Source organism: Callithrix jacchus, chromosome 6 (assembly GCF_049354715.1).
Source record: "Callithrix jacchus isolate 240 chromosome 6, calJac240_pri, whole genome shotgun sequence".
Taxonomy (NCBI): Eukaryota; Metazoa; Chordata; class Mammalia; order Primates; family Cebidae; genus Callithrix; species Callithrix jacchus.
In genome coordinates this window covers 72,647,664-72,719,752 of record NC_133507.1, presented here as the reverse complement: position 1 = coordinate 72,719,752, position 72,089 = coordinate 72,647,664, and the positions used below count along the sequence as shown (strand labels likewise).

The 72,089-nt window shown below is 38.6% G+C and overlaps 3 protein-coding genes across 6 annotated transcripts in view; 1 reads left to right on the top strand and 2 right to left on the bottom strand.

Annotated features, from left to right (window-relative positions):
- The first annotated feature begins 15,480 nt into the window (after positions 1–15,480).
- GALNT5 (polypeptide N-acetylgalactosaminyltransferase 5) lies at positions 15,481–65,669 on the top strand. The gene is made up of 10 exons (XM_002749427.5): positions 15,481–17,350; positions 36,418–36,584; positions 38,441–38,560; positions 47,174–47,309; positions 48,059–48,178; positions 51,635–51,752; positions 52,771–53,094; positions 57,821–57,901; positions 60,621–60,782; positions 63,239–65,669. Exons 1-10 carry the CDS (start codon positions 15,897–15,899, stop codon positions 63,377–63,379), a joined length of 2,823 nt encoding a protein of 940 aa, XP_002749473.1. The 5' UTR covers positions 15,481–15,896; the 3' UTR covers positions 63,380–65,669.
- LOC144576800 (uncharacterized) lies at positions 33,925–51,401 on the bottom strand. 4 transcript variants are annotated; one of them, XR_013519336.1, is made up of 4 exons: positions 51,073–51,401; positions 50,715–50,972; positions 48,921–49,073; positions 33,925–34,057 (listed from the first exon to the last, which is right to left on the bottom strand). XR_013519336.1 is itself a non-coding variant. In XM_078329118.1 (2 exons), the coding sequence occupies exon 2, from the start codon at positions 50,859–50,861 to the stop codon at positions 50,538–50,540; it is 324 nt and encodes a 107-aa protein (XP_078185244.1). In that variant the 5' UTR covers positions 50,862–50,972; positions 51,073–51,208; the 3' UTR covers positions 50,390–50,537. The 4 variants fall into 4 exon arrangements, 2 of the variants coding, with proteins under 2 accessions (XP_078185244.1, XP_078185245.1); XR_013519337.1 differs by lacking the exons at positions 48,921–49,073; positions 50,715–50,972; positions 51,073–51,401 and adding an exon at positions 44,795–44,930 and having other exon boundaries at positions 33,927–34,057; XM_078329118.1 differs by lacking the exons at positions 33,925–34,057; positions 48,921–49,073 and having other exon boundaries at positions 50,390–50,972; positions 51,073–51,208.
- A 3,935-nt stretch (positions 65,670–69,604) lies between the features above and the next one.
- The window catches only part of ERMN (ermin), a 7,109-nt gene continuing 4,624 nt past the window's right edge, over positions 69,605–72,089 (bottom strand). The window contains exon 3 of the mRNA XM_008998869.5: positions 69,605–72,089. This exon is cut by the window's right edge and continues 639 nt beyond it. The gene's annotated coding sequence lies outside the window, so the exon portion shown is untranslated.

Here is a 72,089-nt window from a genome sequence, read left to right as displayed (position 1 = left end):
TGTGCCTCAGTTTCCTTACCTAAAATGGGGATATTAGCATCTGTTTCACAAGTTGATTTTTAAAAGAGCTGCATGAGCTAATTAACGCATGTACTACTATGAGTGTTAGCTTACTCTTTCAACCCACTTCACTGTGAAATCAGGTCTCTGTCTGCCTCTCCAAATGCATCTCCTTCTGGTCTTATAGTCACTTGGTCCACTCCAGCCATGCTAACATTCCTACCACTTCCCAAACTATCAGGGTCACTTCTTTTTTTTTTATTTTTTATTTTTTATTGCATTTTATGTTTGGGAGTTCATGTGCAGAACATGCAAGACAGTTGCATAGGTACACACATGGCAGTGTGTTTTGCTTCCTTTCACCCCTTCACCCACATTTGGCATTTCTCCTCAGGCTATCCCTCCCCACCTCCCCCTCCTGCTGGCCCTCCCCTTTCCCCCCAATAGACCCCAGTGTTTAATATTCCCCTCCCTGTGTCCATGTGTTCTCATTTTTCATCACCCGCCTATGAGTGAGAATATGTGGTGTTTCATTTTCTGTTCTTGTGTCAGTTTGCTGAGAATGATGTTCTCCAGATTCATCCATGTCCCTACAAATGACACAAACTCATCATTTCTGATTGCTGCATAATAGTCCATAGTGTATATATGCCACATTTTCCCAATCTAGTCTATAATCGATGGGCATTTTGGTTGATTCCAGGTCTTTGCTATTGTAAACAGTGCTGCAATGAACATTCGTGTGCATGTGTCCTTATAGTAGAACGATTTATAGTCCTTTGAATATATACCCAGTAATGGGATTGCTGGGTCAAATGGAATTTCTATTTCTAAGGCCTTGAGGAATCGCCACACTGTCTTCCACAATGGTTGAACTAATTTACACTCCCACCAACAGTGTAAAAGTGTTCCTTTTTCTCCACATCCTCTCCAGCATCTGTTGTCTCCAGATTTTTTAATGATCGCCATTCTAACTGGCATGAGATGGTATCTCAATGTGGTTTTGATTTGCATCTCTCTGATGACCAGTGACGATGAGCATTTTTTCATATGATTGTTGGCCTCATATATGTCTTCTTTTGTAAAGTGTCTGTTCATATCCTTTGCCCACTTTTGAATGGGCTTGTTTTGTTTTTTTTTTTTTTTCTGTAAATCTGTTTGAGTTCTTTGTAAATTCTGGATATCAGCCCTTTGTCAGATGGGTAAACTACAAAAAATTTTTCCCATTCTGTTGGTTGCCGATCCACTCTAGTGACTGTTTCTTTTGCCGTGCAGAAGCTGTGAAGTTTCATTAGGTCCCATTTGTCTATTTTGGCTTTTGTTGCCAATGCTTTTGGTGTTTTGGTCATGAAGTCCTTGCCTACTCCTATGTCCTGGATAGTTTTGCCTAGATTTCCTTCTAGGGTTTTTATGATGCCAGGTCTTATGTTTAAGTCTTTAATCCATTTGGAGTTAATTTTAGTGTGAGGTGTCAGGAAGGGGTCCAGTTTCTGCTTTCTGCACATGGCTAGCCAGTTTTCCCAACACCATTTGTTAAACAGGTAATCCTTTCCCCATTGCTTGTTTTTGTCAGGTTTATCAAAGATTGTATAGTTGTAGATACGTTGTGTTGCCTCTGATGCCTCTGTTTTGTTCCATTGGTCTATATCTCTGTTTTGGTACCAGTACCATGCTGTTTTGATTACTGTAGCCTTGTAGTATAGTTTGAAATCCGGTAGTGTGATGCCCCCCGCTGTGCTCTTTTTGCTTAGAATTGACTTGGCTATGCGGGCTCTCTTTTGGTTCCATATGAAGTTCATGGTGGTTTTTTCCAGTTCTGTGAAGAAAGTCAATGGTAGCTTGATGGAAATAGCGTTGATTCTGTAAATTACTTTGGGCAGTATAGCCATTTTCACGATATTAATTCTTCCTAACCATGAACATGGAATGTTTCTCCATCTGTTTGTGTCCTCTCTGATTTCGTTGAGCAGTGGTTTGTAGTTCTCCTTGAAGAGGTCCCTTACGTTACTTGTGAGTTGTATTCCAAGGTATTTTATTCTTTTTGTAGCAATTGTGAATGGCAGTTCGTTCTTGATTTGGCTTTCTTTAAGTCTGTTATTGGTGTAGACGAATGCTTGTGATTTTTGCACATTGATTTTATATCCTGAGACTTTGCTGAAGTTGCTTATCAGTTTCAGGAGTTTTTGGGCTGAGGCAAGGGGGTCTTCTAGATATACTATCATGTCATCTGCAAATAGAGACAATTTGGCTTCCTCCTTTCCTATCTGAATACCTTTATTACTTTTTCTTGCCTGATTGCTCTGGCTAGAACTTCCAGTACTATATTGAATAGGAGTGGTGAAAGAGGGCATCCTTGTCTAGTGCCAGATTTCAAAGGGAATGCTTCCAGTTTTTGCCCATTCAGTATGATATTGGCTGTTGGTTTGTCATAAATAGCTTTTATTACTTTGAGATACGTTCCATCGATACCGAGTTTATTGAGGGTTTTTAGCATAAAGGGCTGTTGAATTTTGTCAAATGCCTTCTCTGCGTCAATTGAGATAATCATGTGGTTTTTGTTTCTGGTTCTGTTTATGTGGTGAATTACGTTGATAGACTTGCGTATGTTGAACCAGCCTTGCATCCCCAGGATGAATCCTACTTGATCATGATGAATAAGTTTTTTGATTTGCTGTTGCAATCGGCTTGCCAATATTTTATTGAAGATTTTTGCATCTATGTTCATCATGGATATTGGCCTGAAGTTTTCTTTTCTTGTTGGGTCTCTGCCGGGTTTTGGTATCAGAATGATGTTGGTCTCATAAAATGATTTGGGAAGGCTTCCCTCTTTTTGGATTGTTTGAAATAGTTTTAGAAGGAATGGTACCAGCTCCTCGTTGTGTGTCTGGTAGAATTCGGCTGTGAACCCATCTGAACTTGGGCTTTTTTTGAGTGGTAGGCTCTTAATTGCTGCCTCGACTTCTGCCCTTGTTATTGGTCTATTCATAGTTTCAGCTTCCTCCTGGTTTAGGCTTGGGAGGACACAGGAGTCCAGGAATTTATCCATTTCTTCCAGGTTTACTAGTTTATGTGCATAGAGTTGTTTGTAATATTCTCTGATGATGGTTTGAATTTCTGTGGAATCTGTGGTGATTTCCCCTTTATCATTTTTTATTGCATCTATTTGGTTGTTCTCTCTTATTTTTAATCAGTCTGGCTAGTGGTCTGTCTATTTTGTTGATCTTTTCAAAAAAACAGCTCTTGGATTTATTGATTTTTTTGAAGGGTTTTTCATGTCTCAATCTCCTTCAGTTCAGCTCTGATCTTAGTTATTTCTTGTCTTCTGCTGGGTTTTGAGTTTTTCTTATCTTGCTCCTCTAGCTCTTTCAATTTTGATGATAGGGTGTCAATTTTGGATCTCTCTATTCTTCACATATGGGCACTTATTGCTATATACTTTCCTCTAGAGACTGCTTTAAATGTGTCCCAGAGATTCGGGCATGTTGTGTCTTCGTTCTCATTGGTTTCGAAGAACTTCTTTATTTCTGTCTTCATTTCATTGTTTACCCAGTCAACATTCAAGAGCCAGTTGTTCAGTTTCCATGAAGCTGTGCGGTTCTGGGTTGGTTTCTGTATTCTGAGTTCTAACTTGATTGCACTATGGTCTGAGAGGCTGTTTGTTATGATTTCAGTTGTTTTGCATTTGTTGAGCAGTGCTTTACTTCCAATTATGTGGTCAATTTTAGAGTAGGTGTGATGTGGTGCTGAGAAGAATGTGTATTCTGTGCATTTGGGGTGGAGAGTTCTGTAAATGTCTATCATGTTTGCTTGCTCCAGGTCTGAGTTCAAGCCCTGGATATCCTTGTTGATTTTCTGTCTGGTTGATCTGTCTAATATTGACAGTGGAGTGTTAAAGTCTCCCACTATTATTGTGTGGGAGTCTAAGTCTCTTTGTAAGTCATTAAGAACTTGCCTTATGTATCTAGGTGCTCCTTCATTGGGTCCATATATGTTCAGGATCGTTAGCTCTTCTTGTTGTATCGATCCTTTTACCATTATGTAATGGCCTTCTTTGTCTCTTTGATCTTTGTTGCTTTAAAGTCTATTTTATCAGAGATGAGAATTGCAACTCCTGCTTTTTTTTTTTTTGCTCTCCATTTGCTTGGTAAATCTTCCTCCATCCCTTTATTTTGAGCCTTTTTGTATCCTTGCATGTGAGATGGGTTTTCTGGATACAGCACACTGATGGGTTTTGGCTTTTTATCCAATTTGCCAGTCTGTGTCTTTTGATTGGTGCATTTAGTCCATTTACATTTAGGGTTAATATTGTTATGTGTGAATTTGATACTGCCATTTTGATGCTAAGTGGCTGTTTTGCCTGTTAGTTGTTGTAGATTCTTCATTATGTTGATGCTCTTTAGCATTTAGTGTGATTTTGGAATGGCTGGTACTGGTTGTTCCTTTCTATGTGTAGTGCCTCTTTTAGGAGCTCTTGTAAAGCAGGCCTGGTGGTGACAAAATTTCTGAGTACTTGCTTGTTCGCAAAGGATTTTATTTTTCCTTCACTTCTGAAGCTCAGTTTGGCTGGATTTGAAATTCTGGGTTGAACGTACTTTTCTTTAAGAATGTTGAATATTGGTCCCCACTCTCTTCTGGCTTGTAGTGTTTCTGTGGAGAGTTCTGCTGTGAGTCTGATGGGCTTCCCTTTGTGGGTGACCCGACCTTTCTCTCTGGCTGCCCTTAGTATTTTCTCCTTTATTTCAACCTTGTTGAATATGACGATATGTGCCTTGGGGTTGCTCTTCTTGCAGAATATCCTTGTGGTGTTCTCTGTATTTCCTGCATTTGAGTGTTGGCCTGTCTTGCTAGGTGGGGGAAATTTTCCTGGATGATGTCCTGAAGAGTATTTTCCAGCTTGGATTCATTCTCTTCGTCCCCTTCTGGTACACCTATCAAACGTAGGTTAGGTCTTTTCACATAGTCCCACATTTCTTGGAGACTTTGTTCATTTCTTTTTGCGCTTTTTTCTCTAATCTTGGTTTCTCGTTTTATTTCATTCAGTTGGTCTTCGACTTCAGATATTCTTTCTTCTGCTTGGTCAATTCAGCTATTGAAACTTGTGCATGCTTCGCAAAGTTCTCGTATTGTGTTTTTCAGCTCCTTTAATTCATTCATATTCCTCTCTAAGTTATCCATTCTTGTTATCATTTCCTCATATCTTTTTCCAAGCTCCTTAGTTTCTTTGCATTGATTTAATACATATTCTTTTAGCTCACCAATGTTTCTCATTATCCACCTTCTGAAGTCTAATTCCGTCATTTCGTCAGAGTCATTCTCCATCCAGCTTTGTTCCCTTGCTGGTGAGGAGTTTTGGTCCTTTCTAGGGGGCGAGGTGTTCTGGTTTCGTGTGTTTTCCTCCTTTTTTCACTGGTTTCTTCCCATCTTTGTGGATTTATCCACTTGTCGTCTGCATAGTTGCTGACTTTTTGATTGGGTCTCTGAGTGGACACCCAGATTGTTGATGATGAAGTATTTCTGTTACTTGGTTTTTCTTCTACCAGTCTACCCCTTCGCTGTATGACTGCTGAGGTCCACTTCAGGCCCTGCTTGTCTGGGGTGCATCTCTAGCAGCTGTGGCACAGCGAGGGATGCTACCAGTGTCTTTTTCTGCTATCTTAGTCCCAGGATGATGCCTGCCAAATGTACGTCTTTTGGATATAGAGGGGTCAGGGAGCTGCTTGAGGAGACAGTCTGTACTTTATAGGAGCTCAATTGCTGAGCTGTGAGCTCTGTTGTTCATTCAGGGCTGTTAGCCTGCTATGTTTGATTCTGCTGCAACAGAGCTCATTAAAAAAACCCTTTTTTTCTCAAATGCTCTGTGTTGGGGGGTTCGGGCTTTATTTTTGGATGTTCGTTGAGGTGTCCTGCCCAGCTAGGAGGCAGACTAGCCACTGTTTGCCTGCCGAGGCTCCGTCCTGCTGTTGTGTGGTTCGCCCTGTTGCTGCAGGCTCTGCTGTTCTGCTGTTGTCTCCACCACGCCCTGTGGTGGAGTCTCTTCGTTGTAGCGGGTTGCCTCGGCAACGGCAGGCTGCATCAGCAGTGGGCGTGTATCTCAGTAGGGATGGGGTGCCTCGGCAACGGCTGGCTGCGTCAGCAGTGGGCGTGTATCTCAGTTGGGGCGGGTTGCCTCGGTAATGGTGGACGCCCCTCCCCCACAGATCGTCTCAGACCGTCTGCACGGGGATTGTTTGAAATCGTGGTTTTGTTCGTCCCACTGGGCTACCCCAAACGCTCTGTCCCTGCAATTCCCTGGGCTGGCCCACTCTCCAAGTCTCGTTCAGTCTCAAGTCCAGCCCTCTCAAGTCTCAGGTTGCCAGTTCAACAGGGCATCCAGACAAGCACGCCCTGTGGGGAGCGCTGGGTGGGGCTGGCCGCCGCCACCCCAGCTGCCGGCTTCGCCAGGCAGAGGTACTGCCTGGCGTCCCGCGTCTCCTTTATACTTGGAAGTTTCCCTGTTCTGTGGGCAACAAAGATCAGTCTGGAAATGCAGCTCTGACTCACCTCTCCGCGGATTCAATGACAGCTCCAATCCTGGGTTGTTCTCACAGCGCCATCTTGAGTCCTCCCTCCCGCATTTATGTTATTCTTATGCATTCCTCCTTCAATGCTTCGAGCCTGCCTCTGCCTAGACTGATTTTCCTAAATTCCCTTCTCCCTATCCATAAGGGGAATTCATACTCATACTCAGTCATCACAACCAGGACACCTTTCCAAACACCCTTCCAAATTAGCTATTCCAGTTTTCTTATTTTAATATTAATATACTTCTGCCACTGAACCCATGAGCCTCAATGTATGGTTTGTGGTCCAACTCTATCAGAATTATTACATATTTCAGTTAAAATCCAGATTGCCAGGCCCTACACCCAACCTCAAAATCTCTGAGGGGAGAAAGTCAGAATTTATATTTTAACAACCCTTCACATGCAATGTTTGATGCACACAATCACAAATGAAAACAACTACACTAAATTACGGCTTCAGTTTTTTTATTTTTCCAAAGCTTAGCACAGGGCCTAGTCTAGTATGTGGTCAGTACTCCATAAGTATTTTTTAAATATATACGTAGTTAAAAAATCTGCATAATTTCAAATCCAACATGTTTAAATTTGAACTTTTCTTTTCTGTCAAACTATCATTGTTTCCCCTATGTTTCCTGTTTAAGTTATTGAAGTTCTTACAGAGCCATCCAGAGCTATTTTGTCTTTCTATCCCCAAATCCACAATTAACCAACACTAATAACTCAATTAACTAAGACTATGAGTTGCCAGTGTTGGGCTCATTGACAATTTGTCCTTCAGGAACCGGCTTACTTTCTTCATTCTAATGACTGACACAGTTCTTTGTCCAAGGAAGACACTCAATGATTTTCTTTTAAAGTTATTAAATTATTTCTAATTAAACTAAAATATTTTTAAGTAAAAATTGACTAGGGACCTGTAAAGTAGTATAGCAAAAATGTTGGCTTAGCCTCACTACTCAAAAATCAGTAAAAACTGAGATCTAAACACAATAAATTATCTTTCAATGATAGGGTTCTTGTTTTTTTTTTTTTTTAACTCAGGCTTAACTAATTATGATTTATCACTAATATAGGCAACCGTTTTAAAGAATAAATGTCTAAAGGGTATCCTGATTCTCTTGCTCTTAGGAAATAAGGTCATTTCTTAGTCAGTTTCCAAATATTATATAAAAAGAGACATACACCAAGGTTTAAATGAATGCCAGAAGTTGTAACCATTCAGAATAATATTTCCATTTGTATTTTTACTCTCTCTGTTGATATTGCAATAATGCCAGCCTTTTAGAATATGATTTTAAAATTTTTCTTTCCTTTTATAAATTTTTTTCACAGGATATTATTATTCAGTTGTTACAACTTGTTACTTCTTCTCTAAAAAAGAGAGAATTTTGAAAGAAACATAATATCACATTAATATCATAAAAAATAACCATTAATATTAACTTGGTTTTCCTATTTAAATTTTCCAAATGAATAGTCTCTTCATCCTATGTTGTCTGAAGTCCGAATAAGCTGAAATTAATTCTCTTTGTGGATATCCAGTTTTCCCAACACCATTTATTGAAAAAACTACGTTTTCCACTTTATGCATTCTTGGATGTTTTGTCAAAGAACAATTAATTGGAAACTTGTAGATTTATTTCTGGGCTGTCTATTCTGTGCTGTTGGTCTATTTGTCTGATTTTATGACAGTCTCATACTTTTTTTTTTACACAGTGTCTTGCTCTGTCACCCAAGCTGGAGTACAGCAGTACAAACTTAGTCCACTGCAACCTTGATCTCTTGAACTCAAGTGTTCCTCCCTCTTCTACCTCCTGAGTAGCTAGGACCACAGGAGTACACCACCATGCCCTGCTAATTTTTTTATTTTTTGTAGAGATGTGGTCTCATAATGTCACCCAGGCTTGTCTCAAAACAGTATTATACTATTTTGATTGCTATAGCTTGACAGTATATTTTTTAAGTCAGGTAGTATAATACCTCTAGCTTTGTTTTTCTTTCTCAAGATTTCTTTGACAATTCAATATCTTTTATGGTTTCATACAAATTTTAGGATATTTTTCTATGTCTTTAAAAAATACCACTAGAATTTTGATAGATATTTTATTGAATTTATAGATCACTTTGGTTTGTATGAACATTTTAACAATATTAATTCTTTCAATCTGTGAACACAGTAAACCTTTCCATTTGTTTATGTCTTCAATTTGTTTCATCAATATTTTATAGTTTTCAGTGCACAGGTATTTTACCTTCTTGGTTAGAAATACTTTCATCTTCTTGGTTAAAAAATACTTATTCCTAAGTATTTTTATGCTATTGTAAATAGGCTTGTTTGCTTAATTTCTTTGTGGTATAAAATCAATTTAACATTGACTAAAGACCTAAATAGAAGACCTAAAAGTATAGAATTACTAGAAGAAAACATAGAGAAAAGGCTTCTTGTCATTTGTCTGAGTGGTGGTTATTTGGAACTCCGAAATCACAGATAACAAAAACAAAAATAGACAAATGAGACTGTAGGAAACTGAGAAGTTTCTGCACAGACAAGAAAACAATAGAGTGAAAAGTCAACCTTTGAATGAGAGACATATTTTCAAACCATACATCTGATAAGGAGTTGCTATCTCAAATATATAACTATGTTTATTGGGCTCCTACTAATTGACAAGAAATGCAACTCAATATCAAGAAAACAACTGGATTTTAAAATAGGCAAAAAAATGAGCAGACCTCTTTCAAAAGAAGACATTTTAAATATCTAACAGGTATATTTTTAAAATGCTTAATATCACTAATCACCAAGGAAGTGCAAATCAAAACTGTAATACGATAACACCTCATATATTTTAGAATGGCTATGATGAAAAAGATAAAAGATAAGTGTTGGTAAGGATGTGGAGTAAGGGGAACACTTGTACACTGATAGTAGGCATGTAAATTACTACAGCCATTGTGAAAAACAGTGTGGAGTTTCTTCAAAAAAAAAACTAAAAAATAGAATTACCATATGACCCAGCAATAACACCTCTGGGTATATATCCAGAGGAAATTAAATCAATACCTCAAAGAGATAGCTGAACTCTTATGTTCATTGCATCACGATGCACAATACCCTAGATATGGAATTCACCTAAGTGTCCATCAACAGATGAATGAATAAAGAAAATACAATATACATACCTATAGACATCACACACACACACACACAGGAATGTTATTTCACCTTAAAAAGAAGAAAATTTCATCATTCTACAACACTATGAATGAATCTGGAGGACATTACACTAAGTGAAATAAGACAGGCATAGAAAAACAAATACTGCATGATCTCACTTATGTGTGGAAGCTAAAAAAGATGAACTCACAGAAGCAGAGAGTAGAATGGTGGTAACTGGGGACTGGGGGAATGTTGGAAGATATTGGTCAAAGAATACAAAGTTTCAATTATGCAGGATCAATAAGTTCTGGAGAGCTAATGAACAGCATGATGACTATAGTTTATAATAATATATTGTATACTTGAAACATGGTAAGAGAGTAGATCTTAAATGTTCTCACCACACACAAAAAAGGTAATTATGTGAGATGATGGAGATCAGCTTCACTGACTCAATCATACCACAATGTATGAGGTTATCAAAAATCATGTTGTATACCTTAAACATTTAATATATACAATTTTAATTTCCCAGTCAGCAAAACTGGGAAAAAAAGAAATTCAGTGATGCATCTATGGATAATAATTATTCTCTGTGAAATAGATGCTTAAATTAATTTCCCTTTTGCATCTTTCTTTTTACTTAGAGGTGGGTAGTTGAGTAAATCTCATAAATTTAAACAGATATTAGTTACTCAGGATATGCTCATATAGCCAAGAAACTTTCAAATATCCAGAGAAAGCAACTTTAGATGCAAAGCCAGAGAGCTGGAACCGGTATTTCTAAGATTTTGTATTCCCATCACGGAGATTTAACGTTAGATATAAAACTGTTTACTAAGCTCCTACTTGATTAACAATAAGGATGATTCAAAGATATCTGCCACGAGAATGTAACACAGATATACTTTTCACTTTAAGTTTATGAAGATCTGTTTTGCTGGACAGTTTATGATCTAGTCTGTGAAAATCAAATGTTGAGGATTAAATGAGATAATGTCAAGTGACCTGTGGAAGGCCCTCAGTAAATTCCCAATGAATGGTTGCTCTTAATATGCGTACCCTGACAACAACCAAACAGAATAGAGGGCAAGTCCTCCTACTATTGTACCCATTTTACAGAAGAAGAAACTAAAGTCTGTTTTTAAATTTTTACTACAAGCTGGAGTCAGACTGATAATCGGAATAAACCAAATGTCTCCAAATGTCTCCTAAGGCTAATTCATAACTCTAGATTTTCAAACGGATATCATCTCCAACTAAGTATGTGCAGATTCTTGAGAAATTTGACCAGCCAAAGCTACTCGCATTCTACCACTTGGGATGAAAAGCCAGGCTCCCTTACTGTAGGGTACCTCAAATAAACAACCCACTTACATATTTAGTTTCCTGCTGGTAACATAAAAATTAATCCAACTAAAATTTTAGAAGCACCATCATTTACCAATATAGAAGGGCCATGTGCTGGGCAATATGCCTGTTAATGAAAAGGTAGAACTTCCTAGTATCATTTTTTTTCTATTCCTTTTAACCTGCACAATTCATTGATCTGAGATGTGAAACAGCATGTGTGTCAGAAAAGAGAAGAAAACAGGGAATGATGTACAGCTATAGGGGCCACAGAAATTGTTACTGAGTCCCCGAAGACCCATAGTGTTGAGTCACTGGTATGGCTTCTAATACACTTCTACCATTATCATGGATTATCATAAACTCACAAGGGAAAAGACCAGAAAAAGGCTGGGAAGAGAGCCTTACACGAGCTTTGTGATGCGTGACACATACATGATCATATGCTGTTAGTGGCCAAGTCAGTATTTCAGATCAGGTCTGACAACCCAATCTACTCCTTCATTTCTAGGATATTTAACCAATGTTTCCCTACTCTGTTACCTATTCTTCCCATCTCATTCTGAATTGTATGTCAGATAGATTGGAGACTAAGACAGATTAACATGTTGCTTTACCCATGATAGATAAGCCAAGATTGCCTTTTAATTTTCTTGACATGTTGCTCTCCTGTTGCAAGTAATTTGTGTTTTGATTCACAAGAGGGATAAAAAGGAAATCCCCAGGAGGGATAAAAAGAAATCAGTACTCTCTGACAAAACTTATATGGAAACAAGAATATATTTCAAGCAGTGTTTTAAACGGTCAAGCATAGAATATAACAAGTGTTGACTTTCCCAAAAGATATTTGAGTAATTCCAACTGCCATTTGGGGTGGGATGGTGGCTGGACAAGATTAAATTATGCAAGTAAAATAATTTTAAAGCATTCTATTTTCATGTTTAAAACAATATTATAATGCAAGCCATTTTTCCATGATACTAAAAAAATTCTCACTTTATTTTGGAATGTGGACGCTAAATATGTGTGCTGTCTTTTGCTCATGGTGTTCTACTGAGGTGAGTTTTAAGGTTGTTGGGGGCAGAGACAACGTCACCTACTTCATGTTTTGGGCATGTAGTGAGTTCTCAGTGAACAACTGTCATTGGTTAAATCTACAATTAAAGGAAATAAGAATAGCAAGAACAAAACAAAATAATCAGATATATTTCTTCCCCATTGCAAGCATCACGTTAGTCACTAGTTTTCTACTTGTTTTTGGGAAGAGCTGGTATATTGCCACTGACATGCACCTGACACTCCTATTACAGCAAAGTATTAGCAACAATATGAATGGTAGTGGCCAATATTTACAGAGTAACTTCAATATAACAATAACTTGAACCATTTTTACATATTCTCACATTAACCTGCAAAGCACAAGGTTTTTTATTGCTTAGTAGCCACAGAAAATTATCTAGCCTGCAAGGTCGTACAGCTAGAGAAGCAGTACTGCATGATATTTAAACACAGGGACTACAGTATCGTACAGTCGTGTATTTGAGACCCAACTCCTCAAATCTCTACTGTTGCTTTACCTCTCTAAGGTTTCATTTGCTGACTACAAATTGTAATTTTCTCCTTCCCATTAGATTCTTGTGAGGATTGAGTGATATAGTCAATGGAAAGAACTTAGCAAAGTGCTTGAGACACACACACACACACACACACACACACACATATATACACACATATATATATACACACACACATATATTTATATATATATATACACACACAAACATAAATGTATGCAGAAAAACACTAAAGCCTGTGTTTCCAGTCATGCTAGTTCTCAAAAACTTGGGACTCTCCTAAGGTACTATGCTCTCTCTTCATTTCTACGCTTTTGCTAATTTATCTGCCTCTCACCGTCTAACTAATACTGATTTTCTCAGACTACAATATGGGTGAAGGTAATTATTGTCTTATTAAGTTTTCAAGTCTAAGAATAGCTTATCCAAAAGTCATCTATGCCTCCCAAAACTCTCTGTCCCCACAGAATCCAGTATATTATTTCTCCCAAATTACTTATTACATATTGGAACATATAACATATGCCTACCTGTCTGTGTCCATCAATAATCTGTGAGGTCCTCAAGCACAAGAACTATGTCCTTTCACTTAGGGTCCCTCAACACCCAACACATGGCCCGATCTGTGGAATGTGCCTGATAGATATTGGAATGATGGATAAGTTGAGAGAGGGATGTACACAGGAAATAGGTGAGCCATAGATGCTGCCATCCATGTGGATATTCCAAGTTGAAGTGAGCAGGCACTGAACAGAAAGGAGAATCAGGGACTCAGCAAACATGTTACCATAGCTGCATTTATCTGCATTCCCTCCCGTGGTGCAAAGGCCAAATGCATAAGTATAAAGAATTGGAATCTCTCCTTCCCCTCCTAAGCCATTAGGAACCTAAGTTTACCTCAAAACAGGGAGCTAGACCCCCCCACACACACTAGAGAAATGAATAGCAGTGTTGTCTACAAATCACTCAGAGTTCCTCAGAGAGGAGGAGAGTTGTCCTGAGCAGTGCTTCTTCAACTCTATAGACAATCTTTATAACTGGCAACGTCAAAGTGTATATTCTGATTCAGGTGTTCTGGGAATGCATAGTTTTTATTAGACTGTACTTTATTTGTCAGGGAAGGAATGTCACACAAGTTGTAGACTGTATTAGCCAGTATTTTTCAGAGAAACATAACCAATAGGATTCATAGAGATAGATAAATCAGAGGCAGTTTATTAGAGGAATTGACTCATGTGGTTATAGAAGCTGAGAAACCTCAGGCCAGGCCACCTGCAAGCTGGAGAACAAGGAAAGCCAGAAACATGGTACATTCTGAGTCCAAAGGCCTGAGAACCAGGGAAGCCAGTAGCATCAGTCTCAATCCAAGGCCAAAGGCCTGAGAATCTATGGGGAAATGCGAGGTTCTGGGGGGCAGACTGGTACAAGCCCCAGAGTCCAAAGCCAGAGAACCTAAAGTTCTTGTCTAAAGGCAGAAGAAAGATGTCCTAGCTCACCAAGAGAGAGAGAATCCACCTTTCCTCTGCCTTTTTATTCTGTCTGGGCCCTCAACCAAATAGCGATGCCTACCCACATTGGGTGAGGGCATCTCTTCTCCACTCACTGCTCTAAGTCAAATGCCAGTCTCTTCTGTTCCACCCTCACAGACATACCTACAAATAATGCTTTACCAGTTCTCTGGGTGTTCCTTAGTCCAGTCAAGTAGACACCTAAAATTAAGTGTCCCATGGGCAGTGTTATAAAAACCAAATAATAATAATATTAAGACATCTTTTTCTAAACCAGTGTTTCTCAACTTTAACTGCACATTTGAAAGACCTAGGAAGCTTTGTTAAAAAAATATGTATTTTTAATACACTGTCATCTCCACCTCCTTTCTCATCAATTGATCAGAGTTTTGGGATGACTAAGCTCCCAGTCAACCAGCATCACTCAAAATCTGGTCCAATCCTGGTGTGGTCCTCAAACTGTTTCTTGCTGGTTCATGACGAGATAAGTAGTGAAACCGAGGGTGTGTCTTAATCTGTTCAGGCTACTGTAGAAAAATACCATAGACTATGTGACTGATAAGCAATAGAAATTTGTTTCTCACAGTTCTGGAGACTGTGAAATCAGAAATCAAGGCACCAGCAGATTCATAGTCTGGTGAAAGCCCATTTCCTGGTTCATAGATGGGACCTTCTCATTATACTCTCATTTTGTGGAGTGGCAAAACAGTGGGGTCTCTTTTTTAAGGGTACTGATCTCATTCATGAGGGTTCTATCCTTATAATCGAATCACCTTCAAAAGCCCTACCTCCTAATACTATTACATTCATGATTAGGTTTCAACATATGAATTTTGGGTGGACATAAACATTCAGACCATAACAAAGTGCTTAGAAACTTTTTGTAGCAATATGACAAATTAAGTTTATGTTTATTGAATATAATAATAAAAACAGATGGATTCACCAAAAAAAAAAGTAGTTGGCTTACAAAGAAATACATTGAAACCCCCTGAAAGAAGGCTGTAAATAACTAAACATATATGTCTCTGGAAGTGAGGAGGGTATACTGAGCCCCTTCTTTAAGCTGTTACATTAACTTCAGTGATGAATTCCTCAGCAGAGCTTTGGCACCTGGGTACAACAGGGTTAATGAGCAGGAGTAGGGTAGGTGGGGTTACAAACCAGGAACACATGCCCTCCAAGTTAGATAGCTTTTTTTCCTTTTTAATTGCCCTTAACACACACGCTCTCACATAACACAGAAGGTGAGAGCTGAATGAAGTTTTCTGGGTAATGACTTGAAATGTTTTCCTTATGAGAAGTAGTGTTGAGTTACAGCGGGCAGACGGAGAACGGGGAGGAGAGAAACAGCAGCCTCAATCTGGCCCCCACCTTTTCTTGGGCTTGTAGGAAGGTGGACATTGGCTCTTGGGGACCAGACAAGTGATATGTTGAACTGGTTGGTGGCTGGAATCAACTGCTCCTGGAGTGACCTAAGGCCAGTGTTTACCAGAACTTAGCCAGGGCCAGCCAAGCAGGCACAGATGCTCTGCTGTGAAATGCCACGCAGGCAGAAACTGACAAGCGGTAGGAGCTGAGCTTTCCCCTTGGACGGCTGCTTCCTGCTGTGTTCAGGGGAGGGGGTCACTTTCTGGCAACTCTGCTGCCGCTGCTGCCACTGCTGCTGCTACTTCAGCTCCCTCTCCACTCAAGGTAAGCAGGCTAAAGGAGGGCAGGCTGCAAGCGAAAACTTTGTACCATGAACAGGATCCGAAAGTTTTTCCGAGGAAGTGGGCGAGTCTTGGCATTTATCTTTATAGCTTCTGTCATCTGGCTGCTCTTTGACATGGCAGCTCTCCGCCTCTCATTCAGCGAGATCAACACTCGGGTCATCAAGGAAGACATCGTGAGGAGGGAGCGGTTAGGATTCAGAGTTCAGCCAGACCAAGTGAAAATTTTTTACAGCAGCAAAAAAGAGATGAAACCTCCCCTAAAGGGACATGGGAAAGGGGCATGGGGCAAAGAGAACTTTAGAAAAACTGAGGGGAGTGTGCTCAAGGTTGAGGTTGACCTGGACCAAACCCAGAGGGAAAGAAAAATGCAGAATGCCCTGGGAAGGGGCAAGGTTGTGCCATTGTGGCATCCTGCACATCTGCAGACCCTCCCCATGACTCCTAACAAGAAGAAGACAGAAGGGAGGGGCATCAAACCTGAAGCCTCCTCTCACCAGGGGACACCAAAGCAAACAACAGCTCAGGGAGCTCCAAAAACCTCACTCCTAGCAGCAAAAGGAACACCATTAGTTACAACATCAGTACACGTGGGACCCCTCAGTTTAAAACAGGAGGCCCTGAAGAGTCATAGCCCTAGCAGTGACACATCAAAACTAGCAGCTGAAAGGGACTTGAATGTGACCATCCGTCTTAGTACTGACAGACCAAAGCAGCGATCACAGGCAGTAGCAAAAGAGAGGACACACCCTGCCAGCACACCAGTGCCGAAGTCTGGGGAAGTCATAGCCTTAAACAAAACTGAGACTCAGAGCAAAGAAGTAAATGCAAATAAACACAAAGTCAATAAGAGTCTTCCTTTTTCTAAGTTCATTGTCAATTCAAATCACTTAAGGAAGCAATCTATTAATGAGACACCTTTGGGAAGCTCGTCAAAGAATGACAGAGCTGGAGGGGCTCATGGAAAGAAACTCAATTTCTCTGAAAGCCACATTGTGATTATAACCAAGGAGGAAGAGCAAAAGACAGAACCCAAAGAAGTCTCCAATCCTAAAACCAAAATTATATTTCCTAACATACTGGGTAAAAGCCAAGGTAAACATATTTCCAGGAATAGAAGTGAGATGTCTTTCTCTTCACTTGCTCCACATAGACTACCACTGTCCCAAACTAACCACGCTTTAGCTGGGGGGCTAGAGCCAGCAAAAATCAACGTAACTGCCAAGGCCCCCCCTAGAGAATACAACCAGAGTTATATAAAGGCCCTTTTACCTGAAGACCATGGGATGCACCAGGTGTTAAGAATTGATGTGACGCTTTCTCCAAGGGACCCCAAAGCTCCAGGGCAGTTTGGGCGCCCTGTAGTTGTCCCCCATGGAAAGGAGAAGGAGGCAGAAAGAAGATGGAAAGAAGGAAACTTCAATGTCTACCTTAGCGATTTGATCCCAGTGGATAGAGCCATTGAAGACACAAGACCTGCTGGGTAAGACCTATTTCTCTTCTCTTTCCTCAACCCCAAGAGCTTTGGCTCTTATGTAGAGAGGAGTTATTGCTAGATAATTTTGCATGATTTTTGGTCACCTTGAGAATTAAGCAAACATTAATCATTGGATATCATTGAAACATTTCACCAGCTACACAGAGAAAAATTCTCAAATCAGCAGTTGCAGAGTTCTCGTTCTCTGAGACTTTGGTCCCCACCATTAGCTCATGTTCAATTTCCTTCCCTCTGCTGAAAACCTATTAAAATGATTAGAGGAACTCAGTTCATAATAACGTATATATGAATGGTACAGCTTAAAGTGTAATTCCATTAGAATAGTGACAATGAAGTGAATTCCCAGTTTTGGAACTTTTCATTATTAGCAAGTCTGTCAGGAATATATTTGGGAAGGAAGCACACAGAAGGACTCTTCTTAGATCTCCCTGGAATCATATCTTAGCCAGCAGAATTCTGCCTAATCATGAGTAATGATAACCAGAATAGCAAGAGAAGTGATTTTACTCCCTAAAATTTAAAGTCCTTTATAGGTGGAGATGGTAGACATTTCAAGAGATCAGTTACATAGGAATAATAATATTGGAAAAAGTCAATCAGTCCATGACCAGCAAACACCTACGGGAGGCATAAAAAGCATAATAATAATGACTTACATTTATGTTTGTAGAGTTTTACTATTTACAAAGAGCCTGCATACATACAGATGAACTGCAGCTGAGTCCTGGAAAGGAGGAGGCAGGAATTATGGTTCAAATTAACACACTGGTGAGGGCGCTCAGAAGTTACAACACTTTCACAAGGTAATGCAGTTCTAAAGCTGCCCAGTGGGCCTTCAGGAACCAGTCCTTCCAAGAATTAAATTCCTATAACTCTATCAACAGAGGTGGATCAAAGCATAGATATTTAATCTCATTCAAATATAATTGGGTTCCTGGCATTTTTTTCTTGGCCCACTGATAAGTGAAGGTACTCTATAGCCGTATGTTCAGTATCTGTTAACTCAGTTCCCTGAGTCGAACAATATTTGCCAGGAAGTTAGATTGGGGAATATCAACATTGAGACTTAGCACATGCGGCATGCAAACAATGGCCTTGTTTGGCTTCTGCAGAAAAGTCTTCTTTGTGATCTGGACAGTCAGCATTACATTTTAGTCAGTGTTACTAGGAGGAAGGCAGATACAGGGGAAGCTTTATCCATATTAGTAAGAAGAGTCCCTTCATTGTGATGTCAGCTACAACCAGGTTGTTCCCTACCTCGTAGCTATCAGCAAATGGCTATTAGCCACGCACTGCTTAGATCGAGCACTGTGCCATTTGCATTCCTCACCCTGGTGATAATCACAGCCTTGAGAAGAACGCAGACATACTCAAAGATGAGGAAACTGAGGCCCTGGGAAGCTAAACTGCCTGTGGTCACAGAGCTAGTCATTGTAGAGAAATGATTAAAAATCATTCTGAAAATCATTCTGTGCTCTCTTCCATCTCTTGCCAATCTCCCCTCAAAAAGGATCCTAAAAATTATGCTGGCCAGCTCTAATCTAAACTCCTGTGTATCACAGGATTACATATGCCAGCCTGGAACACAAAGTGCAAGGAAACAAAGTAACTGTTAAAGCAGCTTCATTTTAACATGCCGTTATTGACCCCGTTGCCTGCTAGGGAGTCTGGGGGGAAATCAGACACTGCACAGAAGCGCAAGCTCCAGTTCCAAACCAGAGAAAAGCATGTGTGTGGCGGGGTGGGGTTGCCCGTAATCATGATTTTATCACCGGTGTGGCTCACTGAAGGCTCACCGGCTCCCAGTGCTTCTTAGTTTCTATACCTTTGTCTGAAGAAGTTGAGCCTTGCAGCCCAGGCAAGTTATAGTCAGGCTCTGTCTTCCGAAGGAGGTTGTCCCAACTGTAGGAAAAACTGACACGTGTGCTTGAGAGGATGAGTCAGACAGCATGTGGCCAGGCCTCCTCCCGATTATCACATAACCCACCTTGGTTAAATACAGGTGTGCTCTCAAGCACTGTATTGAGAGCACTGTATTGCTGCACTCCACTCAGGCGTCCACTACCAAAGATCCTGGACCTGGGGCCTTCCAAAGTATTTTTCGATCCTTTTGTAGCCCTCTTCTTTGAAAGAGGATAAATCTTTTTTTTTTGGTTATTTTACCCAAACACCCTGACTATAAATATGTATAAATTATGTATTCAGAGAGATAAAGGTTAAAGAAAATATGATCAAAAAGAGTTTGATTCATCAGAGTTGGAATGGTTTTTTTTTTTTTTTACTTTGACTTTGTTTATTTTCAGCCTTGCTCAAAAAGTGTTTGAGGTAGCTGCTTATAGGAACACACGCAATACGATTTTTTAAGACAATAAGTTTTAAAAGTCAGCATAAGGGGAAAATTGTTATAAAATAGAATAAGAAAATGATGGATGCAGCAAACCACCATGGCACGTGTATACCTATGTAGCAATCCTACACAGTCTGCACATGTACCTCAGAACTTAAAGTATAGTTTTAAAAAAAGGAAAATGAGTGTGTATGTGTGTGAGAGAGAGAGAGAAACAACTATACAAACACAGGAGGGCTATCTTACCATTAGCTGGATTAGCATCCCTCTGCAACCTTTAAATTTTGAGTTTTGGAGAATATCTTCCTTATTGACCTATTCATTTTCCCAAAATCCACCGTTATAGACAAATTCACACATAACTGGCATATCACAACTGCTCACTGAATACAGATTGAACAAAAAAAACCATTGATTTGGTATATCCATTCAAATTAAACTTCCTCCAGTAAAGATAAGAACTAGGTAGTAGTTAACATTGTCTTACAGATGAATTAGCTGATGTACTAGGGTGAAGCTACTATTAAGAAATAGAGGACAGCCATGGTGTCTCACATCTGTAATCTCAGCACTTCGGGAGGCCATCTGTTAGAGGATCCCTTGAGCCCAGGAATTTGAGATCAGCATGGGCAATATAATAAGACCTCATCACAACCAAAAATTTAAAAATTACCCAAAAGTAGTGGTGCATGCCTGTAGTCTCAGCCACTCAGGAGGCTGAGGTGGGAGGATAACTTGAGCCTGAGAGGTTGAGGTTGCAGGGAGCTAAAATTGTGCCAGTACACACTAGCCTGGGTGACAGAATAAGACCTTGTCTCAGAAAACAACAACAACAAGAAAAAGGTAGAGGAGAGAGACAGGGATTTCTAGGACAACTTCTCTTACTCTAGTTCTAAAATCAGATTCTCTTTTCCAAACCTGCTCTTTCCTCCTTTTTCTCCTGAGTCCTAAAGGACCACTTCTAAAATGTTAAAATGTAATTTCACACCCCTTTCTGTTCTCAGGGTTACTCACACGGTCCTTTTCTATCTGCCCAGGTTTCTCCCCTTTGTGGAATAGCAATAGCACCCTGCGCATGACATTTTCTCCAAGCTGGTCCTTCAGCATCAGAAAAGCTAGTCTCTGCTCTTCTCTACTCATTACGGTCGTTAAGGTTTTCATTCACTGGTCACTTCCCACAGCCTCTCTTCATCCTCCCCATTCTCTTGCACATATTCTAATCCAACATTGCTCAAAATCCAACTGTGGCTTCCCTCCACCTGGACCATGAGGTAGCTGTGACCTGTAGATCCCAATGACCCTTAGTGTACACAGGCCTTCTAGCTACGGAAACACTCTTTGTCGTGTGCTCTTCATTAACTGGATCCTTGAATGCCTGTTTTGTCTTCTTAGTGAAATTATAAGCTTCTGAAGGAAACTCTAGCTTTATTTTGTACTCCTTTAGCACTGATCACAGTGCTGTGCATTCAAAAGCAACCAGTTTACACAGTATGAATTCAAAAGGCATGTTTCTCTGAATGATTTTTGAAAACTGATACTACATTAACAGTAATCAAAAGGCAGCAATTCAAATGAAACCTGCAACAAGTCTATTTATAAATCAATAATGACTTCCTCATTTTTCATTTTGAATATATGGAATACATTAAAATCTGATTTAAGGTAAATACATCCTATTTAACCATGATCTATTCATTGATTTGTGTTTATTACTTATTTCATATTTTTGTTGTTGTTTTGGTTCTTAATTTTAATGTTTTGGCTTTCAAGAGAGGAAAGCCTATTTTATTTACAATAATGTTTTATGTCAGTATGTAAAATACAACTTAATTGTTGCCTAGAAATTTTGCTTATAAAATTTGCTTGAAATAAAATGCTTTTATGACAGTTATTTTATAAGTTCCATATTTAATCTTTTTTAAATTGAAAGCTAATCCTGGTAGTTCTTGCTCCTAATTACTGAACCTGTTTCTGTCAGCAACAATCAACACACACACACACACACACACACACACACACACACACACAAACAGGTTTTGCTCAAATGTGGTCCTATGTGAAACGCAGGGCAATTCTACTTGGTGAAATCTGTCTTTTGGCCTGAAGCTATAATTAAGATGGAACTCCAAAAATGAACTTATTTTAAGAGTGTACTTCCTGAATCTGAATTTAGAGAAAAATGACTCAAAGGAATTTTTGCTGCCAGCATTTAGTTTTTAAAGTACAATAGGAATTCTGGCGTAGTTGTCTACCACTGCTGTGTCCTTGTAATGTTACTCAATTGCTTAATTTTATGCTTTGCTTTTCCTATAAAACTCTGGCAAGCCCCTCAATAAAGCAATTAAAATAGGTCTTTATTCTCTTAGCCCAGAGCCAGGACTGTCAACCAATAATTTGATTCCTTCCTACACAGCTAAAGAAAGTTTTTTTTGTCACATTTGAAAAGCAAAAGATAGCACCATGCATTTGCCACAAACCAATCTAAATTACTGAGGGGAAAGAAAAACTTTCTGGGACCTTAATTTTGATCCTAGTAGGGTCAAAAACTATAACTAATGAGTTACTGAAGGAGGAAGACAAGGAGAGGGAGGAGAAAGAAGACAGAAAATAAACTAACCAGGAATCCTCCAAACTTTGAGCTTCTAAAAGTTTAACTGGCTGAGAGAAAAAAAGAAACTTCAAAGTTAAATACAAATTTTTAATTTTTACATGGGACACAAATCTTAATTGATGAAATGGAAATGCCTTTGTGACTAATAGTAATTGGAGAATATTAATTAAAATTTATTGGAGAAGTTATGAGATCTCCTTGGGAAACTAATTGGAGGCAGAAAAAAGAACCCCTCACAAGAAAAATTCGAAAGGATTTACTTCCTGCTTTTACCTCTATGAGTGAAAGCAATGCAGTGGTGCCTTTTGAATAGTGTGTATGTGTTCATTTGTGTGTGCACGTGCGTGCACTTTTGAGCATATGCATGTGTGTGTGTGTGTGTGTATGTATGTTAGGGCCCAGTGTGCTATTTCACTCAAAAGTCATGTAGGAGAGCAGGAAATTAAAAGGAAAATTTGTTAAAAGAGTTCAGACTAGACTGCAACATATCGAAGGTTAAATGTGGCTAAAGGACGATGACTGGGCCTTTGAATACTTGTATTTATCCCACTCTCTTCATCACAAAAAGAACAACAAAGTCAACAAATATCAGAGGAGAAGAATGTGAAGCACAATTCTGCTACTAGTTCAAAGAGAAGAAAACAGCTAAACAGTCCCTAATTAATACAAAATTGAGAAATGTTAAAGCAAATTCCTGACTTTTCCTCCTAAATACTGTGAAAGACCTAGAAACACTCCTGGGACAGAGTAGTTAGTAAATGCAGGCATTTGAAGGAAGTATACTTTTTCACACACTGAACCCAAGGCCCAATTTAACCATCAGCATAATGTATGAAACTGTTGCTGTAATATTGCCCTGGTACTCTTGGCCCCGAATATAACTTCCTGTTAGGCTTTTCTAGCTGATCCAATCAGGACAGAGCCTCTCAAGAGAGAAACAACTTCTTTTGCTCAAGGTTCAGAAAATTCAGGGAAAATAGCAATATTCAGAAGCTGTATTTTGCTGTTTGCTTTCGAAATGAAAGGAGCTTTTTAGAGTCCCCTGGAAAAACAGCTATATTATTCCAAACTCAAGTACCTTCTCAGTTGGCCTTGCTTCTAAAATGTTGATAACATGGACATGTGTGAGAAGCAGCAATAGGAAGAAACAGTGCTTACAAAGGCCTTCACTACTTGCCTTCTCAATTGTTTTAATCCTTAAAACAATTCCTGAAGGTAGATACTATCATCATCCCAGCTTTGCCTATAGAAAAACTGAGATTTGGCCGGGTGCAGTGGCTCAAGCCTGTAATCCCAGCACTTTGGGAGGCCGAGGTGGGCAGATCACGAGATCAGGTAATCGAGACCATCCTGGCCAACATGGTGGAACCCCGTCTCTACTAAAAATACAAAATTAGTTGGGCGTGGTAGCACGCACCTATAGTCCCAGCTACTTGGGAGGCTGAGGCAGTAGAATTGCTTGAACCCAGAAGGCAGAGGCTGCAGTGAGCAGAGATGGTACCACTGCACTCCAGCCTGGGTGACAGAGTGAGACCCTGTCTCAAAAAAAAGAAAAAAAGAAAAGAAAAGAAACACTGAGACTTACAGAGGAAACTGGGATTTCAGATAATAATGGATATTTCAGACAGTGGCAGTTCATTTTAGTGCATGTGATATTTGCTCATTGCCTATCAATCAGGAGCAGTGAGTGCACCATGCCAGGCAATTGATCCCTTTCATCCTTCATGAACATTATCTCATCTAATCCTTGTGGCCACGCCAGATTAGTAAAGTGTTACATCTATCTCTTTGTTAACAGATGAGGGGGAAAAACAGAGCACATGGTAAAGTAACTTGCCCAAGGGATCACAGCTCACAAGTGCCAATATTGGGACCCAAACTTTAGTTTTCTGATTCTTTCTCACTCAGTAATAATTCCACTGCACCAGACTGGTTCTCTCTCCAACCCCAGCCTCTCTCCCCATGTAGGGATCATCATCACCTGTACCTCTCCTTGGCTTGCCAAGGCCTTCTGCATAAAGGGGAATCCCTCCCTTGCTCAGCTTCACACATTAAAAAAAAGTGGTTAGTTTTGTTCCAGTCAGTGATGTTTGTGTATGCATATATGTATGCATGTACACTTATGTGTGTGTGTGTGTGTGTTTGTATTCCAAGCAATCCTCACAATAACACAATGAGATATTAACTCTCAAATGTTTTACGGTTGAGAAAAGTGAGGCTGTAAAAGAATAAATGATTTATCTACTGTCCAGCAAGCTAATCCCAGTTTCTAATTCTACTGTTCTTTCTACAGGGGGTAGCTCCTCCTTTCTTTGTTTCCTTGTAGTTATATGACTTTGGCAGAAATTAAATAAAACACCTCTCTTCCTTATACATGGGTAAGAGGTACATGAGGGGAATTAAGTTTGCATGACATGTACCTAGTCAGAGAAAAAAATTAAAGGAAACCATTTCCTATACAGCAGTAAGCAAAGGTGATTTTTTACAACTGGGACATAACCACAGCCCTGCAGTGAACAAATCTCCCTGGGCTGCTACTGTGCAGTATGGCATCAGAGCATGGTCATTGACTTTAAGGCATGTACAGTAAAATGTGATCCAGAAACACAGGGGACTACTGGGAAAAAAGAGATAAAAGGCTAAACTTGGTCTGACAGGGAACAGAAATGTTTGAGCTGTAACCTGAAAGAGTAGAGAGTCAGAGAAATGGGGAAAGCAGTAAAAAGAATGATTCATTGAGAAACTGAGGGAAAACCAACATGGGCTGCAGGAGAGCAATGAGGATATAAATGAGGTCATAGATGGAAGTAGAGTCCAGATCACTCAGGACCTTGTTCGGGTTCTAAGAGCCAGTGAGAAACAATTAAAGGATTTAAAACCATAGAAATAACCATTAATTTGCCTTTTCTCAGGGGTCTTATAACCCAAAGGAAAGCACTTACAGGCAAATGCAGTTAAAGTTGCATAGAAAACCATAGAATGTTAACATTAGGTGAAGATTTGAAAGAGATCTAACCTAGTCCTTTATGTTACAGACAAGGTTCCAGGTGAAAAATAACTTGCCCAAGGTCATACACAGCAGGAGAGACAGAGAATCCCCACCTAGCATTATTTCTGCCATATCCCACCACCTCCTCCTCTTCTCCCTGCCATCCCAATTTCACTGTGACAGCTTCCTGCTCAAAATAGACTATTATTGAAGTGGTGAATGTTGATGCCGGTGGCTTATATTCCTAATCCTGAGTCCTGTCACTTTGATGAATCTACATTTACCACGGTAACCACAGTGGCAGCTGGCTAAGGACTTTGGAGTAGAAGTGATGAGTGTGACTTAAATTTTCTGAATCAGTAGTCAGGTGATTCTGACTGAATGTCACGAATAGTGTGCTCTAGAAAGAACAAGACATGAAAGTACAATTTTTATATCACTGTGCCTTCTTATCAGTGAGAGGGAAAGCAACCCCAACAGTTCTAAGGTCTGCGAGAAAAGGATAAAATTCCAGGCAGAGCTCTTCAGCTGTGTGCTCAATTCTCCTCCTGATGTTCCTGAGATACCAGCGCTTCGGGAAACAAGGCAGTAGTTGAATTGCAAATAGAAGTTATGAAAATATTCTCCTTGACCTTCTGTTCAAACCTGTGAAGCCTGAGACCTGACCCACATAGTACATCTTGACTGTCTTGGAATAAAATGAAAAATTCATAGAAATGAGAAAATGTTATCGTTCCCTCAATCTTCTGATTTAAAAGCTTCTCTATTTGATAGGCTACATTCAATTCGAGTTAGTAGTTCAGCATTCAGCACGTAGAAGTCAGGAGGGCGGGATGCATCACTTTCTGGGGTTCTTGATAAATGATTGAGCACTTGATAGATTCAGATTAAAGGACTGCCTCAGAAAAGGGCAGTGTGCTCCATCAAAATGTGTGTATTTGGATTATGGGTAATCGTAGGTTCTCACATGACTTTTTCAGCATGAAGCTTACAAAGTATTTTTACATGCATTATCTCATCAAATCTTCACCACCATTCTGTGATGAAGGCATTGTAATATTCATTGTAAGAGTAAGGAAACTAAGGTTCTGGGGTCCTAAGTGACTCGTCCATGGTCAGAAGGCCGACAAATACTAGAATGAACTAAAAACTTAGTCCTCATCACCTTTCTCAAGTCCAGGGTCTTTCTGCCTTCCACAGTAGTATATCAGCTAAGTGCAGGATAGTGAAACTCCCACACTAGAGGCCCCATTTGTTCGTGGAACTTGGATTGACTACAGTAATCTAAGCCTTGATTCCCTCCAGACAAAACAGATTGGATTAATTTTTAAGTATAGCACGGGATCAGTAGACTCTAAATACCTAATTTGTGTAATAAATGGGCATACAGAATGTAAATGTGATTTCTTAGCCTCAAAAAACTTTAAAAACCTAGAAATATCTGGCATTCAAATTAGACTTTGCAGCAATTCCTCCTCCCACGATATAGGCAGAAATCAAGGAAAAATTGGAATAAAGGAAACTTGCTTGAATTAGGTTGGTGTAGGATAACTTGAAATAGTTTTTACAACCTATGAAAACTTGATGACATATGGTCTGTCCAGAATATTCTCCATTCTCCTCAAGCTCCTACCCTATTACATTAGCAAGTAATTTTTCTTCCAGTATGAAGACTGGTATGAGAGTTTGAAATGCTGAAAGCTTTTCTGGGGTGGCCCACTGTTCCTTTGAACAAAACAAGCACACTAGTTTTTCTAGATACCGAGAAACATGTTTGATCTGTTTAGTAATGCAGGAGAACAGGCCTCTGTAAATATGAGAGTGCCCTGACATGTCAGTCACCCAAAACCAAGGCACACCCTAAAACTTTGTGTAGGAAGTCTCTGGCATCTCTTCCTGGATCCCTGTTTCCCATCCTGTAATATTGCCTTTACCAGGCACTAATACAATCTGTACCATATAATCTCCACAGAATATTCTTCATTGTAATTCTCTCTCTGTCACCCAGGCTGGAGTGCAGTGGCACAATCTCGGCTCACTGCAACCTCCACCTCCTGGGTTCAAGCGATTTTCCTGCCTTAGTCTCCCAAGTAGCTGGGACTACAAGTGCCCGCCACCACGCCAAGCTAATTTTTGTATTTTTAGTAGAGACAGGGTTTCACCATATTGGCCAGGCTGATCTTGAACCCCTGACCTTCTGATCTGCCTGCCTCAGCCTCCCAAAGTACTGGGATTATAGGTGTGAGCCACCATGCCCAGCCTTTTCATTGTAACTTTTTAAATTCATCTAAGCTATATATTTGTCAATAACTAGAAAGGTACTACTTATTTTCTGGGGTATTAGCATCTAGTGGAATCCTTCATGATCTACCCACATAGGGTACTAAGGCACCATGACACAACTGGGGAAATGGAGAATTAGGTATTTGGTGATTAAAGGTCCCTTCCCCAAATCTCTCGAATTTCTCTGAATTTTTCTTACCTCCAATTTCGGACTGTCTAGCACTTTTTAGAACTTCCTTCTAAAAAAGACAAAAACTCTACTAATTTAAAATATAGGAAGAGTCATTTGTGTGAGCCTACTTAGTTAACTCTTTCTGATTCAATTCTTTTTGTCTCTGGATATTTCTAAAGCCAATCAAATTTTAACTATAAAGCAACTTTCAGGACTTCACAGCTAGGTTTATTGGTTTTTGCAGAATTTGTGCAATTCGTTTTTTCTTTTTAGAACTGAATTGATTTTTTTTCAGCAACAAATACTGTTAAAAAATTAAGTGTGAAATGTGCATTTCTCATTAATTTATATTATAAAATTACAGATGAGGACGTCATAGGCAGTAGCTATCATTTTCTTCTCTACCCTCGCTTTCATTCAGGCTATTAAACTCCTCTTAACTTTATTTCTTCTTTCTCTGACCCAGAGCCCATGCTGGAACATTCAACCACCTTACACCAGTCCCCTCACCACTACCCATTCTGTTTCTACTTCATCTGCTCTGATGTTTCTTAAACTCATATTAATCCAGCAATTTGCTTTATCTCCTCTTACACTCAGGCTGGCAGGCACTGCTGGAGCAAATCAGATATTGAAGTTTCATAAAATTTTGGCATCTCCAGTTTCAGGAAAGTGCTCACCGCCCCTCTGAAATTCAAGCTAGCTGGCTAGCAGTCTCTCCCATTGCCCATAGTATCTGTCCAAAATATTCTCCATTCTCCTCAAGCCTCTAGCCTAATATATCAACAGATAACCTTTCCTCCACTATGAGCTACAAATATTTTCAACATCTCATCCCATGTGCATAAGTGTATCTGTATATGTTACCACCTCTTTGTACTTTCTACCTCAAAGGGAAATACCTGTTTATTTACGCTTTAAATTTAAGCTCTGTCTCATCTCCATCCATCCACCCATGCATTCAATACATACTTACCAAATATTTGTTATGTGTAACTATGCTGGAAGTTTGTGGCACTGGAATAAGTAAGACAGATTTGTCCTGGCCTCAGAAAATTTTGGATGCCGAAGATAAGGAAATAAAATTGATAAATGAATGCTATGACAGAAACACAGGTGACCACAATAGGGGAATAATAAAAGAATGGCTAAATTTTGAGAGGGTAGTCAGAGAAGCCATTTCTGTGAAGGGAATATTTAAACTAGGACCTAAATGAATAGAAGCAGCCAGCCATGAAGACATGGGAAGGGTAGCAAAAATGAGAGAGGTTAAGCAAATAACAAAAGCTGGAGCATTTTTCAAGGAACTGAAAGAAGGCCAAGGTTGAGTGTGGAATGGCAGGTAGTTGGAAAGGTGAGCAGGGGTCCTATAAAGTAAATAATTTGGATTTTTTTTCCTTTTCACTTTGTCCCATAGAAATTGACTGAAGGATTTTAAACAGCAAGAGTGGTGTTGATGTGGCAAACCATGGAGTCTTCCATTAGGAGACTCCAGCAATAATCCTGGAGCAAGAGCGTGGATGCTCAAGAGCTAGGGGAAGCAACTGTGGAGGTATAAAGATGTTAGAGTTGAGATGGCTGTTGGCAATACACAGGATAGAAGTTGATGGATGGTTGTATTTATGGTCAGGAAGAGGGTGAAGTCTAGAAGAACATCCATATTTCTGCAGCAAGCTGGGTGGTGATGCCATTATGAGGGTAAATGCACAGGAGCTGGCTGAGTTGAGTGGGGTAAAGTCAAGGTTTCTGTTTCAGACACATTAGGAGTAACATGCCTGTGAGACATGCAGAGGAGATGTTCAGAAGTTGTTTGGCTATAATGTAAGTCGGAATTCAGATGAGAAATCTGACCTAGAGAGAAACCAGGAAGATATTATCACACTTAAAACTGTGGGCATGGATGGGCTCATGCAATCATACCATACATAGAAGAAAACAAAGCCCTAGACCCAGCTTTGACAATTTTGTGTTTCTTAAGAGGAGAAGAAAGCTGAGACGAAAATTGAAGGTAAGTAGCCAGTGAGTGATGGGTGAAAACTAGGAGAGTGTAGTGTCTCATGGGACAAAAATTTTAAAAACGGAGAGTGGCTGAAGGAAGCTAGACTTGTCAATTGTGTCAACAGCCACTGTAAGGTGGCTTAGCATAAGGAGACCTTGCTTCACTGATGATCCTATCAATCACTGATTTTTTTTTCAGCTTTCCACTCCATTTGTGCCTTCTCTGATGCTCATAAATATGATTGTCTCCATTTCTACTCAGGAGAGGAAGAGAGGACACAGATAACAAATTTTCCTGGTATCCCACCTATCTACTCTCGTATTTCTTTCTTTTCTAGGTTTTCTCCCAAAATTGTCAGCAAGATACTATCCTTTTCTTTTTTCTTATTTACATTTCACTCCTTTTTTTAAATAATTTCAAGATTTTAGATTTGGGGGTACATGCATATATTGTGTGCTGCTGAGGTTTAGGATACAAATGATCCTGTCACCCAGGTACTGAGCATAGCACCGGACAGTTAATTTTTCAACCCTTTCCCCCTCCTTCCTTACCCTCTCTAGTAGCCCCCAATGTCTATTGTTGCCATCTTTATGTCCATAGTACCCAATATTTAGTTCCCACTTATGAGTGAGAACATGTGGTCCTGTGTTAATTTGCTAAGGATAATTGTCCTCCACCTGCATTCATGTTGCTGCTAAGGACATGGGTTTTGTTTTTGTTTTTGTTTGGCCATTATACATTTATTAGGAAGATCACATAATTTCATCCTACCTTGTCAGGTAATTTTATATCTATCACAAAGATGGCGTATAAACAATAACAAACAACTGGAGAGGAAAAAATTGGTTATGTCACCACATTGTGTAACATCCTAATGACAACGTCAATCTCCAAAATAGATTGCAGACTCCTCTTGAAAAGCTGCTGTTTTGCCCTGATTGACTGATTTTCTTTGTTTGTTTCATTTTGTTCAGACTTGATAAAGATATCATCAATTGACCCTCCACCCCCCACCCAAACTCTGTCCTTCTAAATCACACAGATCTGCCCAGCACAGACCGTGGATTGGCACCTTGTTCTCGGAAATCAGGTAGATTTTTTTGAGTTGGCTTCTTTGAAGCCAAAGTATTCATTCTCCTTGAGGTTGACTGAATTATGCTCTTCTAATTCCTCTATGTCTGCCCTTTGAGTTTGTCTGTTGAGTTTTAATTAAGACATTTTGGAAAGTGTTATACTCCTCTTTTTTTTTTTTTTTTTTTTTTTTTTTTAGACAGAGTTTCGCTCTTGTTACCCAGGCTGGAGTGCAATGACGCGATCTCGGCTCACCGCAACCTCCGCCTCCTGGGTTCAGGCAATTCTCCTGCCTCAGCCTCCTGAGTAGCTGGGATTATAGGCACGCACCACCGTGCCCAGCTAATTTTTTGTATTTTTAGTAGAGACGGGGTTTCACCATGTTGACCAGGATAGTCTCGATCTGTTGACCTCGTGATCCACCCGCCTCAGCCTCCCAAAGTGCTGGGATTACAGGCGTAAGCCACCACGCCCGGCCCTCCTCTTTCTTTTATATATATATACATATTTTATTGACATGATTTTATTCTTTTTTTTTTTTTTTTTTTTTTTTTTGCTTCATAGGATTCCATGGTATAGATATATCACAGTTTCTTTATCCAATTCACCATTCAGGGGCACATAGGTTGATTACATGTCTTTGCTATTGTGAATAGTCCTGAATCATTTTGATAGAGTGATTTATTTTCATTTGGATATATACCAAGTACTGAGAGTGCTTGCTCAAATGGTAGTTCTGTGTTAATTTCTTTGAGATATCTCCAAACTGCCTTCTACAGTGGCTAAACTAATTGGTAGGAACTACATTCCTAACAGTATGGAAATGTATAAGCATTCTCTTGTCTCCACAGCCTTGCCAGCATCTGTTGATTTTTGACTTTTTAATAATTGCCATTCTGACTGGTATGAGAGGGTGTCTCATTGCTCATTTACCTTTTACTTCGTAGTTCACTGTACTCTAGTCCCACCCATTCCCTCATTGGGAAACTTTAGTCTCATCATTCTGGTCTTTAATGTTTGCCACAAGAGATTTCGAGAATTAAAGCCTTATTTTAAAGATGTTTCCTTTTTTGCCTTATGAAAAACATTTCAGAGTTTAAAGTGTGTCTAGTTCCAAAATTGTCCTTTAATTGTTGGAATTGTTGGTAATTAGGCAACCAAATAGACTAACTTTTTATGCACTTCTTGGAAATCTCTCAATGTATATTCTTTCTTCTTTTTTCTAATAATCTTTCTAAAATTGAGTTTCAGTATTATAGTTCATAATTTGGTATCAACAATTAACACTTTCATGGACTTCAATGTGCAAATTCCTAAAACTTCAAAGAAGCTTCAAATGTAGGGGAAAAATTGTATGACTTACAATTCCATAAATTCAAAATAAACCTACCTTTTGTTGAGGGGTAGGGAAGCTGTTTTAATTTTTTTTCTCAAAAACGGCATATTTCTTGCTTTAACTCATTAAGCTCTGTGGCAGGCAAAAAGACATGGTCATCCAAAACTGTATTCACTTCCTAATTCTCAGAACCTGTGACTATTACCTAACCTGACAAGAGAGTGAATATTACCTTCTGAGGAAAAGATGTGATGAAGGATCTTGAGAGGAGACATTTAACCTGAATTACCCAGATAGGCCCCAAATGCCCTAAATCACATGTATCCGTATGAAACAAAGCCAGGCAGAGTTTTCACCCAGACACAGAGGAGAAAGTGATGTTAAGGCAGAGAGGGAGATTCAAGGGTTGCAACAAGCAAGGATTGCCAGCAGAAGCTGGAAGAGGCAAGGAACAGAATCTCCACTGGAGCCTCTGGAGGGAGGTAGGCCCTGTTAACATCTTGGTTTTAGAATTCTGGCCCCTAGAAATGTGGCAGAATATGTTACCAAGTTTGTGGTGAGTTGTCATGGCAGTCAGAAGAAATTAATATAGATTTTGATATCAGGAAGTGAGAGTCTGCTATAACAAATACCTAAAAATACAGAAGTATCATCAAAGGAATAGCCAAGTGATATGGTATGGATGTTGGTCAAGGGTTGCAACAAGCAAGGATTGCCAGCAGAAGCTGGAAGAGGCAAGGAACAGAATCTCCGCTGGAGCCTCTGGAGGGAGGGAGGCCCTGCTGACATCTTGGTTTTAGAATTCTGTTCTAAAACCAAGTATTTGATTCATGTAAGATTTATTGTTTAGAGAGGTCTGGGACCTCACCTTATTGTCTCTCTTGCTTGCTCTGTCATGCGACTTGCAAGAGCATGACACTGTGTCTTCTGCCATGGGTAAAAGCTCCCTGAGGCCTCTCAGGAGCTAAGAAGATGCCAGTGCCATGCTTCCTGTACAGTCTGAAGAACCGGGAGCCAATTAAATCTCTTTACTTTATAAATTAGTCAGTCTCAAGAATTTCTTTCTTTCTTTTCTTCTTTTTTTTTTGTTTTGTTTTTTTGTTTTGTTTTGTTTTGTTTTGTTTTGTTTTGTTTTGTTTTGTTTTGTTTTTGAGACAGAGTCTTGCTCTGTTATCCAGGCTGGAGGGTGGTGGTGCGATCTCAGCTCACTACAACCTCTACCCCCCAGTTCAAGTGATTCTACCTTCTTCAATCCTCCCTGGGATTATAGGTGCCTGCCACCTGCCAGATAATTTTTGTATTTTTAGTAGAGATGGAGTTTCATCATGTTGGTCAGGCAGGTCTTGAACTCCTGACTTCAGGTGATCCACACACTTTGGCCTCCCAAAATGCGGGGATTACAGGCACACGGCTAGGTGGATTTCTTTGTAGCAACACAAAAGTGGCCTAATACACCAAGGAATTAGCTAGAGTCTGGAAGAATTCTGAGTAGCATCATAGAAAAAGCTTAGAATGCCCTGAAGATGCTGTTGGTAGAAATATGGAAATCAGGGATGCTGTTGATGAGGGATCAGAAGGAAGTTAGGGGCACTGCAGAGAAAGCTTTTATCAATCCTCTTTGAAAATACATATGCTGTTTTGAGCAGAATGTTGGCAAAAATATGAGCATGGTAAGTACTTCTGGTGCAGGCTCAGAAGGAAATACAAAGCGCATGATTGAGAAACAGAGGAAAGATGACCCATGTCACATAGTGGCAGCAAGCTTGGCTTAATTGTATCCTAGAGTCAGGTGAAAATTAGCAGACCTTGCCAATGATGTACTTGAATATTTAGCTGAGGAGAGTACCAAGCAAAATGTTGAGGGTGCGGCCTGGTATCTTCTTTCTGTTTAGAGTAAAAATGTGAGAGAAAAGAGATAAATTGAGGAAGAAACTGTTAAGCAGAATTTTCAGTAATTTGTTATGGCAGCCAAAGGAAACTGATAAAGCTCTTAAGCGAAGACAGGAACATCTTATCATATTATTCAGAAATGCCAAGGCATGGGTCCTTTGTGTAGACTAATATAAGTTTACATAGTCCGCTATTTTATGTTAGCATTAGATACGTAATCACTACATCAAGATACCTAATCAAAATGTGTTATTTTAATTCTATGTCACTTGAACATTTATGACATGCTCCTATCAGCCCTCAATTTATTTTTTTAATATTAGCCTCAAATAATAAGAATAAATTAACTTAGAGCTCAAGTTCTTAAATTCACCAATCAATGATTTATGAGTCATTCTTTTGTCCATTGGTCGGTTTCTTTGTGTTTTGTTTTATTTGTTTGTTTTTTTAATGGATTCTCAGGCCCTCTGCAAACCTTGTAAATTGATTTTCTGGGGCCGAGGATTGGCTATTTATGTTTTTCTAAGGCTTTGTCAATTATTATGATAAACAACCATTTAGGAAGCCATTGAAATTAGGGAGCATAGCTGGATTTGCCTACCATCTCTTAAGTACTTGCTATGTGTCAGACATATATGAGATAAGTTTTATGCAATATTTAAATGTAATCTTACAGGTAGATGTTTAATTTCTGCTTTGTAGTTGGCAAATTGATGATCAAAGTAGTTAAACTGTTCCAAATGAATAATTAGAAAAACTTATATTTGAGCACATATATATCTAATTCCAAAACCCATTCTCCTACAGAAAAACCAGCAGTGAAGTGAAAACATTATTTGTTCACATTTCCTTATATATCCTGTCTAGGTGGATGATGTGGGTAAGTCATTTAACTTCCCAAGATTAATTTGCTCTATTTGAAGAAGTGTATAATAATACGTATCTCAAGCAGTTGGTATGAAGACTGAATTCAATTATGTACAGAATAGCACTTTGGCAATACTAGGGTGCCATGTAAATGTGATTTGCTTTACTATGGTTTTTGCTCTTACCTATTTTTTATTTATGGAATAAGTAAAGTGTAATCATGTTATTTGGCAGAAGTGCCAACTCTCACAAAGTGCCACATCTACTGCCAGCTGCTTCTATTCTTGTGAACCTAAGGCTTCCTCAATGGTTATTTTTGGAGCCAGACTGTATCAGTGTTCGAGTCCCAGCTCTGCCATTTATTAACAGTAAAATTATGGATGAGTTTTACTATGATTTTGATTAGTCACCAATAGAAAGGGAAAGAGATGCTGGTAATTTGAGGTCTACATTGAAATAATATAGAATGCTCATAATATTTATGATCATCATCAATGATCACATTACTGACAGTGGCTGTGTTAGCGAGTTGGCAAATATGCTTTGTGAGGTACCACTGGGCACTGCCTATGAAGAGTGGCACAGGCAGGAGGTGAAAGAATGCCAGCAGTGAGGCAGTGTATTCCACAGGGCATGGGAAAAACCCAGGCCAGCTGCAACCCACCTGAATACCAACTCCCACTGTATCTTGGTTTGCATTCCTATGCCAGCTAAATGCTTTTTAAACTGTGGCTATTCTTTAGCAGAGTCTTAGCAAGGGAACCCCAGACAGGGAGGCTGAAAAGAGTTTAATTATTTGGCACATATATATTATGCCATAAATACATTCACAAGCAGAATGGGAGAAAGAATAGATCCTGTGGCACTTTGGCAGTTGTAAGGGCAATCAGAAAGTACTTGGGAACATTAAATAAGTCAGAATGCTCTCTTCTAGTATTCTAGCAATAATAACAATAACTACGATTTCATCAATTCCTGTGTAAGGAACCCTGCAAGGCTTGGTATGTATATTATTACTAGGCTACAAAACTCTATTAAATAAAAACCATTTATTGCCTCATTCTGTAGATGAGGAAACTGAGGCACAGAGAAGTTAAAGCAGGCATTAATGGTTAAAGCCCTGAGAAATATTGGCCATGAGATTCAAAATAGAGCCTAACCACCTATAAAGCCCGTGTCCTTTCCACTGCAGTGTGATGCTTCCATGGGACATTCTCTTGTCTTGCATCACTAATCCTTTTACAACAACCACTGTTACGACTTATTCTCTTGCTTTTTTTATTTTGCATGTACCCTTCCCTAAGAAAATGCACATGATAAATAATAAAATCATCTTTGGTACATATAAATAGATGATAGACAGACCAGAGAAATCAATGACAGATTGAGTGTGTATATATGCATACCATCATACTCAGTGACTTTTTAAAACCATCTTGTGGATCTCCTTAGCAGATCTCTTGTGCTCTGCTTGTGTTCTGACCCAGGTGTACAGAGCAGCTAGTTCACAATAACCTCCCGACCACCAGTGTCATCATGTGCTTTGTAGATGAAGTGTGGTCCACTCTCTTGAGATCTGTTCACAGTGTCCTCAATCGCTCTCCTCCACACCTCATCAAGGAGATTCTGCTGGTGGATGACTTCAGCACCAAAGGTAAGAAAACCACTCAGGCTGTCTCTTGAAATGTCAAAGTTTCGCAGAAGCAAAGTTTGGTAGCAATTTGGATGGCAAAAGTATAGGATAATTTGACAAAGCATAAACATTGTACAAATGCACTATTTTATGTGGTGCTTATAGGCCTAACTCTAAGCACCTATGACTATTAAAAGTCATCTGGAACTCTGTTCAGTTAGTTGTCTCATTGTAACTCTCCTACCATGTCGGAATGATTTTCTAACTACAGCTCCATGGAGATGAGCACTTTGAAGTATCGGAGTTTAGATGTTCTCTACAATTGCACAAATCCCTTTTAATAGAATCACAATTAAAGGGAAGCCTTGCCTACCAGTAATAACTGGAGTTAGAGTTAGACTCTATGGAAGGCAAAGAAATGGAGGTCTATGGCTTCTTCCTTGAGAGCAAGGCATGTGATATGTCAGTTAAGTATTAAGAAGACAAATTGCCAATAGGACAAGAGAGATGAGGTGATTCCAACAAAGTTCCATAGCAGAATCCACCGTCTTTTATGTTTGTTTTTGTTGATTACAGTGAAGAATCTCACTCTTTGGGTTGTCAAATAACTTGTGTATGCAGGCGGTCTGACAGCCACATTACAAATTCCCAAAACTGAACCCAATTTTCAGAAAAGTTTAGAAAATAGTAAAAACTTGGCAATGCTAATAGAACAGCTTAGCCTTGAAACATGGGCTAAAGTTTCTTTAGCTTCAGAGTTTCTACCTTAATCACACTGAGCTCAAGAGGCTGTGGGATGACAGAGAAAAACTGGCTGAAAAGTGGCCTTGAAAGCATAAACAGGAATAGTACCCACTTAGTAAGTAGGTAAGAGTCCCTTTAGGAGGGGCAGGTCCAGATTCTGTGAGACCTGAAGCTTATTCAGTTTTCAGGGTCCTGTCTAAGAAAAACTTATTAGAAAATTTTCTGGAAGCCATTCCTACCTAAGATAGCTGTCATTACCTTAATTACACACAGAAGTGACTGTAGGCCACATAAACATAACTCATAAAACCCCCAGAAAAGTGTTTCTTTAGCTGAATCCCTCCATGGCCATCTTATAAGAGAGAAAAGGTAGGATGGAAGGTGATGTCAGAGCAGAAAATGAAAGGGTCAACCTGGTACAGTGGCTCATGCCTGTAATCCCAGTGCGTTGCGAGGCCAAGGCATGTGGATCACCTGAGGTCAGGAGTTCAAGACCAGCCTGACCAACATAAACCCCACCTCTACTAAAAATACAAAATTAGCCAGGCGTGGTGGCACATGCCTGTAATCCCAGCTACTCAGGAGGCTGAGGCAGGAGAATTGCTTGAACTGGGGAGGTGGAGGTTATGGTGAGCTGAGATCACGCCACTGTACTCCAACCTGGGCAACAGAGACTCTGTCTCAAAAAAAGAAAAGAAAGAAAGAAAAGAAAATGAAAGCATCTTATTGGCACATATTGTTTAGCCTCTTTCTTGGGTCATGGAAGGGGCTTTTGCAAGAAGTGGGTCTGAGACTAGAGGCAGAGTTGTGCAAAAGCCTGAGCTATATTTATTTTAAGGCAAATCTGCCCCAGCCTAGACAAATACTCAGAAAAGGTGAGCCCCCCACTGTATCACCTTGCAACACTGAAAACAAGATTTGGGGTTTTAAAAATCAGACAGCTTAGAATATTGAACTGAGACAGAATCCTTCCAAGAAAATGACATCAGAAAATAAAATGATGACCCAAGGAATAAAATTTAGTGATAATAGTAATGTCATAGTTTTCAGCATTTGACTTTGGGGAGGCACTTCTGATACTATCCAGACCTAGTTAATTCAGTATTTCCTGGTTTGTCTTTACTCTGATATAGACTACCTAAAAGATGATTTGGATAAATACATGTCTCAGTTTCCAAAAGTTCGGATTCTTCGCCTCAAAGAGAGACATGGCTTAATAAGGGCCAGGCTGGCAGGAGCACAGAATGCAACAGGTAAGACGCTACTTATTTTTTGCTTTGGTCACATTTTTGTTTTAATTTAAAGTGTTTCTCAAGCATACAGCAAATATGAAAGACGAGCACAATGATATCTATATATGCATCATGTAGTTCCATCAATTTTAAACAGTTTTTATAATATGTGCTTCATCATACACATACATAGACACCTACTGTATATACTTTTTTCCTGAACCTTTAAAATGGAAATTACAGGCATCATCACACCGTACACCTACATACTTCAGTAGGCATCTCTGAAGAACAGGAGCATTCTCTTAAATGAGCACAGCTTTCGTACTTTCATACTTCTTTTTTTGGGGGGGAACTAATTAAGTTTTATACCCTGCATTTGATAGTTTGATCTTCTTAGTCTAGAATATTCAACTCCTCACACTTAGTTTAAATATTATTGTGTGTGTGTGTGTGTGTGTGTGTGTGTGTACTTTTAAGTTCATACCATTTGTTTGGTACAATTGACCACATTCTGAAATTTTCTATTTCTTCTTGTTACTTGCAGGATCAATGTGTTTGTAGTGAAAATATTACATAGAATTTTACTACATCAGTGATAGAAATGAATACAACATAATATCACCATTATTGTTGATACTAACTTTGAGAACTTAGTTAAGATGTTGAGAGCTAGATCTTTACTTTGAGAGTAAGAAGTAATCTATGGAATGATACATAAAGGCATGAGAATATTCCGTTTTTCTTACAGTGTTTTACCCAATGGTTCCTAGTATCCATTGATGATCCTGCTAAAATCAAGTATTACACTGAGGGCTGCAAAATTGCTTTTCTATAATCCCTTCTTTTTATTTAGCTGGCATTCATGTGTAAGGAAAAAATCTCTCTGCCTCTCCCTCTCATGCTTTCTAACTCTCCCTCCCTTCTCCTCAATTTCCCTCTCCCCTCCCCCCTCATCCCCTAACCATTCTGCACTTTTGGTTTAAAATTGAATGTGTATTATATTGCCATTATTCTTTTTGGTACTCAAATTATCCCAAATTTGACCACTAGGAGCTTCTTCAAGCCTGTGCCCTTTTGACCCTAACCATCAGTATTTGAAGACTTCATAAACTTTTAATTCTATAATCCTCACCCCTCTTTTCTCTGACTCATGTCTGTTCTGCCTATAGTTCTTTCTGCCTTCCCCAAAGGACATATGCTTTATTTTCCTCTCCTCTTTTTAGTGTGCAGATATTGGTGAGTGAATGATAAGTGAATTTATTCTATGAGTATTCTAAAAACAACATCAAACATTTGGGTTCATGTTTATACTTTTTTACGGTAGAATCTGTGCCCTGTAATATTAGCTGACTAATACCAGGTGCCATTCTGAATACTTTCTATATTAACTGATTGAGTCCACACAATAACTCTAGGAGATGGATACACTCACGTCTTCATTCTACATATGAGAATATAGAGGCACAGTCAGGCTGTGCCTTACACAAGCTCCCCCATCTAGTCAGTGGTAAATTCAAAATTGGCACCAGAATGCCCTGACTTCAGAGTCTGTCCTCTTATCTCTACACCTTGAGGCCTCTAGACTCTTAGCCACTACTCCAGCCCTGTAAGCCCTGGTTTTGCAGTCTCCACCAGCTTAAATTCAAGCATGTCCTGATGGGAAATTATCTGCTTACCTGTGTTTAATTTTCTTGTAACTGGACCTCATATTGGAAGCTCTTCTGATTCCATTGGCTTGCTAACAAATGTCTTCTCTTTGTAGTGGACATTTTTAGTGACAACAAATACATCACACCAAAATTGGCATTGCAGTGACAACTAAGATTCTTGATGAGAGACTACATTCAGAAAAATTTAATGGCATCCCATGCTTAATTTCCTTTGGAAAGTAATTATCTGTAAATGATGTAAAAATGGGATACTCAAGAAAGAGTTTGAGTAGGTAATTTTTGACCTGAGGTCTGGATGAAGAATATTCCCAAGTAAATGGAAAAAGAAGTACAAATGTCCTAATTCAGAAATGAGCTTGGCATATTCAATGTAAAGAAATAAGTTCATTTTGACTCATGGGTGCTGACCATGGAGGAAAGTCATATAAGATTCATTTGAGGAACAAGGGGGGAAAAAAACAAGATTTTCTAAAGTTTTGTGCATCACTTAAAGATTGTAGGCATTATTCTCAGTATAAGGTGAAACCAACGAAGAATATTAAATAGGAGCAAAGTTGTCTGATGAACATTTTGAAAGCTTATTCTGCCGCTATGTAGAGAATGGATATTAGGAAATTCAAAAAGGAAGTGGGGAGGCCAGTTAGGATGCTATTAGAGTTGTCCAAGTACCAGGGATGTGCCAGGGTAAATGGGAGAAATGATCAGGTTCATCATAGATTGCGGACATGGAACCTATAGACTTGCCATCAGATAAGATGTGAAGAGAATAAGAATGAGAACAGTCAGAAACAAACCCTACGACTGGAATCTGAAAAATAACTAGGTGGATGGTAGGCTCGAAACTGGAGGAGCACATTTGGAATTGCAGTTAAATTTTGATTTTGTCTGTATAAATTTGAGATGAAGATTAGACATCCATATGCAGAAAGTAGAATACGGGACCAAATATGGGTTACTTATTTTTAAAAAATTCTCTCTGCCTGCATGGAGCACAAAGTATTCTAGTAGTGGCCTCCAGCATAGTCCAAACTATTAGACGGTGTAGGTGGAGTGTCTTAGAAGGGGTGTTATGAGCTTGCTGAAAGCAGTTACAACTGTTTGCTCAAGTACCTGCAGTTACATCCATAAAGTAATTTCTTTGAATTTAGCAAATCTGAATGTAAATTTAGATTCATTGACACCCTTGAGAATATTAGCTCAGTTTTGGTACAATAACTTTCAAACCATTTTGACAATGGCTTGTGTAGAAATAAATTTTTCATCACAACTCAGTACAGGTGTAATCACATTCTATCAAATAACATGTGCAATAGATTCTAATATCTTCTTTTCTTTGTTATTTATTTTTTAGATCTTGGCCAATCCCAATAAATTGATTTAGTGATTGATTCACTAAGGGGGTCTACAACTCTCAGTTTGGGAAACCCCAGCTAGGTGTATTTTAATTGCTTGCCACTACCTAGTAGAGACACGCTTTCCTAACTATCTGAAAAGGACTTTTTTCTTTTTTATTGGCCTATTCCTTTGTAAATTATAATAAATATTAATTACCTGAAAAGGAAAGTAAATATATAAAACACAAACCCCTTTTTATTATATATAAGATATATGTGCATATGTATCTTTACATGTATATAGACAGTAAACAAATAATAAATTAATAAATTTTGCAAATTGCTATAAAGTTTCAAAATATATCTTCTAAATTTATTTTTTATTGGCCTATCCCTTTGTAAATTATAATAAATATTAATTACCTAAAAAGGAAAGTAAATATATAAAACACAAACCCCTTTTTATTATATATAAGATATATGTGCATATGTATCTTTACATGTATATAAAGACAGTAAACAAATAATAAATTAATAAATTTTGCAAATTGCTATAAAGTTTCAAAATATATCTTCTAAATTTCTATTGTTATCTCTCTGTAAACAACAGGGTCTGTGGCCTACACTTTGAGCAGCATTAGTGGAGGCTGGGTGCCTGAGAATTTGGAAAGAAGAGAAAGGTGTGTCTCGATGTAATGGTGTTAGGACAGCTTTGCCCAAGGACATATCAAATGCTGAAAAGTATACCTGTCCCCTGTGGGAAATTCAAGGGAATGCAGGATCAGCTTTAGCAGAGAATGTAATTCAGAGACTGGCATTGAGAAGAAATGCAGGTGTGGTGGGTCCTCTCAAACTACCCTGGGTGTTCCACAGCTCTCAAGAGTAGAGATAGGTTAGAGACTAACGGCCTTCTGAAGAGTCCCTGTAAATTAGAGGTCAGCAAAGACCTGTAGACAAACATTTTCTCTAGGATGCCTCAGCCAAACAAAGAGTTTAAAGATAAGAATCTGAGTCCAGAATCTGACAGGCCTTAACAGATACTGTTCCCTAAAGATTCGCCATTTAGGACCCATAGAAAAGGGCAGTAACAGGCAAAGATGAGATCCAGAGATCCAAAGACATGCAGAAATAGAAGTCAGATGGCCTGTTTTGGTCCCAGGATATTATGAGGCTTTCTGAAAGTCTGCAAGAGGTTCTCTGACAGTCCGCAATCATCTACAAAATAACAAGGGGCCAAGCAGTGATGTAACTTACTGTTAGCAATGTTTACTATGCAGTTTCCAGGGCATGTTAGTTCTTCATCCGAATCTAATTCAGGCAAAAAGATTAGGTCCAATCAGTTGCTTGCTGTGAATGAGGAGGTTGAAAGCCCAAGCTGGATTTCAAAATTTGATGAGTAGGCCAGGGGCAATGGGTCTCTAAGAATTGCTCACAATCTCAAGCCAAGAGAATTAAAAAGATCGAGTAAGTGAGACATCAGGGAGCAAGTAGATTATCCACAGCCCTTCCCAGTATGGAGCAGACCAAGTGATTTACTGCCCTGCCCAGAGGAATCACCGTCAGACAGTTTCACTAGTGAGAGTCAAAGTAAAGATTAGATTTTCATTTCCCTCATGACATGGCACGTAGCAAAATTCCTGACATTTCTGTGAGCATTCTAAATAATCCCTTGGCTAACTTTAAGTAACTGGACAAGTGACATCTAACTTCTAGGAAACTCCAAGGCCTCCTAAAAGCAACAGTGGACATCTTTCTGCAAACTTTTATAACTTGTATCTGCTATAGGCAAAAATTGTTTTCTTAGCATTACTTAAGAGGCATTATTTAAAATTAAATGGCAACCCAAGCCCGCATCCCTCGAGGAATCCTAGACATGACAATCCAGCATTAACTGGTATTGCAGCAATATTCCAAGTTGGTACACTGGATATAAGTGGGGGTCCATGCTCAACAAGGACCCAAAATTGTTTGGCACATTGAACAGCTTTAGGTTAGCACCATCCCCATGAGTTTAAGTTACAAATGAAACCCATCCAGTATTGTTGGGGCCTATGCTTAGAAAACAGAAAATCCTATTTCATATTTTCTAACCAACCTCTCCCTATATCCCCTCTCCCCTATCCTTTCCAAATCGAGTGCTCTATAGCACTATAGGGTCATTATAGTTAACAATAATTTACTATATATTTTCAAGTAACTATCAGAGAAGAGTTTGAATGTTCCCAACACAGCTAAATGATAAATGTTTGAGGTGGTTGATATGCTAATTACCCTGATTTGATCACTACACATTTTTATGTATCAAATATCAGTCTGTACCCCATAAACATATACAATTACTATGTGCCAATTAAAATTTTTAAATGATTGGATTCATTATTCTGACAGTAAATGGTACTGGCCATTTTTAAAGAATTTATATATCAGGTAAATTTTAGAAATTTCTTCGTAGGGCAAAGCTCTAAAAGGTTAAGTAACTTATCTAACCTGGCTAGGAGAAGCAGAGCTTGGATAGAAGGCAGATGTATGAACTTCAATGCTGTGTTCATTTCGCTATGCCTCTCAGCCTCACAGGATCAGGAACAGTGTGTACAATGTCCACAGACAATAACCACCACAATCAGAAATCCCACCCAGAGTCAGCTACACAGAAGGCTCCCTGATTTCTCACCCAGCATAGGCCTAAGATTTTATTTTAAAACAAAATGTCTGAAAGTAGAGCAAAAGCATGCATGCATAGGAGGATTCTCCTCTTCCCCAAAATAAAACAATGTAAAATTCCAGACTATGCTTTGAGCAGATGTTGCTTCCCTTAGGTCCTGGCAGCAAATGAATGAGAATTTTCATAGTGATCTGGGCCAGGTGGGAAGTGAATGCAGGTTTGGGGACCCATCCTGCTGCCACTGGGGACTAAGAAAGATAATCCAGGCCCCTTTGACTTCATAAGGCTGCTATGGCGATAGGGACAGATGGTGTAGTAAAGACTGCTTTTTAAACTCTAGGTCCGAATGGATCACAAGTAGGAAACTTTTTTTAATGCATTCTATACCACAAGCCAAGTGGACTTCAGCAGCCCACACTTCATACACCTAGATGACCCTGTAAGTTTTCCTATGGCAAGGGAGAGGGTTGTCCCAAAGGTGCCATCCCCAAAGGACACCCTAAGGAGATGGCTTAGTCCTTTTGGGCTGCTGTAACAAAATACCTTAGACTAGAAAATTTATAAATAGCATATATTTGTTGCTTACTGTTTTGGAGGCTAGAAGTCCAAGATTATGGCACTAGCAGATTTGGTGTCTAGTGACAGCTCACTGCTCAAAGGTGGCACCTTGTTGCTGTGACCTTACATGATGGAAGGGCAAAACGGGCTCACAAATGCCCTCCAGCCTCTTTCATATGGGCACTAATCCTATTTAAGAAGGCTCCACCCTCATTATTTTCTCACAAAGGCCCCACCTCCTAATACCATCACCTTAGGGTTAGGTTTCAAAATATGAATTTTGAATTGACAATACATTCAGACCATGCAGGGAACAATACCCTATCATTGGCAAACAAGCTTTAATGCCCTTAGAATAGGACCCCCCCAGCCTGGTCAGGAGATGAAACTGCTGTCTCCAACAACAGAAGACTACATGGGAGTGGTGTGCTTTTGCCTTGCACAGACTCCTCAAGAACACTCCACACCAATACCCTACCCTCATGCAAAAATAACATTGTTAACTAAGCAATTAATGTGATGCTAAATTCCATTAATGGAGAGGTAGTTTGCAGATTTCAGTGATGATGGTCTATCATCCAGATAACTATCCCCATTTTGTTCTCTAAGCCTTCCCATTCTCAAAGCTCTGCCTCTTTCTGGTATTTTTTTAAGGAACATAATCCATGGAATAAGCTACCTATCTTCTAATATCACATTGTTGTTTATTAGCTGTGCAACCATAGAAAGGTTACCTAGGTTCTTTAGTTTCCTTGTCTCTTGAGTGGGAATAAAAATTAGTTCTAGATGGCAGGGTTGTTGTAAGAACTATATAAAACATCCATGAAGAATGTTTAGAACAGAGACTGGCATAGAACAAGCACTTAATAGATGATAGTGCTCTTACAGGAGTGTCAAGAGCTGAGCTAAGTATCCAGATATCCAAGTAGTCAATTAAAAAGATCAACCAAAATGAAAGCGATAGTGAAGCCTTAATCCCTTACTGCAACAGTATCAGCAGGAGGCTGAAGAGGAGAAGGCACCGGCTCCTTCGATGTTCTATTTTTCCCCCTGGAATGCTGCTGAGTGGTGGATCAGAGCAGAGCAGAGCAGACAAGAGGAGCATCTCACTGCCTGCCCAAGGATCCCAGCACAAAAGGCTCCTTCTGTTGCGGAGCCCTAGGATCCAGAGTAAGAAAGGGAAAGGCTACGAGTAGGAAAGCACTGAATACTGAGTCAGAGTGGAACAAAGCATCTTCAAGACCCATTCCACCTCCAATAAGGTGGTCCTGGCAGAGGTTTTGACCTGAATGGAGGCACCTGGGTTAGAAACGCAGACAGGCAGAAGAGCAAGTCCTGCAGCCTAGGAGAGGGAGTGAGTCCTGGACCACAATTCCCTTCAGAGACTTCAGCACACTGGCTGGACACCAGAGTGAGAAAGCAGGGTTCCTCCATGAAGCCCACTAGGTAGAGCCTTTGTATTACCTGTGACTGGGTCTGAAAGATCACACATGGGATCTGGATCAGGTGCTTATTTCCTGGGTTGTTACTCTCTCACATATATATACATCATAACAGACACACACACACACACACACCACTTCTACGAGATCCTCTGGAGCAATGTAGATGCTATTGTGGTTTCAGTGGGGAGAGAGAGAGTGTTCCTTCACACAACTAGCAGGGAAGAAAAAGAGTTCTTAATACTACTTCTGGCTTCCAAGTTTCTTTTCCTTTTTTTTTCCCTCCTCTGTCTTTTTTTAAATTGTGTAAAAACATAGAATGTAAAAATGTACCATTTTAACCATTTTTAAATGTATAGGTCCATAGTATTACATACATTCACACTGGTGTGCAGTCTCCACAACTCTTTTTACCTTGCAAAAATCAAACTCCATACTGATTCATCAGCAACCTCCCATTCCCCACTCCCGTCTCCTGTAACTCTTTTCACAGTACCTCCCAGCCTTGCCATTTTGTCCACTTTAATTTACTTCATCCCTATTATGTGAAGTAATTTTTCCTCTTAATCATTACTAAGGCCAAACTTGTCATCTCAGTCTCTCTGCTTCTTAAAAACAAAGTCCCAAATCCCGTACCCGCAATGTTAACGGGCACACTCTCTTAGAGGGGACTTCAGCAATTACCTTTAATACCAAGTATTATTTTCAGATTCTCGTTACCCATTCTAAGCGGTTTATCAATATTTTCCAACCATGAATTATGCTTGCACCACAGGACTCCTAGGAGCAAAGTTACTCTCATTTCATTATGAAATGAAATTACAGCGACCACAAATTCAGGAAAGAAAAAAAAGATCACTGCATTTACAGCCACATTTCTGGAGCAATCATTCTTTGAACATGAAGTACACACCTTCAATATATTGTGTTTTCAAGGGTTTTTTTGTGTGTTTTTGGCTCTCTAGGTGATGTGTTGACGTTTTTAGATTCTCACGTGGAATGTAATGTTGGTTGGCTGGAACCTCTTCTAGAAAGAGTTTATTTAAGTAGAAAGAAAGTGGCCTGTCCAGTAATCGAAGTCATCAATGATAAAGATATGAGGTAATATTGACACATTCTATAAGATAGTTCTAAGCACATCTTTAATCACATGCAGCAGAAAGTGCTGAGTATATGCCTAATATTTTCCATTTATTTAAGTAGATAAACTGTATATGTCTTGGATTTTCAAAATCCAAGACATATACAGTTTATCTACTTAAACAAATAGAAAAACATGATAAATATCTTGAGATTAGAGTTTGCTGATACAATAATCTATTTGGTCACTACAAATTCTTAACTCCAAATACCAATAAATCCTAATACTCATTATCTAGTTTTTCCCCTTTATATTTAGCTGAACCCCAAAACATTTATTTACTCCAAGTTGAGTTCTTATTTCTATGGGAAACATGTATGTGCATTTAAGTTGCTCCTGTATTTTTTTCTTTAAAACTGACCAGGATATTATTAAAAGAAAAGTATAAGTTAAGCACAAACAATCAAGCCAATTAGTCACTAATGCAAATACTACTTGTAAACTTTCTTGAACTATTCATAAAAAGTAGTGATCTAAAATCATCATAAGCACTTGTTTCATTCATTTGAATACATCGTGAAGCCAAATTGATAAAGTATATAAAGATGTGTGTGTGTATATATGTGTATGTGTGTGTGTATATATATATGTGTGTGTGTATATATGTGTGTATATATGTGTATGTGTGTGTGTGTGTGTGTATATATATATATATATATATATATATATAAAATCTGAGGTATCACTTTGGTTTTTTTTCCTGGATTAGTTATATGACAGTGGACAACTTTCAAAGAGGCATCTTTGTGTGGCCCATGAACTTTGGTTGGAGAACAATTCCTCCAGATGTCATTGCAAAAAACAGAATTAAAGAAACTGATGTAATAAGGTAAGTGCGTGAAACTTAAGACTAGAAAGTAGTCATGTATCTTTTTGTACAGGCATAAAAAAACAATTCTACAAAACCGCTGCACCTTGTTATGCTACAGAAATCAGGAATCACCGTTCTAGCCAATAGATTACCAAAGCAAACACAGTATTACCAAGAAATTTGTTCCCAAAACTCACTCTTCACTGGTCATTTGTACCCTACTCAAGCTTGAACGCAGAAAAATTTACTAAAGCTATTCTGTCTCCTAGGATTTGCAACCTAAGAAACACAAACTAGCAAAATGTGCTGCATACATGCTATATAAACACATGCCATGTTAAAGTAAGCATAAGTACAAATTAAAAGTAAATAATAGTAATAGAAATATCATTCTAATGATTGCAATGGTTAGAATTTTCTTTTATAGCCTAATCCTACCCCCTTCATGAGAAAAGTATCAAATTCTATGAGTAAATTTAATACTGGACTCAGAAGCTGGATATGAATTCAAGTCTGGGTTTTTATTCCCAAGAAACTGCTTTAAAGAACACAGCTCAGACCTGAAGCTGAAGTGGAGGCTTCCCCATTACTTCGGAATCTAGCCTACTGAACAGGCATTCAGCCAGCCACAGGAAGAGCAGCAGGGGGCGTAAGGCATTCTCTGTTGGAATGACCCCAACTTGAGCAGACCCAAGTAAGCCAGGCCCGAGAGAAAGCCAGGCCCAGACTATGCTTTGCAGCATGCTTTCCCCGAACTTACCCCTCAATCAATCACACCGCCTTCCTTGCCAGGTATGATGCCTTCAGAATTATTCCACCAAGCAAAGAAGTGAAGGTTCTACCATTTGTTAAGCACTCTGTGGCAGGCACTTAACTCTCTTCATAACTCTAGGAGGCAGGTGGAAGTATTCACCTTAAAGAGATGAGCAAATTGAGACTTAAAAGAGTTAAGTTAATTTTCCCAGGGACACAGCTAATTAAAGAATTTGAGACTCGCCGGGCGCTGTGGCTCATGCCTGTAATCCCAGCACTTTGGGAGGCCGAGGCGGGTGGATCACGAGGTCAACAGATTGAGCCCATCCTGGTCAACATAGTGAAACCCCATCTCTACTAAAAATACAAAAAATTAGCTGGGTATAGTGGCGCGTGCCTGTAATCCCAGCTACTCAGGAGGCTGAGGCAGGAGAATTACCTGAACCCAGGAGGCAGAGGTTGCAGTGAGCCGAGATCGCACCATTGCACTCCAGCCTGAGTAACATGAGCGAAACTCCATCTCAAAAAAAAAAAAGAATTTGATACTCAAACCCAGAACTACCTGGATTTCACACTCTTACTCTGAACCTACGCCTAAAGAACCTCTGCTTTTTCCGGACTCTCTTGTTGAGGGCCAATACAGTGGTTGAGTTCAGACTATATTCAACATAATATAGGAAGAGAATGCATTCTGGATAGTCTAGAAGGATAACTGGAGTTCAGACTGAACATGAACATAAATGGTAACAGAGCGGAGAGAGGTGTGGGACGGTAGTTACCCTTGAGATCACCGTAGTCCCTAAGCACAAAGCAGGCTCTCCACAGACGCTGCTTCAGCTGGCTGAGTGTGACCAGCATAGGAAGTGTTTCCGGTCTCGGCTAACTGCTGACTAAAATGTAGTTTCTGTTCTCCATGATCAACGATATTAGTGAAGGCTCTGGAGACAGACTCTAGGTTTGAATCTCCACTCTACCACTGAGAAATGGTATGAGCTTGAAAAGGTTACTTACCATCTTAAGCCTCTGTTTCCTCAGTTTTACATGAAGACTTAGAGAAGTAGCTGCTACTTAGAGTGTTTTAAGAACGTAATCATATAATAGATAAAGTGCTTTGAAAAGTGCTTGCCATGTAACTCGCTGTCCGTGATGTTTGTGTGCGGTTGTGAGACAGGAAAATGGGGTCTGAAGGCAAGAACCTTCAGGCGGATTCCTGCTGGCTTCCTAAAGCTGAATCAAAGAAAAACATCAAGGTCTGGGGGCAGGGACCCTAAGGCCAATGAACACCAGCTGGAGTAAGAAAGAATCGAAGGCTGCTCTCCCTACAGCCTCCCCTTCCACCCCATCTCAGATGGAAAGGGAGAGTGCCTGGGGCCGGCCAAGCAGGGACCTTCCCTTCATCTGCAAGGGGCGCCAATTCACCTCAGCCTTTCATTAGTCAAGCAAAGCCTTCATCCAGATAAGGGGCATCCGATAGGGACCTCGAAAGGAGTACTTAAAATCCAGAAAACTTTGTTTCCGGGCCGCCCTCGATCCATTTGCTGGGGCCCACTCCCACCCTGCGAGCGCTTTCTCGCTTTCATAAATCCATGCTTGTGCTGCTTTGTTCATGGGTGTCCCTCCTTCGTTAGCGTATTTTGTTCAATTCTTCGTTCGAAATACCAAGAACCTGGACAACTCGCACTCGCGGCCTTCCTGCCGGTAACGGCTGAGAGGCAGTTCCGTGGAGTGAGAAGGCCCAGCGGCCCCTCAGACGGCCCAGAGCAAACCCAAGGTGGCGCCTGTCTTTGGCAACCTGTCTTACCTTCTCTGTGTTGCGGAATTCTGAGAGCTGGTTTGGAGGTTCCAGCAGGGGAGCGCAGCTACTCGGGAACCCGTGAGCGCAAACCTCCTCTGTCGCGGGGCGTCGTCCTCTTCCACAGAACGCACAGCTCTCCGGAGGGATGCGCATGGAGCGGTGATGGAGGAAGGGGCACGGCCTAGATCAGACGCATCAACCCTGGCGGTCAATGGGGTGACAGACGTGGCAGCCAGATCGCCCTCACAGCCGGTGTTGCAGATTCTTAATAATCGTACACACAAGTTTTTTTGTGAAGTCTGGACTAGTATATATATATATATATATATATATATATATATATATATATATATATAATACTTACTGTAGTGCCTGGTACTTCCTTAGCCCTAAGTGTTATTAAAAATAGCATTTCTGGCCCAGCTCACGCCTGTAATCCCAGCACTTTAGGAGGCCGAGGCTGACGGATCACGAGGTCAGGCGACCGAGACCATCCTGTCTAACACGGTGAAACCGTCTCTACTAAAAATACAAAAAAAAAAAAAAAAAAAAAAAAGGTAGCTGGACATGGTGGCAGGCGCCTGTAATCCCAGCTACTCCGGAGGCTGAGGCAGGAGAATCGCTTGAACCCAGGAGGTGGAGGTTGCAGTGAGCTGATATCAAGCCACTGCACTCCAGCCTCGGCGACAGAGCAAGACTCTGTCTCAAACAAACATTCCTGGGGAGTTTGTGTCACAGTATAAAGGACACAAACACTTGCTCTGTCTTGCATCACTTAAGCCTTATTTGTGACTCTGTCCCAGGGCTTCCCTGCACCAGGTAGCTATTCTGTAAAGCTTCCTACCTCCAATGCAAATGTATAGAGGACCAACTCTAAAAGTCAAGCTTTTAAGAGATGCAAGTTTAAAAAACTTTTCTTTTTGTAGGTGCCCTGTCATGGCTGGCGGATTATTTTCCATTGACAAAAGTTACTTTTTTGAACTTGGAACATACGACCCTGGCCTTGATGTTTGGGGTGGGGAAAATATGGAGCTCTCATTCAAGGTATTACCAGGTGTTTCCCAACTTTTCTTTACAATAATGAGTTAATCAATTTTAAATGGTTTCATTTTAATCCTATAATCAAATATGTGACTGCCACTGAGAGGAAATTTCACAGAAATTTTAGGGTCTCCAGATTAATTCTTTCTTAGATTAAATTTGAAAGAATCAATTGCTGTCATGAAATTTATTGGCATTCCCTAATATTTCGCAACACCATTTCTGCTTGTAAATATGGGGGAAATGACTTTCTGCCACTCGGTAAATGCTGTGGATGTCATATGTGATACAAAATAACTTTCCTGGAAGATCTGTCTAGTATGTTGGAAGGAACAGACTCACTGTGTAATGGATCATCCTGGAGAACACAAATGACAAAAGGACATAAAAGTACTCTAAAGCAGGCCACCAGCAGGTCAGGTGTGCCTCATAGTACAGCTCCTTTGGACACAGCTCCTTTATACAATCTGTTATGTGATCATTGATTAACTTCTGAGAAAGCTTTGGCAACAGCAGTAGTAAAGCATGTCCAAAAGCAATTGCTTTCCTATTGGGTGGGTGGTCTGTATGTAAAAGGGTGTAATTTTGGAGCTGCAGATCAAAAGGAATGATTTTGAGTTGTGTGTCACAAGCTTTTTGGTTCTTCCCAAAATGAGAGTAGAAGAATGTGAACTAATGGACGTCCACACTTCTTTCCCTGCTTCAACCAAAACAAGAACTCATATTTTTACAAAATGGGATTCTGTGAAAATTTATTTAGAAATTAAAAAAAAAACTTACAATGCAGGTTAGGAAAGGAAAGAAACTGCATTTTACTAATCCTAAAATGATCCATAGCAATACACAAAATTAAATAAACCTGTTGAGTTTGATTTTCTATTGCAAATGTGTTTTTGAAGTTCAGTATTACTTCAGAAAGGGGAAACAAGGTTGCCAGCCGGGTGGTTTCTTGTCATTGTTAAGTGCTCATGATTTGTGGATAACCATTTGATAATTGATGCTTATCATCAAACTGTTCCAGGTATGGATGTGTGGTGGCGAAATTGAGATAATCCCCTGTTCCCGAGTGGGCCATATATTCAGAAATGACAATCCATATTCCTTCCCCAAAGACCGGATGAAGACAGTGGAGCGGAACTTGGTGAGGGTTGCTGAGGTCTGGCTGGATGAGTATAAGGAGCTGTTCTATGGCCATGGAGACCATCTCATCGACCAAGGGTTAGATGTTGGCAACCTCACCCAGCAAAGGGAGCTGCGAAAGAAACTGAGGTGCAAAAGTTTCAAATGGTACTTGGAGAATGTCTTTCCTGACTTAAAGGCTCCCATTGTGAGAGCTAGTGGTGTGGTAAGTTCAAGTGGCAATTTAAAATCTTACTCCATAAAAACAAAACACAAAATCTCCTTCGAAAATGTGTGGAAAGAATGAGTGATTACATTATAAATAAACACCAAGTATGAGCATAGATGGGACAAAGCATGGCTGAGAATTAAATACAGGTAAATTTGAGGAAGGCTACCAAGTGGTCAGGTTCATTGATTAACTCAACAGATACCTACTGAGTATCCATAGATCTGGCAGTATTTCAGACTTGGATTACAGGGTGATGAATAAAGTAGACTTGATCCTTTCCTTGTGGAGTTTAATTTGGATAGGAAAGAAAGATTATAAACAAATAAGCAAATAAGGTATAAATATAAAATATAATAGCTCTTATTTAGGGAACAGGCTGCAACTGATAAATCCTCAGTTAGAGTGGTGCACAAATCCCCTCTGAGGAGGAGACTTTGTAACTCAGGCCTAAAACACAAAGTGTCAGTCAGCCAAGCTCTAAAGAAGAGTGCTAGGCAGAGGGTGAAGGTTACATAAAGCCCTAAGACAGAAGAGTATTTTCCATCCAAGTACTGCAAAGAAGACTAATGTTGTTGTCAGGGTGTGAAGGAGGGAAGAATGGCACCAGATGAAGGTGAAGAGGAAGGAAGGAGCCAGATCACACAGGTCCTTGTAAGCAAAGTAAGGATTTTCCCTCTTTCCTTCCTTCTTTCTTTAGAATGTAGTAGGCAGTTATTCAGCAGAGTTAAGCAAGAAAATGATAAGATTCAATTAGGGTTTGTAAAGATTTCAAAGAGGTATTTAAAATAACAGAATTATCAGAGAATAGCAGAAAACATTGCAGGGCATGAGGGAAGGAATCCAAAGGGAAGAAGCTAAGTCAGATAAGGTGGCCAGAGTACAGGGGTAAGAAAACATCAAGGAAGAGGAGAAACGGGGAGATAGGCATTCCAAACCCATGCTATGAGTGAAGGTGCATTTGAAGAGGATGGTAAGACACGAGGACATCTATCATAGTGTGGGTTTAAATATGATGAGTCAAGCTTGCAGCTAGGGTTCTTTGCCAATCACGCTTATTTCCAATCTTTTATTTCTAATTCAACTTTATCCACAGTGTTCTTTCGTTTTATTTCAGTTCCTTTTTTTTTTTCATTCCAGAAATTTGTTTAAAATGTGACCATTAGTGATCCTGCCCTTTTAGGCCAAATTTTTTCAGCTCTTCTAGAGAGTGGATTATACCATGCTTTCTGCCTGATAGCAAGGACTTAGTATACTATTCCCCTTTAAAGTATTAGGGAAATCCAGGAAAGGTGTGAAATACAGGAAACTAGTCTCAAAAGTTTGTTCTGTTTTTACAAAATTCAACTAATAAGTAAGTATACATGACCCATTTTTAGGTAACGTACTGCATTAAAAAATTGCCATTCTTACAGGTCTAAATAAAAGAGCAGCTACTTTAGGTGGCTCAACCTGGTAACTTATCAGACACTTTGGGTTTATATATACTAGTCAAATAACAACATGTCAAATATAACTGTAAAATAAATTTACACTTTTTCATTTCAACCCCCAAGCAGAAAAAGAAGAAGAATTTCCATGATAGTAATTTTTCCCATTTCAGCAACATAGAATTTCAGTAAGATTATTACTAAACTTTAACCACCAGAGGGCACTAGAAAACTACCTTTTGGCTCCACTGTGACTAAGGTGTGAGTTTTCACAAAATTTCTGATTATCTCTCCTAATGAAACAGCCTTCTGCTGATGCCTCCACTATAATATATCAAAATGCAGCAAGTATTTTTAAAAAATGATTTTAACAAATTTCTTCTATTTTCTTTGTTGCCTTCCTTAAACAAATTTCAGTGAAGATATAGTTTGCTCCCTTCTGAAGCAACCAGCAGGGAGCGTTATTACAACTTTTTAAAAATTAGGGCCCTTCGGGCCAGGTAATTTACAACAGATTAAGTAGACCATTATTTTAAATAGACAATATTGGAAAGTCCCAAGAAAATAAACTCCACAACATCTTTTAGTTACATGCTTCGTTTCCCTTCTTTCAACCTCCACACATAGGACTTCAAATTCAGTGAGTTTTGTATGTTTTGTAATAAGAACAAATATTTTCTTATTGAACCAACAATATTTGAAGCTAATAATCTCATCAATAATGGCTTCTTTACACTGGATTAAACTGCTGTTGAGCAGTCTATAGCTTCATTTCCCTTTTTTCAACCTCCATACGTAGAAATTTAAATCTAGTGACAGTTTTCTGTTTTTTCATAATAAGAACAAATATTTTCTTATTGAACCAACAATATTTGAAGCTAATAAAAGAATGTCACCAATAATGTATTTTTGCACTGGGTTAAACTGCTGGCAAATAGCCTAATGTTTAACAATTCTGTCATAAACTGTGGGGAATGTCTACTTTCTAAATTGGAAAATGAAATAATACAACATGGATAATTCAAAATTTATATACTGCCTGATTTTCTTAAAGATTGAAGTGGTTTACAGTAAAAATGTGGATCAATTATTGTAAAATAAAAATGAAAAATTCTGAAAATGATTAATAATGAAATGAAAAATAACAATTCCAAAGCACTTCAGAGACATCTCTATGAAGAAAGTATTCAGCTGGTTTAAAGTACCTTTAATGGCAAAACCCACAATTAAATAGTAAATTCCTCAGTAAATTCTAAGAAGAAGCTAAAGAAAAGCATCTTCAGGTCAAGTGGGAGAGGGCCAGTGAGGGACAGAAAAGTTTTATCTTTCCTTCCAATGCTTTTAAGTTACTGGAGGGATTATATAAAATAAACACAAAGATATCCGTTAAACAGGGGTTCCCAAACACCGTGCTGACCAATGTTACTTGTGCTGCCTCAGGGTTTCATGGCAACTACATTTGAGAAATGTTCCTACAACATTCTGAGCAGCAAGTGGAACATTAACACCTTGAAGATTTTGGGAAGTTCTGGAGTGGAACCACCTGTTCAACTCTGTGGAAACCAGAATTTTCCAAATTTGTTTGGAGATAGAATATGTCTACATGATCCACAAATCCAGGAGCTTATATAATATTTATCTCTGCTAAAGTTCAGAGAGCAATTGCAGCATGATTTTTTTCTTTTAAGCCCTGAGATTATTCTACCTTTATGTCTTTCTATTCACCATCCTCTCTGAAGTTCGGTGCGGCGGGTGGGGGGGCGCTGGAGGGCATTGAACCCTTCTGTGCCTTGTGATGCCCACATTTGCTAACGGTGAGCTGTCACCTCTCATCTTTGTCATTTTCAATTGTGAATATCACTTTCTCTGAGAATTTTTGATAGAGATTTCATCCTATTATTGCTGTGTGTCTTTCTACACCAGGCACCTCAGAAGTAGTTACCAACCTGGTACTATTTTTAATGTTTGTTTCTATGCCTTGGAGGTCTGTGATGATTCCTATCCAAGGCACGGGGTGTAAATATTCATCTCAAAACCAAATGAAGGTTGGTATAAAGTTTCAGTTTCTCAAGAATAACCCAGCTTCCTCGTTGTCACCCTGTGATAATGGGCAAATTGTTTATCCTAGTGCAGCATTCAGTTGAAGGTCTAACTTTTTCCAATGCTATATGAAAGTCCAGAATTTCAGCTTTTTGCCTTATCCATGCCTGTTTTTTGTCCATCCGTATGAGGGAGGAAGTCTTTCTTGCCAACCTTTGCAAGTTTCCCTCCAGCCTTTAATTTTTTCTGCGTATTCTGATCCTTGAAGATGTCCCTTACTTTCTTGCCCACTAAACTAAGCATGTAAAAGTGAGGACCAAACTACTGAGCCCCCATTTATGAAGTCTGGCAACTCTGTGAGCATCCAGCCTGCATCAGTGCAGCACCCTGAGTTAGAGCTCTTTGTTAGGCACCGTAGAACAGGAAGGGCACAAATAGTGTCCCTGGCAACAAAGACTTCAGCTCCTCCCAGCTCCAGAGGCTTTCCCTGGACATATCATATAGATTCTGCTCTGCACAGCTCTTCTAGAAGTCTGAAAACTATTGCACTGTTAACCCATCATCTCATTAGCCCTGCCCAGGAGGTCAAAGGGGGAAAGAAAATCAACATTCTTCTGCATTAAACGGTGACTTATAGAAAGCTACCTCCATATTTGACCCTGTAAATGCATTAAAAACCTGGGGGCCTGCCAGAAAGTGCCTTTATGCTTGGCTCTATATCAGCTTTCGTGACTTTCCTATAATGAATTGTAGCTCACTTGAGTCATTAAGAAGATTCTGACAGGGAATCAGCTGGAATCTGCTGTTTTTTGAAGGACTCAATTTATCTATGATTCAGTGCTTAAGCAGTCAAAAAGCTTGAAGGGGTCAGTCAGGGAACATAGCTCATAACTCTTGTGTATGCACTGACTTTTAGTATATGCATTAGATAAACTTAACTCTTTTCATATCATCTTTGCTTATTTTGTATTTAGCATTCTAGGCAAGGGTTAATTAAAAGCTTCTGCCTGTTGGCTCTCTGGCTGATCACAGGCCTACGTTGACAGATTGAAGCTGTACTATTACAAGATTACATTATGTCTCTGTTAGAGATAGCAACCAATAAAGCTGGATAGTGCTAAGTAATGCTAAGCTATTAACTATCTTTTAACCTTATTATAGTTTTATATTCTGTATTTTCTAAACATGTCTGAATGTCTTCTTCTATTTTAAAATGTGTTTTTTAAATTCATGTTTTATATTATGCTTTCTAGCTTATTAATGTGGCCTTGGGTAAATGCATTTCCATTGAAAACACTACAGTCATTCTGGAAGACTGCGATGGGAGCAACGAGGTATGCTAAACTGTGGTTTTCTATCTCATGGTAGCTGATAGGTGCAGGATACAACACACTCATCACTCAATTGAGAAATTCATCTTTGCCCAATAGAAAAATAATTATCTAAATTTCTTTGTAATAAGAGAGTCCACCATTAACACAAAGACTGAGGGAATAAAGGTGTGGGTCCTGAAGTCAACTCACTGGCTCCAGAATGAATCCAGTCCTGGCACCATCACTTGCAAAAGTGTGTTAACTTCTGCAGATCCCTTAACCTTTGGGCAAATGGTAGTGGTAATCATGCCTACTTCTACAACTGGTGTGATGCTGGAGGTAGGTAATTCATATGAAGCATGTAGAACAATACCTAATGCTTAGTGCTCTGTAAATGTTTTCTGTAGTGATAGCAAAGATAAAAGCATAAAAAATTCATGACATAGAAGGACTAAAGAGAGAACATATTTCTAAATAATCATTCTAAGGAAGCAGTCTTATTCTCTGATTCCATTCCTTTTTCCCCTCATTCTCCCGCACTTTGAGGGAGTAATGGAAATAACCAAATCCATGATCCATGGCAGAAACCCTTCTAGGAAAACTCCACAAACTCAGAGCAAAACGGTTAGTAGAGGGAGTAGGACCAGGAAGCAGGGAATAGAGACTCCTTCCACAGTGCGGGAGGTGAGCTCTGAGTGATTACAATTCCCTCTCTAACATACATTCCCTAACAGTACTGTGTTTGTGGAAACAGTTACTGGTTTGAGTGGCAAATAGGACTCAGAGGAATATGGATTCATGAGTAGAAATCAGTTCCCCAAAACTGCAGATTGTTCTTTGGTAAATTGTTTTGCAATAATAATCTAGGCTTGTCAAGTCTTACATCTTTCCTTCGACTTTGAGATACTGTTTATATTTGTTAGTGCATCCCATCTCTACCTCTTAATGCAAAGCTGCTCCTGGAAGAAAAGGTATCTCTGTTGCTGTGTTTAGCTATGAATTGTAAACCAGAAGCCAAGAGTGCTCTTCTTTAATTAGGAAAGAGAGGAGTCAAAAGGAAGTGGGAAAGTGTTAAACTCCATTTAAAGAAATAAATTTCGCTTACTAACCAAGAGGAAATAAAGTCATAAATTATGAAAACAAAACCACAATTCGTTCACATTATATGAAAGTATTAAATAATGTGTTTTTTTTTTTTTTTTTTTTGAATCCGAATTGCAGGGACTTTTTGTGCTGGAGTAACCAGTACTTTATCTGAAAACGCAAGTTCTATTCTTGATGACCATTGAGTCTTTCTCAATTGGATGCTTGGAGGCAAAAGCATAAATGATGCAGCCTTCACCTTCCACAAAGCCCCAGCTCCCTTTTAGTCTTGTTGTTGATTTTTAGCTTCTGCCTCTCATGGTTTGCTTAGGTAATAAAAAGTAAAAAAAAAAAAAAAAAAGTGGAGGAAGTTAGCTCATTTTTGGCAGAATTAATGAGGCTTAATACCAAGACAGTGACTACAACATTCATCCAAAAAGGCTCAAAGGAATAAGACCCTTAGATTGAATCATCAAGCTCTATCGCTTACCTTACCTAAAAAGTCTCCTTAGTTACTAACCTTAAAGCAGTTAGATGTATTTTTTCAAGGTAATATCTAGCTTCTCTTAGTGGCACATAACTTCCTTATATGCTTCCATGCTTCCTACATGTTAATGTTCACACAAATCACCTGGCGTCTTTGTTACACTGCAGAGTCTGAATCAGTAGGTCCGTGATGCTGCGGAGACTCAGCACTTCTTACTAGCTCTCAGGTGATGCAGATGGTGGCCCAAGGACTACCCTTTGAGTGGCAAGGTCCAACATAGTGACTTTGATCTAAACTGATAATCAAGTTAAATTTCAGTTACAAGACAAATGGTTCATTAGGTAAAGGCTATAGATAAATTTTACCAGAAGCCTATCTTTTCAAATATGTTTTTATTAGTACAAAACAACAAATTTCCCACAGACCCAGAGCATTAGAGTAAATTGACCAGGCAGATAATACTAGGTTGTAAACAACTGAATAAAAATTTTTAAGGTTTAAAAACATGGTCTCGTTACCTGAATTGGTATTTATTTTGGACACTGGCAACTTCTCCAAGAGCAGTTTCTATGAACTGGGGGATGCCAACTTGGTAACAACCTATGATTCCTCACGCTGTTAGCAAAGAAAGACTTTAACCTTTCCTACAATTGGACAAAGCCTTTATGATAGTTTTATACAAGGAAGCATAAAAATCTTCATCCAAGAAATTTAGGGCTGTGACTGGTATCTCCCTGTAGCCACCCGTGGCTTAGAATCTTAATCATGTGGTAGCCTGAACATTCCAATTCTTGGAGCACCAGACTTGTCTGGGATTCAGAACACTGAAATGACATCCATATGCAGACAGAACTAACTGCACTAAATAATTTTTATTATTGTAACTAACACTTACTGAAGGCTTATTGTGTGCTAAACACTTGATAGTCATTACCCCAACCCTCTGAGATAGATACAATTGCTATCCAACTTAAAAATTAGAAAAATAAGGTTAGACAGAGTAAATCATATGCCCATATTATCAGAATTACAAATGATAGTACCAGGACTTGAGCATAAAGTGTCAGATCATAATTCTTATAGTCTTAACTATTGCTAACAAAAATGTTTGACAAAGCCCCTGCCGGTGTTTGCTGCCGGAAGTGACCTCTTTATTCATTTCCCCCACAGCTTCAACAATTTAATTACACCTGGTTAAGACTTATTAAATCTGGAGAATGGTGTATAGCCCCCATCCCTGATGAAGGAGCCACAGGGCTGCACCCCTGCGATAACAGAAACAAAGGTCTAAAATGGCTGCATCAGTCAACACCAGTCTTTCATCCAGAGCTGGTAAGCAAGATTCGCACCTCTTCTTTACCGCAAATTTGACTTTTGATCAAGTAGGACACAAAATTCTCATTGTCAGCTTCCTCAATCAGAAGTTTTAACTGTGTTTGTGACAACGGGATTACATAAAACTTCACTCAGAGAGCTACATGGGTATCTCTTGTAAGTAAGGACTTGACAAGTCCTTTTTTTTTCAAAATGTATTTCAAATTAGTAAATAGAAGTCACCAAGTTCTTGTAGTTACATTGCTATCATTTGCTTCAGTCAATCAACAACACCAAAAGTAAGGCTTAAAGGCTAGAATTGGTCCCCACTGTTATCAGAAGTGCTTATACTGAGAGGCTGTGGGCTACAAAAGAAACCACATGCCTCCTACAAGTCCTGCACTTCAGAATGAATCTGATTTCTCATTCTGTCCCCTTTCCATACAAGAAGACTTTTCCTCATCCCCTACAGGGCTCAGAGACGGAGGCTCCTAAGGCTCTGCTGGAGACAGCTCTCACCAGCTCACGGGGCCTCTGTGTGCACCCTCACCAGCTTTGCATTCAATCCCCATTTCGGTAGCTTGAAACTGGCCATATTGCGAGTATTTATAACACAGAAATCGGAAGATGCTACTGGATTGGATATTTTTCAAAAGGTCCAGTTGTTCTATTTACCAGAACATTGCTGGTCTACTACATTCATTCTCAAAGTCCTCTCCATCTTTCTCAATTACTTTTAACAGAATACAGAGTCATCAGCTTTGGTGTAGGAGCTTGGGGTTGGCGAGAATAGTCTCTGAACTGCCTTCTTAGGTTTTCTACCATCTCTCTAGCAGGTGGCCACCAGATCTACTGTCTACAGTGGATATTTGGGTATTTGGAGACTCTCAGTTTGCCCAGGGCTATCCCCAAAGTAAGCACCTTTTCTTCCTTGAGGTGCCTCATTCCTTTTAACAACACAGCCAATGACTATTGTCTTCTCAACTTTTTTCTTCCTGCTCAGAGTCAACACTGGAGCCTGAGTAATGCATTCTCTAGTCTTTCTCCCATTAGATCTTCTCTGTTATATTTCAGTTGCTTCTGGACAATTCTTTTCTCTTTAGTGATAATGGATTATTAAGTTATTCAGAAAGGCTAGGAATTATTAGCATATATGCTCCTAATTTTATTTTGCATAGTGTTGGGAAATCCATAAACACGTAGTGTAGTGCATTACTTACATCTTACCTTCTCCCTGTGCCAAAGTCAAGACGGAGAGAAGGAGAAAGCAGGGGGTGGGGTGAGGAGAGAGTGAGAGACAGAGAACATGAATGAGAACAAGAACTAAAACACATTCTTCATCTCCAGAATTGAATCTTGGGAAATATTTCGAAGTTAGCTGTTTCTCTTAAGCAATAAGCTGATTTGGTAAAGAAGGTAATTTAATTAAGATACCAAAATTAGAAAGCCTGTTCTCTACCTTATTTGTACCTATGTCTTTGTGACATTTTACACAGCTGCCTTCTGCCTTGGATTTCCCTTTTGGTGCTACCAAATGTCCTGGAGATGAGTAGCTTGGTGGTCAGCTTTCTTCTTTTTTCAGTTTTTCAGTAGTTTTCATGCTATACCTCTCAGGTCCCCAAATACATGTAAGTCTTAAACAAGAGAATTATAAAATGAGACTCTTTTACAAATCCTTGGCAATACTTAAACATCGTATTTCCAAAATTCGGCAAGGGTGACAATATTTTTGTAGGAGTAATGTTTAAAATAAATTATTATGAAAGTCACTCCTGTTTGAAAACTTTTTAAAGTTTCAAAACAACATGTGTAATTAAGATCATCTTTGTCATAGCCATAGGTAATTGAGAAGATTTATAGATGAAAAAATATATAAGCCATTAGTAAGTTCTATGAAAATTATCTACCATTTCTAGGATAGTCACTAAATATTAAGCAATAATAGAACTTTCTTTCATGCCAGTGACTTTTTCCTAATCTGGATTCTGGACATCAGTTATCATGAATTGTCAGAGATTATGGTAAGAAACTCATAAATAAAATAAATCACTACCAGAATTTTGTAATCCAACTTCATAAAGATAACTACTTTAAAAATTAATTAACTATATGTTATAGTATGTATTTTTTCTTTACCATCAATGAAATAGTTATCGTCTATCAAGTCCAATAAATGTCATCTGTCATGTTTTCTCTTTAAAGAGTATAGTTCTCAGCCATACCATCAAAAAAATTGTTTTTTGCCTCCTGAGAACTTAAAAGTCTTATAGCTTAGAAGAGGATGATTACTTAGTCTGAAACAGACAAATTTAATACTGTTCGAAGTCTGTGTTTATGTTAATAATTTAGTTCAGAATAATTATTGAAAAATAAAAAATATAACTGCCTATTAATTTTTTTATTGATTTTCATTTCTTTATATCACAGTTATCAAATTCAGTCTGTGGCTCATTCCGGCTCCTCTTTCTTTCCAGGTGAATCACATTGTTTTTGAAAACAGTCAGCAATTATTATGCTTGGAAGGAAATTTTTCTCAAAAGATCCTGAAAGTAGCTGCCTGTGACCCAGTGAAGCCATATCAAAAGTGGAAATTTGAAAACTATTATGAAGCCTGAAGTGGAACTGATGTTTTTATATAGTAAACCCATCAAATACTGTGAAAATAACACTGAACTTGGTAACTATATTTCTCAGCAGTAGTTTAAATTTTCAAATTTAATAGCATTTGAATGGAAGATTTTTTGTAAATCACAATATTTGGAATACCAAAGGACAACTCAGGAAAACAGTTCAACATTGGACTGAAGTCCTTCTTCAGAAGTGAGTGACCTTTTGAATTGCCTGCTTTTCACCCTGTGCTGGAACTCATCCTGCAGATTTCCCTATGAAAGCTAACAGGTAACCAGAAATGAAGACAGAAGGATTTGAGAAAGCATGAGGATATTTCCAATGACTGTGTTTGATAAATGTCAGCTCTTCTGGCCTACAAGTAGGGATGATCAATGAAAACTTAATTTAGTTTTTTATTTGGGAAAATTTTCATCAAACAAAAACTTCTTGAGTTTTTAATGGCTAGAAGACCTCAGATGCCCACAGCTATCACATTTGTGAAATCCCTCCAGACTACATGCATGCTTTCCTAACAGTTTGAAATAGTATTGATTTACTGCTGGTAACCTTACCTGATGGTAGCATTTTGATTTAATTACATAATGTTTTTTCCCAGTCCGAGTCAGTGGAAAAAATTTTAAGTGAGGAAGAAGAGGCCTTCAAATGCTTATTTAATTCTAGGTATAAACACTGTTTCTGCTCATTCTGTGCTTTTAAAACTACAACTTTAAAGATTCGAGATACCAATAACTTCCTAGATTCATGTGGATTTTTTTTTAAGGCAATGAAAAAGGGGCTGGATTATAACACACTGTGGTAACCAAAAATGCATTTAAGCGCCGAATGCGCTCTAGTGCAGGGCCAAGTAAGAGAAGTAAAATGAGTAAAGCAGAAATAGAGCTGCCGAAAGTTTCTGTTATGTAAAATAATAAAATACTACTTTATATATAGTAGCATTCATAGGGATAAAATATGATAAAAATGGGCTCTGAAATATTTCAAAGGGAAAATAAAGTGAAGCAAATGTCATAAAAAAGGAAAGGAAGGAGGTAAACAAGTCTTAGGAAGAGAGTTAAGAAAATTGCCCTGGACTTAGCCAAAGAAGGCAGGGGATCTGGTATCTCTATGAAGGAAAAAAGAGAAAATCCCTCAATGTGGACCCAATGAAATCACTGACAAATTTGGGAAAAGTTAAATACTGATTTGATCCAAATAAAGCCTCTAATCTTAAGTACACCAATACTTCGGCATACCAGAAGAAGTCTTATAAATCAGGATTTTTTTTTGATAAGAAAACTGATGCTGAGAGGACAAATTACCTAAAAATCTAAAAATCCAATCAAGATTAAAATTCAGGTTTCCAGAGACAGGGCTCATTCTACTGCCTCAGGCCACTGGCTTAAACAAATCTGTTCCCCAGAGTTCCTTAGAAAGAGATATACAAACTTCTTTGCTGAGATTAGGTCCCTGGAGGACAACCATACTATATTCTTGTTAATATGTTAAAATATATATATAAACCTTTGTTCAGTTGAGATGATGGTGAAACAAGGTATCTTTCATTCTGACTTTGGGTTTAGCGTTTACTTTTAACTCTCAACAAGTTACATAAAAACAAAGCTACAGCTAAGAATGGGAAGAAGAACTATTTCTGCACATTTGTAACATATTTAAGATGCTTTATTCAAGTAATTGAAAATTGCAGATGAATAAGAGAATGACCAGAACATGAGATAGTTATGTGCTGCATAATGATGTTTTAGTCAACAATGAACCACATATTTGACAGTGGACCCAAAAGATATTAATAATATGGTATTTTTAACTGTAGCTTTTCTATGTTTACATATGTTTAGATACACAAATACCGTGGTGCTACAGTAGCCTACAGTATTCAATACAGAAACATGTACAAGTCTGTAGCCTAGGAGCAACAGGGGTTTCATACAGCCTAGGTGTGAAGTAGGTTACATACACCATCTAGTTTGTGTAACTGCACTCTGATGTTCACACAGTGATGAAATTGCCTAATGACACATTTCTCAGAATGTATTTGTGTCATTAAATGATGCATGACTGTAATTCTTTTCAAAACAGAGCCATATGGGGAAAGGGGGTGGGAGGGACACAAGTCAGTTGCCAAAAGACTAATTGAGTCACTGACAAACTGAATATACTAAGTGCCTCATGTAACTCTTCATGTAACTAAAACATGTTGAGAGGTTTTTTCCCCCTGATATATAGGCTCTTTATTTTTCCAAAAATAGTTTCCACAAAGAAATCAACTCTGTTCTGAAAAAAAAAAAAGAATTATGTTTTAAACACACTTACCTTTGGATATATCAGCTAAAGGAGGTTAGATTGTTTTCCTTAACAGAACCATCTGTTCAGTTCACATTCTTTCTGAGTTTACCTTGACATACTTACTGCATAAAGCTATATTTAAATCTACATTGTCAATACAACAAAGGATTGTTTTTGAACATCACAAATTTGTTCTTGAATAGAATTTTATAAATTGCTTTTATCATATATTTGCTTAGTTACTCTAAGAAGCAAGAAACTTATCACTAGTTGGGAATCTATATAGGCCTAACCTTGAGTTTACTGATTGATTATGAAATCTACTACCATTTTCTTAAGCATTGCCTTCTAAATTTTTTCAGGAGACTGGAATAAAAGTATCAATGCCACTAGGTCTTTTGGTACTTCTAATGATAAACCTCTGGATGAGACAGGTCCTAATCAGCACTGAATTATTCAATAGGGGGCTGTGTGATAGGAGTTACAGATTTTTCCCTGTATTAGCTTAGGTCTTTGCCTTTTCTTAAAAAAAAAAAAAAAAGTCTACGCATCTTGTTACCTTGAATACAAGGGTAGTCCTATTAATATTTAACAGGACTAACCAACTTACCAAGCCATCTAAGTGCTTCTGAGACTTTCAGTTTGCATAATCTCTTTCTCTTTTTCAACAGTTGCCCAGCACTTCTGCCCTACTCTCTTGTAAACTGACGCAGCTGTTGTTGGTACAACCGTGTTTTATCACCAGCATCAAATTTGCTCAATACTGCTTGCTGACATCCCTCAGATGTCATTTACAGCAAACCACCATGTGCCATGATCACAATGTATTATTAGCTTCACCATACTTATTTGGAAACATTCTTTTCAATATTAAAACACCTTGCTTCTAGTATTAGTTGGGGACTGCAGAGGGGCAAAGATACCATTTTCAGTGTGTAGGAGCTCAATATTCCCAACCAACCTTAATTTCATTAATGGCTTATAATTATTTTTAGGGGACATTCATGCAATAGAAGGAGGTTGAAACATGACAGACAGTACCATCTTGCTTCGTTTTAACATCTCTGGCTGAATTCCTATATTCAGAATACAAGAAAGAAATTTTGCTGGCCAGTCAGTCATGGTGCCTCACGCCTATAACCTCAGCACATTAGGAGGCCAAGGCAGGCAGATTATGAGGTCAGAAGTTCAAGACCAGCCTGGCCAATATGGTGAAACCCTGTCTCTGCTAAAAATACAAAAAGTAGCTGGCATGGTGGTGGGCGCTTATAATCCCAGCTACTTGGGAGGCTGAGGCAGGAGAATTGCCTTGAATTGGACAGGTGGAGGTTGTAGTCAGCCAAGATCAGCCACTGCACTCCCTAATCTTTTACTATGCAATCTTTTACTACCTGGCTGTCGCAATGACACCTGCACAATGGCTTTACCTGGCTGGTGCAGTGATGCCATGACACCCTCAAGCGTGCTGACAAGGAAAAGGGAGCAGGGATTCCCATGTTCAGTGTGCCTGGCTTCCAGGTACAGCTGTTAGTTTTACATATGCAAGCCTCTAGCTTGCATATCTATGGTTGCAACTTGAGTTTTCAGGCTGCTTTCTGTTAGAAAAGAAATGCTTTGGGCTGCTTTTTATTAAAGAAAAAAGCGACTGAGCTATTTTACCATTTCTAACTGCCTAAAATAAATTTTTAATGATGCCTGTGTTAATATTACCAACTCTTGATTCCTCCAACCTTTAAACAAAGCTGGCAGTTGCTCATCATGAACAGAGATAAAAAGTTAAAAAGTTGGAGTCCTTTAAAACACAAGCCATGACGTTTTATTTCTACTCATTGTGTAGATTGTCACTACTGTGCTTTTGCAGCAACTTTTGCATGGGTTACTCAATAGTTGCTACAAGACAAAATGCCTTACAATTAGAAAAGAAACATTAACCAGAGCTATTGTACAAATATTTATTTTTTGACAAATGGCCATTCCATGGACAGTTTTGAATAAGCCATATAAAGTATTATATATCCCTGATGAGGCTTAATGGACTGTTATTTCAGGTGTTGGTGGTGTCTGTGTCTAAAAGAAAGAAACCAATAACATCACAAGAAGCAGATTTAATGCCTCTGTTTTCAACCTAATGAAATAATCATTTCAATTAGGGTCCCTCTGCAAGTTTATGTGGATCTTTGCTTTGTAAAAACACAAACAAAACACAAGGGAAAATCCTCATTTTCTAGCAAATATGGCAACTTCTAATATGCTGAGTTTCTAATAATGAGTTACCATCAAATAAGTAATAAATAATTTCTTTGGAAACAAGAGCTTTCTATTTTTTTTTAATTGATTGACAGATATTTACTAGTTTAAGGATATTGGTCATAAGTATCTATATAATAAAGCCTTTATATTAGATGCTAGATTAAAACGTTTGATAGCATAAATACATCTTTAACTGACCATTCAAAAACATCAATTTTTTTGTGAATATAGTGTATGTTTGTATATGTATATATATTTATATATTTTTTGATACTTTGAACTGGAAGAAAGAAATTTCAAGTTTCTACTCACAACATAAAGAAAATTAAATGTTTTTTGATATTTTAAAGTCTTTCAGGCGTATAGCTTTGTCTGCATCTGGCCTGCTGCACAAAAGTATCCCAAATGAACTTTCACTCTGGATACCATTTTCCAACTTGAAGGAGTAATCAAATTCTCCATTATCAGGGTGCTTGTTTTCAGTTTAAGATTACACATACTTCTTCTCCTTCAAGCAAGTACCCCAAATTTGCTAGTTTTATACATATTAGCTACAAACAAGATAATCCAAAGATTAAGTGAGTGAATTTTTTAAAGGATCGCCTGAAAACATTTGCTAAGGGGAGACTAAAAATAGAAACTTGGAGTATAAAGGATGTTGGAATTAACCATTTTTAAGTACTTTTTTCTGCATCTGATCAACTGAACTTATTATAAAGAAGGAATCAAGTATGTAACTTTATATTTCTAGATAGAAATCCAAATTGCTTTCTAAATTCATTTCCAAAACTCTCCTGTGCTGGCAGTTAGCTACTAGAAATCATCATTTCATTTTGCAGTTTGCGGTGTTTTGAGTGAGTTCAGCTGCTTGTTACTACCCATGTAATTGTGTTTGTATTGATGGCCTGGCTCAGTTACTTCATCATCTCCGTGAACTATACGCACATTTTCATTGTCTTTAAACAATACTGAGTTTTGAAGTTAAGTAGAATATTGTAGGAGTTATCAGTAACCCATTCATTGTGTTATGTTTCTGTCCTATATTTCAGTATTGGCAAATATAATTTTTGACATTGCATTTTACAGTCCTCTTATTTTTTTAGAGTGATGAAAGTTCAAGTTTTAAGAGAAGTGGTTGCCTTTCTCATATTGTCAAACATATTTCTTCTTTTTTATGCTCTGGTGTTTCATCCTTCTCCATAATTTTCTATTGCTACTTATTTTAAAAGTTTCCCCATCACACTGAAAAACTTAAATGTTGATTGTCCATTTGAAAATGTGCCAATAGTACTATTCCATGTAAACATGCAGAACAATTGCTATAAAGATGTCGGCATAGTTTAAATGTACTACTTTGATGATTACAGAGATTTTTTTCAATTTGTTCATGTTAAGATGTAGCTTAAACAGTATCTCAGTTCCTTAAAAAATAATAGAAATATTTCATGTATATTACATATCTACCTACCAGAAATCCTTTTTACAATTTTATATACAATTATTTTAAGATCTTTTTGAAATAAATAATGCAAAAGAATTAAAATAAAGTGTTCCCTTGATTTCCGAAGAGGCATTTATTAATTATCTTAGTAGTTGCTGATATACAAGGATTCTTTCCAAACTTTAAAAGGCAGCTAAACAATCCTAGTCTATAAACCAGAAATAAAGACACAAACTTTTATTGAGAGTAAGTCAGACACAGCAATTCTTTATTTAAATTGTAGATAGGTAGGTAAAGGGAGAGAAAGAAATACTGGCAAATTCTGTGACTTCAAATGTAGCATTATATAAAAGATTTTATATTGGAAGAGAAATAGAGCTATTATTAGTTTCTGTTCATGTAGCGACAAAGGAAAACAAAAAGTCATGTAAGAAATACCAGCATTTGCACAATAAATTAATTCTCCCTCTTCCCTGATACCAGAGTCCTTATGACCCCTGAACTTTGAATCACAAAAGCTCCAGTAAACCTTCATGTGTGGCTACCAGGTTGTGTTCTTAATCGTGTTCCGTTCCAACTGAGTTTCAAACATGTTAAATATCCCCTGCAATCTGAATCAGACCCTTGTCTTTCCTAGGTTACAAAGACTCAAATAGCCAACCGTCATCATTATGTTACCTGAGATCACTTAACTCTGTGGCTTTCATGTAAGATGTAGTCCCATGGACACCAACGCCAATGAATAGTTTCAGGGCTTTTTTGCAGAAACATTGCATCGTCCATCAACATGAAGCATTTACTAACTAAACATACTCTAAAATAGTTTCTGTTGACTACATCTTTCATAGGTCATTCATTGCCTGGTAAGAGCACAGACCTAAGAGGACCGGCGTTAGCATGTATTGGAGTCCCATTAGAGCTACTTGCTTTGCCATGCCACATAGCCATAGCTGTCCCACCTCTAGTCCTATAGGAGTTCATCATCTCTGTTGGAATAACTCAAAATACAGGGTCTTGATGGTAGGTTAGAAACATGGTCCTGTTTTGTGCTAGATAACACAATACTGTGTTTTGAAGTTAAGTGGAAAATTGTAGGGGTTGTCAGTTACCCAGAAAAAAAAGCAGGTTGTCCAGGCAGAAAAATCAGAGGATTTAAATTAAACTGGAAATTGTCCTATTGCCTCAATCTTCTCCCTAACTTTATCAATAAAATCCTGATTTCCCTCAGTTTATTCTGGAAACTGACATTGTAACCAATGAAATCTATAGGATGTATAGAATGAGGGTAAAATAACTTTTATATGGTATCTGTTAGAAAGAATTAAAGGAGCACTGCAATCCTGAATTCAAATTTGAATTTTGTAAACAACCAAATAATAGTATGTGATACTATGGAAATATGTGACCGGAAAGAATTAAAGAAGTTGTCACTAGAATATGTGGGATTTATGTTACACATAAATAAGCAGTCATCTAAGAGGACTAACCCGGAGTTTTTCACAAAATGAAAAAGAAATAAACAAAGGGTTGAATAGTACAATGAAGACTGTATTACATTCAGACAATAAGGAATTGTCTTTTTATTTGCAGGGCAAAAAAAAAATCTTTATCTGTGGTGATAGAAAGTTCAGGAATATATATGGAAGCATGCAGTGAAAAATTGTGGAACCAACTATCTAAGAATATAAATATAGTCTCTCTTTTCATAAATATTCAGTACGTTATTTGACACATTGGTTTGAGTGAAGCTCCACAAGTACAATTTTAAGCATCTTGATTTGGGCTGAGGTCCAGTAAATTATATATTCCCAACAACTATCAGAGCTCTCTCACTAAAAATACATGCTCACACTCTACTTTGAAAATATTCTAAGATAATTATTTCCACTTTCATAGTAACTAGTACAGTTATGACTAGCGTTGTCCCAGGTTTCTAAGGAAAGAAAATTATTCTGAGATACTGTTAATAAGAGAAAATGTGGTAATAGAGAGGGGCATTTTCTTAAAATTGTGCTAAAGCTGTCATTTTTATTTTTAATGACTTTAACTGTGCTAGACGAGATTTTATTTTCAGCTACAGAAATAAAACTATCCAACATAACTCTTTAGTCTGCTGCCCACCAATCTTCTAGCCCCTCCCATGTTAACCTCACAATGGGTTTAATTCAGTTTGAAAGCATAAAGGCAACATTTAGCAAACAGAATTCTCCTGACTGACAATTGCTCATCCCCCTCTGTGAGAAGATTCAGTGAATGGTAACACCTAGGAAGGAGGCTGATAGAATTTTCTCTCTGTAGATGCCAAGGAAAGTCACTTGAAATCTTGTTTGATGATAATAGAAAAGGCAAAGAATTTGGGAAGGTTTATTTGCCAGAGTCAGCAAAACCGTGTTTAAATGTAAGAGAGGTTTTAATATCAGGCTTTCCATCACTCCGATGTACAAGAAAAAAGACACGGAAAGAAATATAAAAATCATTTCAAATAGTCCCCTCAAATAGTCTCATTTGATGACTACCTTTCCAAGCATTGTTACATTTATAGCCAAATTATGCCATATTCCCCCAGGGGACTGACTGCTTAGTGCTTATCACATAGTGCTATGTTAGTGACGTTTTAAAAGACAAATGCCCAAGAATGAATCTAAAGCTTTTTGATTTGAGGTTATCAGACTGAATTTTATCTAGGGTTATTTCCACATTATTCTACAGTGAAAAAAGAG

Coding starts and splice junctions, on each gene's coding strand:
- GALNT5 (XM_002749427.5), top strand. CDS start 15,897: ATGAACAGGATCCGAAAGTTTTTCCGAGGAAGTGGGCGAGTCTTGGCA. Junction 17,351..36,417: donor GAAGACACAAGACCTGCTGG/GTAAGACCTATT, acceptor GTTCTGACCCAG/GTGTACAGAGCAGCTAGTTC. Junction 53,095..57,820: donor TTGTGAGAGCTAGTGGTGTG/GTAAGTTCAAGT, acceptor TATGCTTTCTAG/CTTATTAATGTGGCCTTGGG.
- LOC144576800 (XM_078329118.1), bottom strand. CDS start 50,861: ATGCGCATCCCTCCGGAGAGCTGTGCGTTCTGTGGAAGAGGACGACGC.